The following is a 72,089-nucleotide window of genomic DNA, read 5'->3' as shown; positions in this document are numbered from 1 at the left end:
ACTGACCCGCGCAGGGTTTGGGTGTCTGGATGCTCCTTCAGTATGCTAAGTGCTGCTATCGGAGCTCCTTGTCGGCTAGCCCTCGATAGTAGGAATACAGTGTAACTCGCGCAAGGCTCGTGGTAGGAAATTAATTAAATAAGGAGTATGGTTCCTCGCGCAACCTTGAAGGAGGTTTGCGCGGCGTTTTTGGGACCATACCCCTTCAAGTCCCCCCAGTCCAGTGCTGCACCATGCGCAAGGCGAGTGGTTGGAGCTCTGGACTTAAAAAATAAAAGTTGAAGAAAATGCTTCCTTGATTCTGGCGGACGTGGCGCGTGTAGGCTTCATTGGTTACAACGGCGCGACTGCCAGGCTTGGTTCTAGTTGGGTTATTGCTTTTCATGAATAAGCGCGAGGGGTTGTTAAAGCATTGCTACACTGCGCGGCCTTGGTAGCTTTTGCATGAAGCTAGTTTTAATTTATGGCGGGAAAAACTTCAAAATTTGAACTCTGACAAGTTGGTGAGAAACGTCGTTGATGGTGACATTTGAGTTGACCAGTTACACGGCTGTCGTCAGGTTTTCCTGACGGTTCGGCTTTCCGTCAGGCGAGTGAGGCCCACGCGCGCGTGGTAACCGTCACTCCGGGATTCCCTCCTTACGTGTCATCTTCTGATTGGTCACGTGCGCGGCGATCGCGACACGTTTACCCATCGCATTAAATGCGATGGGTATATATATCCGAAGAGGTGTGAGAAGTCCTCACTTTCCTCTTCTACTATCACTATCCTTCTCTCATTTCGTGTCTTCTCTCTCTTTGAATCTTCAAACCTTGCAGCAGATCTTCAAGATCTTTCTTCTTATCTTCAAGTTCCTCAAGAAAAACTTAAATCCTTATTATGGCTGAAGAACATCAAGAGGGTGTTCCTGGGGAGGAGGGGCCGGTCCCGGTTCTCCGATGGGACTTGGGTCTGTTTGAGCAGATCGTGAGAAGTTTCCGGTTTCCACCGGAGTGGGATGCACGATATCCGGCCCAGAATCAGACGGCCGCCGACGCACCGCCGGGTTACATCACGTTATTTGAAGATTTCTTTCTTCAAGGCAACTTCCGGTTGCCAGCGACGAACTTCATGGGGAACATCTTGCACTTCTACAACTTCCATATTTCCCAGATGAGCCCTCCTGGGATGGTTAGGGTTCGTCACTTTGAGTTCTTATGCCGAGCCCATGGCATTGAGCCGTCTGTTGAGAAGTTCCGGGCCTTTTATCAGCTTCAACGGACGATGGGCTTCTTCTCGTTTGCCAGCCGTGGTGCTGCAAGAAAGATCTTATTAAACCCACCGAAGAGTTTCCATGATTGGAAACCTAAATTTTTCTTTATTCGAGAAGAGGTGCTTCCCATTGCCATGCCCTTCCGAGATTGGAGCGAGTCGGTGCTGAAAGAGGATCTTCCGATCCCAAAACACGAACGGTGGTATCAGCAACTAACTCCTACCCCTAATCGGGTATTTGGGGAGAATGTATTGGTTGCGGCGCGCATGAGTGACCAGTGGTCACCTGACAGCAAGGAAGTGCCAGTCTTAAAGATTGGTGATCAAGGTCAGTGATCTTCCTACTTTCCCTGGCTCCATGCTTTATGCTTTACTTTACTTATTTGTTTAGATGTGTAGAAGCGCAACTGTACCAAGCTGCTTTTGCTACTTTTGGAGGATCTATGGGCGTGCGGCCACTTCGCGATGATGAGGAACGCTGGTATGAGCAGATCAGGGGCAATTTCATGTACCCGGTTGCTTATGCATTTGCCTCGCCGCCTACTGCAACCGAAGGTGCGCAAATACCTAAACCTCGTCCTTTGCGCTCTGTGACTTCTGCTGGGAAAGAGGTTGTCTATCTTTCCAGCGAGGAGTCTGTAGGGTCGTCGAACGGCGAGCTAAGTCCGTGGTCTAACATCTTTGCAGGTGTGTTGCGCGACCTAGGGATTGACCCTGAAGATAAGAAGAAAAAACCTTTGAAGAAGAAGAAGAACTTGAATCCCGAGGTGACCAGCAAGGGGGCTGGGAGTAGTCGCGCAACCGCTGGTGTTGCTGGTAAAGGTACTCTTCGCCTTCGACAGAGTGACTTAAAAGATTATGTGATAATTAGTGATTCACTTGAAGGCTTGTCGCGCGCAGCTGAGAAGAAGACTGGAGCGGGTGGTTCGAAGAGCTCTGGAAGCGCGGGTTCTCGTAACCCTGATGCTGGTGCTACTCCTTCTACTGCTGCGCATGAGGAGGAGGAAGAAGAGGAAGAAGAGGAGGTAACTAAAAAGCTGATCAGCAGAAAGAGAGTCAGAAGCGCGACCACAACTGGTGTGGCTTCTGCGGCGGCAGCTGGTGCGATTCCCTTGATTGGGAAAACGAGCAATCTGCGCTCTCTTTATAAATTCTCTCCTGGTAAGCTCTTAACTTTTCTTCCTTTTGTTACGTTCTCTTCTTAATCACTTGGTTTCTGCAGAGACCAAGAAGCCCACCCCTGAGAAGGGTGTTAAGTTTACCGAGCCAGAGCCGAAGAGGCCAAAGATTACCATTAAATCTTCTAAGATTGTTGGGGCTGAGTCTGCCAAGGAGAAAAATGTTGCTGAGGGGGATAAAGCGAAGGCTGCTGAGGAGAAGAGAAGGGTTGAGGAGCGTCGCAAGAAGGTTGAGGAAGAGAAGAAGAGGAAAGCTGAGGAAGATAAGAAGGCTGAGGAGGCGAAGAAGAAGAAAACCGCTGATATGGAGAAGGAGAAGGAGAGGAAGAAAGCTGCGGAAAAGGGCAGCGGTGATCAGGAGATTGTGATCACCACGGGGCCTGTGAAGCCTCATCAAGAAAGCAAGAAAGAGCCTGAGGTTGAGAAACCTGTCCACCCCACGCATACTGAGGTCCCTGATCGCATCAAGGTGACTTCTGCCAGGGGATCGGGCCGGTATGTTTCTAGCGGCGCGAGCTCTGGTGGGGCTGGGGGTTACAACCCACAAGTTATTGGGGCGAAGGATACCCTTGGTGATATCTATTATAAGAGCTACACTGAAGAGGAACGTGGTAATGCCCCTCACCAAGCTCCCTGGGGTTTGAAGCAAAGGGACACCTTTCAAGAGTTCGGACCATGCCGCGATTGGTTCCTAAATTCCTTTACTCCTGGTGAGGTTAATCGGCAGAGGGCGAAGACTCATGAAAGCCTATATCACACTTATGTGATCAGGGAGGCCAACACGCGCGCTGCCAATCATCAAATAGTTCGTGAATGGCGAACGATGGTTAGGGAGCGAGCAGATTGGGAGAGCTACCGCGAGCGAAGGTTGAAACGTATTAGCGAGTTTGAGAAGTCAAAAGCCTCTTTTGATGAAGAGAAGGCAAAGTTTTATGCTGACAAGAAGGCGGAGGAATGGGGCGTGAGGGCCTGAAAAACAAACTTAAAGCTGCTGAGCAGCAGCTGGCTAAGGAGAAGGCCGAGTTCAAGCGCATATGTGAGAAGGACAATGAACGCGCATTCGCGGCTCGTAACAAGATTGTCGATCTTGAAGCCAAGGTTGTTGAGCTGACTGCGAAGGTAGAGGATGCGCAAGCTGCACAGGCTGCTAAGGAGCAGATTCAGGTTTGTAAAACTTACTCCCTTTCCCTCTGTGCTCGATTTGCAAAATAGCCTAAGTCCTTTTGTCGCTTTGTAGGTTGAGTTGGCTGATGTGAAGTTGCAGCTGTCAAACAAAGACAAGGATCTGCGGGCCAAGGATGTCAAGATCGCTGAATTGAAACGCCGCCTGAATGATCAAGTTGATAAATGCGAATCCTTGGAGATCGATCTTGCAGCGGAGAAAGTTAAGGCTACCCTTGCTGAGGAAGCGCGTGATGTTAGTACTGCCGCCCTCAATGTAGCGCAGACTAACTATTCTGAAGCCCAAGGCATAGTTGATACGCTTGTCTCTGAGGCCGAGTGGATGCGCAACCGCGGAGTAGTGCTGGTATGCTATTCTTTTGTCCTTTGGAAGTTGTTAGGATTTGTTTTTAATGCTCATTTTACGTTGTAGGTTGCCAACTCTGTGCTTAATGCTGGAGAGCTAGATCGCGCTGTTGCTGCTTTGACGGATGCCGTGCGCACAGTTGGTCATCGAGGAGGGTATCTGGAATGTGCTCAACATGTTGAGGAAGTGTTTGGACAGGAGTTTGACGTGAGTCATTTTTCGGTGACTGACCAGGCTAGTGCCGAGTTGACCCGTGCTGAAAATGCTTATGATAACCTATCACTGCCTGTGATGGACTTAGTCGCGAAGACTCTAGAGCATGATGACTGGTGTCAGCGCCTCAAGGCCGTTCTCGACCCACCTGTAACTGTTGAATTGTCAGATGAAGAGGAGCCAGCTGGTGATGATGGTGGAGACGATGATGATGACGGTGGAAATGATGGTGATGATGGTGGAAATGATGGTGATGACGGTGATGAAGGCGATCAACGCGATGGTAGTGATGAATTTGAATAGGTTCTGTCGATAGGCTTTGTGCCTTGTAATTTTGTTTGTTTTGAATGTAAACTTATGCGCGGTCGCGCTTGCTTTAAACTGAATGAATGTTATTTGTTCTTTCCCGTTACAATTATTGCACTGTTGTTAGAAACTTTGGTTAAGTTAGCTCGAATAAATGTAAGTGTTTCTCTTGTGAGTGCAATTGCCCAGTCTCGCGCTTTGTTCGCGGAGGACCTTAGAGGCGTTCCCATTTGAGGGCTCGTAAGTCACTGGAGTGTTTTCGTGCTAATCAGAAGTTTAACATGCATTTGTAACGAAAGAAGTAATGGAAAACATGTCGTATGCTTTCATTGACTTGGAAACAGGCACTTAGGCCAACGTACATTAATTGTAATGGGCGCATGGCCAACATAAGAAAGTAAAAGGCGCAAGGCCGAGAATAATTACATATAGCATTTGCGCAGTTGTTGCGCATTCCACGTTCGTGGTATGATGTGACCATCTAGGGTGCGTAACTTGTAAGCCCCTTTACCCAACACTTCGTGAACCAAGTATGGGCCTTCCCATTTGGGTGCTAATTTCCCTGGACGTTCAGCATTTGATGCTTCATTGTCTCAGAAGACGTACTCCCCTGGAGTGAAGGTACAGATGCGGACTCTTGCATTGTAGTACCTTTCCAGTTGTGTTTTGTACTTGGCTTCTCTGATTCGCGCGATTTCGCGCCTTTCTTCTAGCAAATCCAAGTCAAGACGTCGCTCTGCCTCGTTGTTGATTGCGTTGACTGCTGTCAAGCGTGGGGAGGGCAGGCCAACTTCCACCGGGATAACCGCTTCTGAGCCATAGACTAGGCTAAAAGGGGTTTCGCCGGTACTTGTCTTTGGCATGGTTCGGTGAGCCCACAAGATACTCGGGAGCTCATCCACCCAGCCTCTTCGCTTTGTGCCCAGTCGGGCCTTTATCCCATCGACGATACACTTGTTCACACTTTCCACCTGCCCATTGCCTTGAGGATGTGCAACGGACGAGAAAGTATGTTCGATTTTCATCTCTTTCATCCACTTCTGGAGGTCTTCAGACGCAAAGTTAGTACCGTTGTCGGTTACAATCTTGAGTGGTAGGCCGAACCTGCAGATGATGTGTTCCCAAATGAACTTGCGCACCATAATAGTTGTAGTTGAAGTGAGAGCTTTGGCCTCCACCCACTTCTTGAAGTAATCTACGGCCACTATTATAAATTTGACGGCGCCAGGAGCCTCTGGGAAGGGTCCCACCATGTCAATGTCCCACTGCTGAAAAGGCCAAGCAGTGGATACAGGGATAAGATCGTTTTTGGGGCGCATGGTTTTTGGGGAGTGTCGCTGACAGGAATCGCACTTGCGCAGCTCCTTCAGGGCATCAACATGCATCCCTGGCCAGTAATATCCGGCGTTCATAATCTTTGCGACAACCATGCGTGGACCTGCATGGATGCCGCAGATCCCTTCGTGGATCTCCCTGATCAGGCAATTCGCATCTTGGGGATCCACACAGCGCAGCAATGGTCCCAAGAAGGATTTTCAATATAGGATGCCATCATTCATTTCGTAACGTAGGGCCTTGTTCTGAATTTTTCTCGCCTCTGCCTTGTTCTCGGGGAGTATCCCTTCTTGCAAATATTGAATTATAGGGGTCATCCAGGACGGTTGCCCTATTTCAATCACGTTGACTTGTAGCAGAACTGATGGATTCTTGAGTATTTCGATTCTTACATCTTTAGCAAGATGTTGAAAAGAGGTTGAAGCAAGCTTGCTCAACGCATCCGCTGGCTTGTTTTCAGAGCGGTTGATGTGGATTACCTTGTGAGACTGGAACTGTTGAAGCAACTCTTTCGCCTGCTCTAGATATAGGGCCATAACCTCGCCATTCGCATCATATATACCGTTAACTTGGTTGGCTATCATGAGTGAATCAACGTGTGCTCGTAAATTCTTAGCTCCCATTTTGATGGCGAGGCGTAAGCCTGTCAGAAATGCTTCGTATTCCGCCTCGTTGTTGGTGTTTTTAAAATCCAACTTGATGGCATAAGTGAATTCATGGTTTTCGGGGCTCACGAGGCGCTATCCGGCTCCCGCGCCGTCCTCATTTGAGGCCCCATCAGTATAAAGCATCCAAGTCTCATTTGTCACGTCTTTTTCGGGAGTCTCCACCAGCTCACATTCTTTGATTTTATCAATTGGGACTTTTGTGATAAAGTCGGCTAGGACTTGGCCCTTGATGGCTGGGCGCGGCCTGTACAAAATGTTGTGGCCCCCCAATTCGATGACCCATTTTGCCAATCTCCCGGATGTTTCTGGTTTTTGCAATATCGTGCCGATGTGGAAATTTGTAAGCACGGTGATCACATGCCCTGTAAAATATCTGCGCAGCCTTCGGGAGGCGTGTAGCAGCGCAAGTACCAATTTTTCCATCGTGGAATATCTTGTTTCCGGGTCAGTGAGTACCCCGCTGACGTAATAAATTGGAGTTTGGACTCCATTTCTCTCCACCAGTAATACCGACCCTACTGCCTTATCCGAAGAAGATAAGTACAGTATGAGTGGTTCTTTTTCGAACGGTGCAGTCAGGGTAGGGAGCTCAATCAAACATTCTTTCATTTGCTGAAAAGCTTTCTCCGCCTCGGGGGTCCATCTGAACTCTTGTTTCTTCACACAGTTGCGCAAAGTGCTGATAAAGGGGTACGACTTCGCGGCGTGATTTGATAGAAAACGGTTAAGCGCGGCCAGGCGGCCGACCAACCGCTGCATTTCTTTGATTGTTCGTGGTGATGGCTTTCGCTCTATTGCCTGTACTTTCTCCGGATTTACTTTAAAGCCGCCGTTTGTGACGATGAAGCCTAAAAACTTCCCTTCCTCCATGCCAAAAGAACACTTGGCTGGATTCAACTTCATATTTACGCTGCGCAACGAATTGAACGTTTTTCCAATGTCTTTTAACATTTGGTCCTCTTCGGGACTTTTGACCACTAGATCATCGATGTAAACTCCAATATGCTTTCCGATGTCTCCCGCGAAGGTCTTATCCATCAAGCGCTGGTATGTGGCGCTAGCGTTTTTGAGGCCGAATGGCATCTTTGTATAGCAAAAATCCCCAGATCAGTACGAAAAGGTGTCTTATCTTCATCCTCGAGCTTCATTTGGACTTGATGATACCCCTTGTAGCAATCCAAGAAGCATTTCCATATGTAAGGCATGAGAGAGTCTATTTTTTTGTCGATCTCAGGCAAAGAATAGCAATCCTTAGGGCATGCCTTGTTGAGATCGGTATAGTCCACGCACATTCGCTATCCACCGTTTGATTTTTCCACCATTACTGGGTTCGCGACCCAACTCTGATATCGTACCTCTCGCAAAATTCCAGCTTTAAGCAGCTCGCATACTTGTTCATTCATTGCTTTTGTTTTGTCTGCCCCTAAGCTGCGCTTCTTTGGACCTTTGGTTCAACGGAGGGGTAGGTGTTTAAGCAATGTTCGGTTATGTTGCGTGGGACACCGGTCATATCTGCCGGAGTCCAGGCAAAGATACCCATATTTCTGAACAGCAGTTGCTTTAATTGGGTCATGATATCTGACGAAATGGCGTGTCCAATTGTCAATGTTTGCTCTGGGTATTTGCGGTTTAATACCAACTTTTCTGGCTCAGTTGCTGAGACCTTCGCCGCTTTTGTTGGGCGCAATTCGTCAGTTGACATTACTTCCTTCTTAGCATAGATGATTGCCACTCCCGTCTTGGTTGGGAACCCTATCGCTGAATGGGGAGTTGAAGACACCATGTTCAGCTCGCCCTGGGTTTCCCTTCCAATCAACACATCGTGCCTCGATTTGACGGGCATCACCATGAAATTCACGCTTATTGTTCTTGAATGCTTCCCGTCAGAAAGCGTGACGAGAAAGCTGATCTGACCAAGTGGGAAAACCATCTCGTTGCAAAATCTGGACAAAGGATAATCAACTGGCTCGAGTCTCGCTTTGTCTTCTTCATCAAACTGATTAAAACACTGTTCATAGATGATGTCAGCTGTACTTCCTGGATCGATGAATATGTACTCCGTTTCATAGTGGCCGATAATGCCGGTAATGACGACGGGTCGTGTGGCATGAGGACCGCCGCGCACTACCGGGAAAATGACCTGTTGCTCTTGCCAGGAAGGTTCATAAGGACGCTTGCCTTTCTCTTTTGCACTGGATCTTGGTCTTGACCATGTAGGTCTCTAAGTGTCGGACTTTCTTGTGATTCCCTTCGTCGTGGCGCTGGAGCTGACGAGTTTCTTTGCGCACGTTCTTCACCAAGTGGCTTAGCTTTCCGCTCTTTAGTGCTTTCTCAATCTCTTGGCGCAAACTATAGCAATCATCGGTCAAGTGTCCTGAGTCTTTGTGAAAATCACAGTACAAGTTGGGGTCTTGCCCCTTCTTGTTTGTCATAGGCATGGGAGCCTTGAAATCATGGTTCTCCGTCATCAACACCTCTTTAGGCGTTTTTATGAGCGGAGTCCAGTGCTTGTCATGATTCTCATCTTTGACTGCTTTCCTGTAACCGATTCGGTCGATTGTTTCACGCGCGTCCTCTCTATAGCGCGGCCTTTCATCATGGCCCCTTGATCTCCCAGACTTCCAATCATTACCCTTGTATCTGTTGCGCCTGTTGTTGTCGCGCGTGTTCCCTCTGGAGAATCGATCTTCAGAGTGATAACTTTTTTTCGCAGCGAGTGATTCTTCGGTTTACGCAACAATTTTTGCGGCTTCCATGAGTTTATCCCATTCCTTTGGCATTCCGTCTTTGCCTTGATAGTTCTGATGAGACTATCACAACGAATGGCTTTCTTGAAATGACAACGCATGAGTTGTTCACTTACGCCGCCTATCTCCAAACATTCTTTGTTAAAACGGGTGATGAAATCTTCCAGACCTTCGCCATCTCTTCGCCAGATGTCTTCTACTTCAGCTGTGTCGCGTTGGTAGCGTCGTTGTTGGCTGAAGTAGCTCAAAAACTGTGTCTTGAAATCTACCCATGATTTAATCTTTCCCGGGGGAAGGCTGTCGAACCAGGCGCGAGCAGCCCCGGTAAGAGTTTGAATAAACAAGTGACACCACATAGGCATGTTCCAACCTCCCATGCAACCTACACTTGTGAAAGTTCTGACGTGATCATCGGGATCAGTCAATCCATTGAACTTCCCGACCGTCGGAGGTAACTTTTCTTTTGAAAGCGGCGCGAGTGCGATTTTTGGAATGAACTTAGAATGCTCCGCAGCTTCCGCTGGCCGGTATGCCAGACGGAAATCTCTTTCAGCTTCTTCTGTGTACCCGATGTGCTGTCTTGGTTTGAAGTACTCGTGATTTTTTTGTAAGCGGTTGAAGACTGACGAGCCCTCGTCATCCTCCCAAGTTGGATCATTCGAGTCTGTCTCCTCCCATTCGTTGTTCATGTTGCGCGGCGTAAGCCGGCTATGAACAGGACCTCTTTGAAGGTTTGACGGATAGTCATAGTAACTTTCCGTTTCTCCCCTTGTGTCGCGCGTGTCATGCACGCTTAGACACCTGGTAGGGGGTGGCCTGTTGATTCTGCCTTGGAGATTTGATGGTGGGGGCATCTGGCGTGCCCCCTGACTTTGAGGAGTGACCAAGGACGGTTCTGCCGTCAAGACTGCTTGCTGCGCAATCAGAGATTGGTACACTGCGTTGATTGTGGCGATATTCTTAGCATACCATGAGGCTGGAGTTTCACCTTCTGGTAGCCCTAGCAATGCTGAAACATTCTGAGGTGGTGTTGGGTTTGAAGGTCCCTCGCCGTTATTTCCTGGGGTGACCGTCTGAGTGATGCGGGTGATGCTCCCGCGCGGGCCCCCAGTATTGGTTACTTCGACTTCACCAATTTCCTCAATTTGCTGGGCTTGGATATTTTGGATTCCTTCACCCAGCGCCGCATTAGAGTTGGCTCCGAAGCCGAACTCGTGAATGATTCCTTGACCAGTCATGATCGAAGGACGAAAGGAGTAAAAAACTCAGAAAAAAGAAGATGAAGATGGTTGTAGAAAAAACCGGTGGGCGCCAATGAAGAAACACTGAACTAATTAGGCAACTAATCAGTTTGGTTTATGTTTCTACCATAGTGGTTAATCTTCTAATGAATATCTGAGCTCCGACTTGATGTTTAAACCTGCAAAACAGAACACCATTACTCATCAAGAGGGGAATGTGGGGGTTTCCCTCTTAATCGGGCTCCGGCGTGAGAATAAGCAACTGTTTTGAGAGGATAATTAAGTGCTAAGAGTGAGAGTAGAGAGAATAGAATGTTTAACCTGTGGAATGAGGTCTCTATTTATAGCCGGAGAAGTGTAAGATGATATGGGCTGATGAGCCTTGGGCCGGTAATGGACAACATAATGGATATGCTCTTTGTCTCACTAGTCTCGACCGTTTAGTGGCTTCTAGAAGCTCGTCGGCACTGGCGCGCCTTGATTGGAGCCACGTGTCATTGTTGTCGGCTATGTTGCGCTTCTGCCATCAGCAGACAAGTGGAGATCGTGGGACAGATGTCTCCGTCCTCTGAGTGGTGCCACGTAGGCGTCCTTACGTACTTCTCGTCAGAAGATCGTGGCGCACGATTGAACAGAGCCTGCTGGATGTTCATTGGCTGTTTTTCTCTGCCACTTGTACCTTGTGTACTACCTGGAGTAGCTTTTCGCTGCTTCCTTGTTTGATTCTTGCTGAGCACGAAACTGACCCGCGCGGGGTTGGGGTGTCTGGATGCTCCTTCAGTATGCTAAGTGCTGCTATCGGAGCTCCTTGTCAGCTAGCCCTCGCGCGGCGATAGTAGGAATACAGTGTAACTCGCGCAAGGCTCGTGGTAGGAAATTAATTAAATAAGGAGTATGGTTCCTCGCGCAACCTTGAAGGAGGTTTGCGCGGCGTTTTTGGGACCATACCCCTTCAGTGATCGAGTAAATATGTAATAAGAGAATATATAAATATTTATGCCATGTGTGTTACCTTCAATATCTAGTGATGCAACATTTAGTTTAACATCATTAGTTTTGGTCAAAATTTAGTTTAACATCATTACTTTTGGTCAAAAATGTTTATCTTAGTAAACGATATTATGATTACTTTTGGTCAAAAATGTTTATCTTTGTAATTTATATTAACATAAAAAAATCAAAATGCAACATAAAATAAACATGGTTCATAGTATCTGATTTTAGTTGCTATCATTCCAATTCTACATAAAATAATGGTATGGTATCCAGAGAGTTGCCATGAGGCACTTATATTCATATGTTGTGTTCACTAAATATTTTATAAAATCTATGCAACTTTATGTTTTAAATGTATTTCTACAAGATGTAAATATTTTTTTAACGGAAAAATTGGATTATTGATGAACCACTAGAGTATTATTGTACCACCAACGGAATCATCTGATCATATCCATCTTCACGAGGCATTGATGTCTATACATCAATTCAGAAGGAAAACCCAACAAATATGGGAAAGACCCCCTTATGGGAATCGAACCAATGACCTTATAGTCGATTAGCCTTATCTTACCCACAAGATGTCATATTGTCACTAGACTATAATGTCATGAGCTTGTTTTAGTTGTTTTAAAAACAAACACATTTGTAATTTTTTTTATTTTGGTTAAACTGAAAGAAATATTTATCACAAATTATAATTTCAAAATGAATCTAACATAAAACTAAGCTGCTACTATTATTTCTGTATGTATTTTTTTTTTTTTAAATTAAACTACAGATATGGATGGTAATACCCTCTAAACGTAAAAATAATAAAAACAAATTACCAAACATAAATCCTCAATACTAATCGCACACTAAAACATGCATAGCTCACCTTTGGATAATATACAAATTTTCTATAAAATTCAATAAGAACACTAAACTATTTTATATGCCAAATAATGTAACAAAGCATGTACATTTTATGCTACCTATATTTTTTTTATGTTGAGAAAATAGCAAATTCAAACCTTTCTTTACCCAACAAATTAACTAACATGTTTAACGTGATGTTTAACGACTATTTAAGTATGAAAAGCTATTTCAATATAATAAGTTTATAAACATTAGTTTAACTAGAGGTGTATTTCAGTGTGAAAAGCTATTTAAATAAAATAAATCTAAAAACATTAGTTTAACTAGAGGTGTATTTGGAGTGCACCAAGTCACCAATCATAGCCCTCGTCATATTACCATTTGTTTATCATTTTATAGGATAAAGATCAAATACAAATAAACTAAACGTACTAAATATACGAATTAAAGGAAAAATTAAAAAAGTACGGTGTCATTTTTGTAATTATGAATAACTATCAAAATTACTCTTGTAGAGTAAATTTTGATCTTTTGTAAAAGTACTCTGCATCAAAATTACTTTTACAAGTGATTCAAAATTACCCTGCAAGTTTATCAAAAAAACTGTAGAGTAATTTTGATCTTTTGTAGAGTAATTTTGGTCTTGTAGGGTAATTATCAAAATTATACTAACCCCCAAAAAACTGTAGAGTAATTTTGATTTTTTAGAGTAATTTTATAAAATGATCATGTAGAGTAATTTTGGTAGCATTTAGTTATGGGGTTTAGCTTTATGGTTTAGTTTTTAGCTTTTAGTTTGGGTGGGGGGAGGAGGAGGGGGTTAGGTTTTTGGGGGTGGGGGGGGGGGGCAAGACCAAAATTACTCTACATGAACATTTTACAAAATTACTCTACAAAAGATCAAAATTACTCTACAGTATCATTTGTAGAGTAATTTTGATAATTACCCTACAAAAACAAAATTACTCTACAAAACCATTTTACAAAATTACTCTACAGGTACATTTGTAGAGTAACTTTGATAGTTACTGATAATTTCAAAAATGTCACCGCCTACTTTTTCCTTTTCATGCAATTCGTAGATTTTGTACGTTAAATTTATTTTTACAATAACTTTCCCCTCATTTTATAACTGATTAAAACCTTTTAACGGTTTAAATTACGCATGTAAATGTCTTAAATGTTCTGAAAAGTGTGTGTAAATTATTGTAAGAAAATTTCGTTTATGTTCATTATATAATAACGGAAGAAGATGAATACATGTCTCGTTTGTGAACATTTGTTTAGCTTCGTAAATGTATATTCATTTATTTATGTTTGTTTGTTTATATTTTGTTTAAATATTAATGAGGTGGGATCCGGTACAAACGATCTAAAAATGGTGAGAACAAATATGGGACGTCTATATACCATCAGAAAAGCTTCCTTGACCAATTTGGCAGCTGCAACAGGAGCTGAATATGCAACAGCAATCCAAGGTCGCATACCCAGACAGAAACTAAGCTTCCACTCTCAGTAGGATTCGAACCCAGATGAAGTTCTGTCTCCCAATACTAATACTGGGAGGCTCATTACTTCACTTTTTTCATAAAGGGATGTTATTGATGACAACTCATCATATTAGAATTATATATGTAACTAGATTAGGGAACTGTGTATTACACATGTTAATTAAATGTTTTTTTAAATACTAATATTAAATAACATGTAATATAATTCTTAAAATCTATAGTTTATTAGAAGTTGACACGTGACATCGAATATTTAATATGAGAAAAAGACATAATGTATAAATAAACTGGTTATTTCTTAAGAATTTTGAAAGTTTTGCAATCATTTAAAGTTCTGAAATGAACTCAACTCTTATTAAAGTTATGAAATGAACTTAACTCTTTATTATAAAAGATTACATATTATAGATTGTTAGAGTATTAACATAAACTATTTTGTTATAGGTTATTATTTCTGTATTTTATTACATTAAAAGTCTAAAATATTAGTAGAAGTCAGTTATTATTTATGTTTAGTTTATTATAAATCAATTGTAGTAATCTCTTTTATAAAGCAAAAACATGATAAATATAAATGAAAAATTAAATGGTAAAAGATAAAAAGATAAAATTAATGGATTAAAATAATATGCTTTTTAAGATAAAATTAATGGATGAAAATAATATATTTCTTATTTGAATCTTATTAATTAATGGATGAAAATAATATATATCTTTATCTCTTTATTTAGGGTAAAGGATAAAAAGATAAAATTCAGGATTAAAATAATTTTTTTTAAATATTTTTTTTTATTTTTATTAACAAATATTATCTATATCTATTTTATTTAGGCAAGAATATATAAATGAGATTACTCCATAGAGCGTCATGTGTCTTATATATGATTTACTTTATTATATGTATAGATTATTTGTATTTTGGGGATTGTGTTATTTTATTAAAAGAATCCTCCACCCAAAATGCATATATTATCAATATGCAACATACTTGTGTTGCTTCTGGTTGTACCTCACGCAATACTGCTTTATTGTGCATCTTATGTTTGTACATTTAGCTTTGCAAGTTATTTTCATTTTTTTGGTATTTGAGGGTTGTTTCCTTTGTGGCCTGTCTTCACTTTGATGCTTTCACCTTCTCTCTCTTTCCACCACCGACCGTCTGGGCTTTCGCCCGCCGTCTATGACGACCATATTTGCTTCGATCGGCTACCTCTATGTTGTTTCAAGGTAGATTATTGATGTGTTTTAATTGATGTTTCGATGAGATTGTTTATGATTATAACTGTTCTTGTGAATCTAGAAGTTGTTTATGAGGATTAATCAATGATCTAGGGGTCATGTATATGATAGGAATTTGATAAATTTATTGTGATGATAAAGCTTTGATGATTTGCCTGTAGTAATAGCCTGTTAACACAAAATCTGGAAGTTTTTCATGGTATTAGATCGATGATATACGTTTAATATACAATAGGGTATTGGTGATTATTGATGATATTGAAGTCTAGATCTGTTTTAATGATTGTTGTGATGATATAAGAAAACCCGAAATTTCATGATGATTGGTGTTCATAGATTGTTCAAATGATTGATAATGATTATCTGAGGATTGTGTGTACTGATGAATGAACGGATCTGATTGTCTATGATGAATATGATATTAGAGTTCATGAGGATTGATGTAAAAATCTGCGTTTTGTTTGATATGATCGTGGGAACATGGGTGATTACTGTTTGATTAATTGATGTCGTACACCCTCACCCCGCACACTTGTCTGCCGCACACTCTATGTCATATACTGATATTCGTTAAATTATACATGTTTAAGTCCCGCATTTTACCTCCGGTTTATCCGTTTTTGACCAAAACTTCGTTGTTTATGTACTTTTCCATTTTCAGGTCTTAAACAGTGTGCCAAAGACAAAGTTGGAGAAAAAGGGACGATTTAAGGACATTACGGATGAATTCTGCGGATTCTAATGAACTTCCAGGTGATGCACTACCGTGCGCCTCAACTGCACGCCCGTGCATGATTTACGACACCGGAAGCACACAAGACAGTGCAACTGATTCCTCAGAACGCACGACCGTGCGCCCCAAGTGCACTCCAGTGCACTGCCTGACCCTCAATAAAACTGTGTTTTCAAGGCATTGCACTACCGTGCAACCAGGGTGCACGATCGTGCACATCTGAATGTTAGAAGTCAACTTGTCCACTTGTCTGACCCAACGAATAAATGACGTCACTCGACAATTGTTGGTGCACGACCGTGCACTTTAAGTGCATGGCCGTGCAGATATGAAAAATCACTATAAAACAAAGCATTCGTTACTGATCAAATGGTTATGTTTTTCTCCAAGTTTCTGGGCAATTTCTGAGGTCCGAGAGCCTTCTGTTTTGATGGATTTCAAGCCTCAAGATTGAAAAGAAGCTTAACCATTATCCAATCCATCAAATCCTTGCTTGTTTATGGTTTGATTTCTTGTTCTTAACATGTATTTCTGATCATATCTTCAAAGCATTGAGCTGATGTCCATGTTTATGTTTATGTAGTATTGTAATAGTATCAATGAACTTGTTCCATGAATAATCTTTAGTTTGTAATCTTATTTGTATGAAGCTTTAGCAACTTTTTCATGTTTGAATCTTCATGATCACATGATGAATGTTTCATTAATGTTGGATTCTTGGTTATGTTTGGTTGTCTTGGATGATGAATAAGTGGTTAATTAAGATTGTTAACAATTCCTTGATTAATCACTTGTTTGTAAACTTTTAACTTGTTAATATTTTTAGTCCATGAGACTAGAGATAGGTATTGGTTTTATCAAAGATAAATCGGATTTTGATTAAAAATGCTTTCTTGCACGTAAGGGCTCTAACGAGTTATATGGTGCTATAAGTTCTTGACGCAGTTTATGATCTTTTTTAGTGGTTTTGGTTGAAATTACTATCTTGGTAGATTTATGTTCAAGACTTGTAAAATGAAATAGTTTGTGATATGATCTACTTTATGCTTATCTTGGTGGTTGTATTGTGACCATCGGTATTGCTTTCCTTGATAAGTGAGGTTAGAAAACTCCTAGCGGATGACTAACTTATCTTTAAAGATTCGCATGAAAGTATATCAACAGCTCGCTAATGAATGATTTTAGGTGGTTAACGTGTGTTTATCGTGTTAACTTTCCGAAGAATCATCATGTTAGGATTCCCGAGAGGGTTACTAATTGTTTTGCAATTGGAAAGTTGATCAAGTGCTTTTGTGACATATCTGATGTAGATAACACGTTTAGGTTATTTGCGAAACAAGATATTATATATTTTTCATATTTGGAGTCTATTATGTCTTAGTTATAGTTTTAGATAATTTTAGTTAAAACTCATTCCATATCTTTTTTATTGGTAAATCAGTGACAAAGATTTAGTACTCATGCTCCGCCCGCGTTCCATGGATCGATATCTGGTTCTTACCCATACTTTACTACATATATGACAGAATACACTTGTAATTTCGTGTGTGTTTTAATGTTAAGGTATAAATCATTTTTATAAATATTAAAACCGAGTTCGTGTGTAAAATTCATTATAAAAACATGTATATATACGCACACGTCATATACCCTTAAGCTGCACATTGTACACCCATCTTAAGCATGGCCGCACACTATTTTGTGACCGCACACCCTTGGAAACCGCACACTCCTATTGTAGAAACACCTAATGCACAAAGTACAACCCTTCTATGCATGATCGCACATTATCAGTTGGCCGCACACTTATATACATTGGGTCGCACACATGTATTGTTCACTCTTTAGTCTTTGTTATGGATCCATGTATGGCCCACATGTTTTATGTGATACGTGATGTCTTTAACTTGTATGCTTACATGTTAGTTACGCGTAGGAAATACGTGAGTAATTTATATACACAAACCTAATAAATATTTGTAAAAGTAATAAGACGTGGTTAACCAACTTAACACAAGTAATTTAACCTGTCGAGCTAAGCAAATGTGAGTTCACACTTTTATTAAAAGCATGTATTCCCGGTGGTTGGGAACCTCACTTTCCCTAGTATGGGATAGCCTTGGTATTCCTGGCATGGTTGTAAAAGTCCCGCCTAGGCTCCGAGTACTCCCGAGTACTCGCTACAAGGTAGGCTGCCGAGGCCCGAGTACCGTTCACCTAGGCCCATTACTCCCCGAATAATCTCCGCCTAGGCCGAGTACTTCCCGAGTACTCCCGAATCCGACTAGTGAGCGCCTAGCGACTTTTGCAACCATGATTGCTGGTATGGAACATTGTTAACTTCACTTTCCCTGGTTAGGGGATTGCCTAGTATTCCTGGGGATGGAATATTGTTAAATGCTATTTATATTTCATGTCTTTAGTGGACTAAAGAACTCTATCTGAAAGTCCCCACACATTATACCGATTAATCGCCGGGGCCTGGCGAACGGGATATTAGTTGATAATGCTATTAGATTTGACAAACCTCACACTGTGCTTGGGAGGACGGGCGTGAACTTTTATGCCTTGGCAATTGGTCAATGATGATAGACATTTACTTGGGGTACAAACAACTTAAACAGTCACAATTTCGGTACCACACAGTTTAGTAGCTAAGGATGGGGTAGCTCCCCATGAAATGTTTTATAATTGAGTAATTTAACAACCTATGTTTTTTGGAAACAACACTGAAAAACCGTGAACTCGCCAACTTATGTTGACACCCTACTGCATGCTTTGCAAGTCGTTAGGTACAGAGCTGGAGCTTGCATCGGAGGAGTGTAGTGGTTGTGTAGAACCGTTGTTGGGTTCTTATTAAACATTTATGAACTTTAAATTATTGTCTAGATTTTAAACTGTATGCTTCTACTGATAACTAAAACATAGTTTTTGGACTTTGAATACTTAGTCACTGATCATATTGACAGTGATGGGTTTACTTTATTTAATTGATTGTTCAATATGATTGGTGGCATGATCCTAGTCAGTCACACGCCTCGCGGTAATATCCGTGTGTGGAATTTGAGGGTGTGACAATTTGCCCTCTATGTGCCGCCTCTTTGTAGAAGTATAGTGGCCAAAACCTCGATACATGAAAAACTACATTTTGATGAAACATATTTTGTGAAACTTATACATTTGGGATTTGTAAACAATACACTTAACTTGTGACGTGGTTTGATTCTATATTTGGCAATAGTATTCTTGGTTTCTTTTAATCATATAGCATGTTTACTTTTCGAATGCAATGAGAACTAATCTAAATTCACACCTCACGCTTCCGCTATGAGCGGGTGTGAAAATATTGATATCATTTGGTTCCTCTAATCATTTCCTATCTTTCCCCACTCTCAAAACTCGTTCACAATCATCAAAACTCACGGATTAAAGTGTGACAACCCTCATAAAACCAGGTATCCGTACGACTTAATTAACTATTAATTATTGCTTAATTACTGTGCTTGACCGAGATTTCTGATAAACTGCTACTTGACTGTTGGTATTTGTACATATCTGCATCATACTTTGATTTCCGTCACTACATTATTTATTTACTGAACTTTAGTGACAAACATGATGCACAAAAGCACAGTAGCATTTGAACGGATAACCTATTGGACATGCTGATATAGCCAGCATCAGGCAAACACTGCCTCTAAAGGCCTGTATGAGCCAGAATTATTTTACTACACCCGTAGTGTGTGTAGGAATACAAGGGTTGTATAATTGCGTCTCTAGGAATAAGATACGGAGATTGGATGTGCCTAAAACGTACTTTAAGCACGAAACACAGCACTTTTATTTACACACTAGCTTCTAGCTAATTAATAAAGTGCCAAAATATGAGGAATTATTCCCGACACTTTGCAGAATAAATTGTGTCGCTAAAAATATTACTTACGACGCTTAAAGGATATCTTAAGCACTTTAACGGATTCCTATCCAACCGAACAACCGGACAATACCCGGAACATAAAAATATTGCCAGGATTATTGTTGGTATTTTTCTGAGCCAGTTAGGGTCCCTGATTACCCTAACACCCGCTTTTTAACGCATTAAACAACTAACGGGGTTAGACCTTAAAGCTAACTCACTTAACCAAACTAAACTATAACTGTACGATCAAGACCCAACCGGGCGACCCCACCCCCCCTTGGGCCGGTTCCATTCTAATGGAACCAAGGGTACACCTTTTTGAATTTTATATTAGAAATTGTGGATATCTAGGGTCATGGGAAACCGTTGGACGAAAGCGCCAAAATTCTCTATATAAACTCACACTCTCACACACACTCAACACACACACAAGATCAACAACTCTCTCTCTCCCTCCTTGCTCTCCCTCTCGGCCGAACATAGCCACACCCACACATCCATTTTCGAGTTCAAGTCTCGCCATTCCAAGTGCACACTAGTGTCGGGGATCACGTACAACGAAGCTTGGAGCAAACGGAAGCTAAAGGACCTCGTGCATTTGCTTTTATCCACGCCGTTTTCGACTAGATTCTTCCCTAGCCTCGAGCTAGAGGTATATTGTTTAAAACTCGTTTTTAATCGTATCTAAAGTGGTTAAAAGGATTTTTAATGGTTGAAAGTCGGTAACCCATCATTCGAATCTAAAAAGTCTACTAAAATGTGAAAATCGTTGGATAAAAGGTCATGTCTTGTGTAAATGTCGTAGTATTTGAATATGTTGAATGTTAAGGCCCGATCTATGATGTGGTGGCTCTTATCATCGCTTAACCCGACTTTGTTAGGATCACGTATCTTAACATAAGCTTGTTTCTAGCGGTCCGAGGGTTAAGAGGTGAAACTCCACCACACGGGAAACATGAACTTGTGTAAAAGTGTTTTGACATGCAAAATAGTATTTAAAACGAGCCGATCTACGTATGTACAAGTGGTATATTCGTAGGACCGGGTGTCGAGAAAATCATGTTTTTACGAAAGTGGATAACATGTTAATAAAAGATGATTTCTATAAACTACAAGTGTGAAAACACTTGTGAAACGAAAGATCCGACAAAATAACCATTTTTACAAAAGTTGTCGGGAAGTTGTAAAGGAAGAACTGTTATAAAAACTGGGTTTTTACGAGACTAAATCATTTTACACATAGATCCATTAATTATAACGAGATCTACACCGTAGTTTTTAGAAAAACTACAAGTTCATGAAATGATGCGATTTTACATACTTATCGACAAGTTTGAAGTGTTGGACAAGTTTAATGTGTTGGAAATTGATTGATTGAAATAAAAGAAGTGTTGAAATGATTTTGTAAAAAAAAATGATACGCTTGAAAGCGTGGCCACCTCCAGTTACAGGGGAAACTCTGGCGAAATTTTTCTAAAATCTAACACTTAGAATTATTCACAAGTGTTAGAGTTATTTTTGGAAATATTTACAAAACGCATATTCGCCATGACTTTTATTTATTAAATAATCGGAGGTGGGATTTTCACAAAACTAAAGGTGATAAATATATATTCGGTAATTATATTTTGTCACCTCACTGTTTATGATTATTTTGTGAAATGTATAAATATTATTTTTAGAGTAAAAATAATATTTACTAACCTTGTCGAACCAAAATAATACCAACGCTTATACGACAAGCATAAAAGTTACAACGGTAATTACTATTACCACTTAATCGTTAAAACGCAACTTACGCATTATGCGGAAATATTCATAAACGCGTATGTTGATAACGTGTTATTTTGGAAAGTATTATGTAAACAGAAAATATATTATTTTTGAGAAAAATAATTATATTTGGAATGAGGAATAAAATATATTAAGTGAGACTTAATGTTATAAATACACCTGTATTTAAATCCCCCATCCTTGGGAAGGAAAGTAAATTACCAAGTATATACACGAAGCGGTTGTCTAACCGTTTCCTAAAAATGTAAGCTATAAAGCTAAGGCACGGCCATCCGTCTAATAGACTTAGCACATGTAGGTCGTTGCACAGCTTTCGGATATTCGGATTACTTGGTATTGAGACGCACTGACTGTGAGTTCATGTCCCCCTTTTCTCTTAACTGTTTTCAGTTTTATAAACTGCGGGGGTGAAATACATGTTACAATGATTATGATTACTTACACATGGTATGGTTAGCGTAAGGAGGGTTACTTTTAGATCATGTGAATGGGTAGGCGTACACTTGAGGTCATTAATCCTCAGGGTAGGACCGAGGGGCAGGAGCGGTAGATCTATTTGGGTGTAGCGAGCCCAGTCCCAGGTCCAGCATAACGGACCTTGGGATGACTTTGTTCCCGACGCATAAATTTGCTAGGTTTGAGCCTTCCTACTTGCATTTCACACATATCAATGGCCTTGCAAACCATTGGTGATCTCTTTTTCCTTATTTGCTACATACCAGGTTTTTGATAAAGATAAAGGTTTATTTACTCACTATTCGCATGAACTCGCTCAACATTATTGTTGATTTTTCAACTTACATGTATTTCAGGAAATTAACGATCTGGCGCGGTATGGCTTGTTTTCCGCTGCATAAGTCACCAGGGTCATCCAGGGTTCGGGGAATGTGGCTCTTTCCTGGACAAGTCACAGTCCTTGAATCATGTTTAGGTTATGTTTGTGGTTGTAATGTTTAGACAAGTTTATGGTTGTTGGGTGTTCACCCGCTAAGACAATGTTTTGATTTTTATTATCAATGGATGATCTTGCATATTTTAATTCATATAGCTTGTTATGATTAAGCTATGGTATTAAGAAGTCACACCAAATTAACCACGCTTCCGCAAAGCCAGGGTGTGACATAAAGCAAAGAAGATTCTAGGGCTTGTAACTTCATCTCAAGATCTCTCCTTCAATCCAAGGCCAAATTAGGTGATTCTTGAATCTATTGTGCTTAATTTTCATGCTCTACAAAAACTCTTAATCTATTTCTGTGATAGAGAAAATACAAATCTGAATTTGATCTCATGTTAATTTTGGGTCCTTGAATTCTATAATTTGGGGCTTTTGGTCTTAGACACATGTTTTAATGATATTGAAGTTATGTTACTCTTCATTGTCATATTAAGGTGAACGGAGTGGATTGGTAAACACATCGGCAAAGCGGTTTAGCGAATGGTAACACCGCCGCCGTCAGTATTTACCGCTTGGTGATGATGGATGATCGGTGAAGGTTTACTGATTGTGGGAGGGGGAGGGAAGGGGGGAGAGAGATGGGTGTGTGGTGGGCTCCATTCCTTCTCAACCAATCACACATTTTTCCTTTTTTTAAATAGTTACCTAAACCCTATTAGGTAAACCACTGCCAACGTTTTTGAGCATTAGGTAAACAAATTAGGTGACTTGACATGGCGCTATGTGATTGGGTGAATTGAGAGTTTACCTATTTGGAATAGGTAACCACTCCCCTCACCCTTAGATTAGTTTGTGTAATTTTTGAGAATTTTGGACATTTTATGGATTTGTTACAAATTTTAATCATATTTTATCATATAGAAAATTCTACACAAAATACATATTTATCAAAATAAATTCCCACAAATATTATTTTTGATTTTTATAGAAAACATATAAGTGATGACATTTTATATCAAATGTCATAGTTTTTGGTTTATTTGGTAATAAAAGGATTAATCAAATTATGAAACAAATTAATTCTTTTTATCAATTTAAAACATTTTTAAATAAAATGTACAAGATAATTATGATTGTGTAGTTTATAAATTTATTAGATAAGCTATTGATAATTTGTCTAAATTTAGCATTTACAAAATATATATAATTCAGTTTCGCTCTTCGTGGGCTTGAGACTAGTCTCGCTCTTTGGGGGCATGAGACTCGCATATCACATGGGTTTTATTTATTTATTTATTTATTGATGTTGCCTATTGTTTGTGATTATCTCATTAATACATGATTTGCATGTTGATATTTTTAAATAAATTATTTTATTTAAACTTAGATTTACTCATCAAATTCCTTTAGTTGACCTAAATATTTTACACATGATACATGGAATGAGATTTGATGATGCAAGGATGGAAGACATGTAGGATTGCCTTAGACTAAATAATTGGGATATTCTTTTATGTTTTATGTTTCAAATTATGTTTGGATTATTTGAAAATTGTTGTGTTTGATGTGACATTTTAATCATTGACATGAATAAATATTGAAACATATAATAGTGACATAAGTTTTGGACCAATCATCACACTCCGACCGATAATCCGTTACGGGTCAGGGTGTGACACCAAAGGGCGTTCGTAACTATACTAAATCCTAATACAAATGTTAAGACACAAAGAAACATGATTGATTGTCAAATGTTATACTCAAGAGGAGATAAATTATCAAAAAATCTTCTTACCTGTGTTACAAAAGTATGTTTGAGGATCATCACTGTTCTAGTAGCTTATAACAATTTAGAGCTACATTAGATGAACATTAAAACAACTTTCCCTAACAATTGACTTACATATTACATGTTCATAAAACAACCTGAAAGTTCTAAACTGAAGGTTAAGAACACTTACTATGTATGCTAATAAAATCCATGTATGGGTTAATGCAAACATTGAAGTCTGATAAAATATTGATGTAATTATTTTCATCAAGAACCAGGTGGATTAATGCACCTACATCAAGATGAGTGGAAGCAACTAAAATAAACTTGTCCTTATATAGATGCCATTATTTTGACAAGTATATGTTACCTAAGTCAAAGCATTGTTCACACATACTTTGAGATTATAGATCTCAGAGATGTCTCCTAAGTGATAGATATCATAACATACCGAGATAGACCCAATAGGACATTAGTTTCGTTCCATAAGTTTTACCTTAAATGGGCCCTTACACATGTAACAAACAATATTGGTCTCCTTTAGAGGATAATAAGATTAATGAGATTATTTCCCTGTGCTTCATTAATTAGAAGCCTTATGTAGGTTTGAGTCTATACTCGTTTAGATATAACTCACATTGCAACACACTAGATATGTCTATATTAATGTGAAGCATCTTATAAAGTATTAAAATATCTTTAAAGGTAACAAGACACTATAATTTAAAGAAGAAATGAGAACTCAAACCGGTTGATTATTCTAACTTTGTAATTTTCAAAGATAAGAAAATGTCATTTTTTGGTATATCCTTATGTTAGCAGACAGATCTATCACATGGAGGAGTCATAATGAACTGATAACGATAAACTAAGTTATAATGACATAATATGTTGATTAATCACAACACAATTGTCAATAAATGTTGTTGGAAATTTATAAGTAGACTCGTGATTTATTAACTCCATATAAATTATGTATTGAAGACTTACTATGATAAAGTCAGTTACCATATTTTCTCGAATAGTAACAATTCGAGAGGCGTTGCATTAAATTTTGATATGAAATTATTGTCCGTTTATAAACGAATAGAAAAAACTAAAATTTTGTATTGAATATATTCATGATATGCTTATGGTGTCACACCCCAACCAATGGCGGAATCATCGGAGTAGGACGAAGATAGATTGTTTATCACACATAACACTATTGCGAAAATATTTAATTCAAAATTGATTTCATATCATAATAAAATTGTCAAGTGCAACATGAAATTCAAATACAACATCAAAAACAAAACAACAAGTTCAACAATTTAAAGTACAAAATCTAGTAATTTCAAGTGCGTTTCTAGTGTCGTCCCTGCTAGATTTCGTCATATTCAACATCATCAACCTGCAACATGTTAACAAAATATAGTTCAACACAAAAATGTATTGGCGAGTACACAAGTTTAAGTATAAGTACAAGTATAAAAGTTTAAAACGAATCCACATGGCAACTTAGGTTATTCAAGATCAACATAACATGGCATGCAATATTTCTAGTCAACCCTCTGTTTACGCAATAAAGAATGAAATTTAACATGACCTCTCATTCATGGGTGGTGCGTTAATCCTATAGCGCTATACATGTTAAATGGAGGCTCGTATAAAGCTAATGACTATTGTATCACATAAGAATCACCCAAGTATATGCATCAAGTATAACAACATAGTATTCATGTATTTGGATTGTTTTCGTGCATTTGCATAAAGAATAAAGTATTATGATTTTTAATAAGGTTAACATATTGCACCCAAAAGTGTTAAAAAGAAAATGGGTCAAGTGTACTCACGGTTTTGCAAGCTTCCACTTGTTAATCAGCAAGGAGTTTGTTGGTTGTTGGAGGATGAAACACCAAGTCCTTCTACACGAAGAAATGTAGGTGTATGAGTATTGGATGATAATGGAGGAGTAGGAATTCTGGATTTAAAGTATATGGAAAGTAACATATGAGAAAATAACCATCTAGCACCTTGTACTCGTTCTTGACACTATGAAACCCATAGGGGTTCGAATGATTTCATGGGTTAAAGTGTCCATTAGAATCGTAACCAGAACTAAGTTCTTAGATGGTGTAACTTAGTATTTTGACAAATAACCATTAGGCTATCATCAAAGGTTCGGTTACTATAGGTATTATTTATTCTATATAGTATATAGAGAAAAATGCTCGGATAGTCCCTGTGGTTTCCCCTATTTTCACCTTTAGTCCCTAACTTTCTAAAATTACTTGAATAGTCCCCAACTTTTCATTTTTTGTTCCCGGATAGTCCTTAGGTCTAACTTCAGTTTGTTTTCTCTGTTAAGAGGGTGTGAAATGACAAAAATACCCTTTCCTTAAAAAGGCCAAACCACAGGGACTATCCGGGCATCTTCTTCATTTTTATTTATAAAACCCCACCACCACACTTAATCTTCAACCTCCACCCACCATCACCCTCCTCCACCATCACCACCATAGTCATTCTCCACCAAATCAAATGCAGAAATAAACCTCTCACATCCCTATCATTTCATTTAGAATTGCAAAACACCTCCATATCACAACCAATCGAATCTGTACACCTTGCTCAAATCTTATATCCCTTCAACCCCCCCATTCAATTAAAAGCAAAACCCTAAATAGCAATATGCCACACACAGTTCTTCTCTCTCCCTCAACAAGAACTCTGGCGATCGGAGCACATCTCCGGCGACCGCACAGTCACACACACACTCACATCCTCTTTTCCCCCACTCCCTACTCACTTAATGACTAGCCGACCACCCTCCTGCCTTTACCACCCCCTCATTCGATCAGCAAAACAGACCACCAGCACCACCGCCGTCTGGTGGTGGTGCGACGATGAAACAGAGAAAAACGGAATAATCGACGAGAGAGAGAGAGAGAGAGATGAGCGGAGGAGCACATCGGCGACAGTCTAGTTGACGGCGGTGGCAGCTTCAAGTGACCAGCCGATTCAGAGGAGACGTCAGCAAAAAAGGGGTCAACGACAGCCTCTTAACTTGTCGGTTAGTATTTTTGACTATCGTACGCATTCTTGTGATTGCTAGCCTTGTAAATGCATGACTACTTGTTTGATTGGGTATATTCAGTTGTGAGAGTCTTTGTGGTCTAAGTTTTGTGATTTGAATATTACAAGTTCTGAGTATGTGTTGTCTTTGATGTTCCTGTTTATTGTGATTCTTTGGTTCTGAACCAAAGTTGTTTAATGGCAGTGATGGTGGAGGGTGGAGGAGGGTGATGGTGGGTGGAGGTTAAAGATGAAGTGTGGTGGTGGGGTTTTATAAATAAAAATGAAGAAGATGCCCGGGTAGTCCATGTGGTTTGGCCTTTTTAAGGAAAGGGTATTTTTGTCATTTCACACCCTCTTAACAGAGAAAACAAACTGAAGTTAGACCTAGGGACTATCCGGGAACAAAAAATGAAAAGTTGGGAACTATTCAAGTAATTTTAGAAAGTTAGGGACTAAAGGTGAAAATAGGCAAAACCACAGGGACTATCCGAGCATTGTTCTCTAGTATATATTATAAGTTTTAGTCCATCAAGTATAGCAAGATTATCATAGAAGTCATGTATAGAGGTAGGAAGATATATCTTCCATTTTAAAACCTCTTTTGTATTCACCAATGCACAAGTTGTCATGAGACAACAACGATGGTCATGAATGGTTTATTATTATGGAAATGAAATACACACTAGCTAATAAGGAAAACATCAAGTGATGTGTGGATTTGTAAGTAGGATAGCTCAAGCTATCCAAATAATCACACATATTCAAGTTCAAGACTTGTTCATTACTTGTGGGTCAAAAACCCTTTTAAAACATAACGTTTTGATGATTAAAACTCCGGATTTATATGTTACAACCTTGTTTTTAAGCATACATAATCATAGTCTTGATTAGTGGTATAAGGACATAGGAATGTATGAAGAAAACATGAGTTTTCTTCCAAAACAAGAAGATAAAAATGAGCAGAATTTAGGTGCACTTTGGACCTCAAAAATGGTGAGGTTTCACCTTATGAGAACCTTCCTAGAGGTTATCCAAGTGTTGTAGAAGAAGAAACAAGAAGAAAATTGAAGTGGAAGTGAGTTAAAACTCACTTTTTGTTGCTGAAAGTTCCTGATGTAGATGCTGAACCTCAGCTGACTTTGGGAGGCTTTTTAAAGTGTTTGGAGGCTTGTAAAAGTAGAATAAGGAGTGGGGAAGTGCTTATTATATAGGGAAGGGATTAGGGTTTTATTGGGTTAGCTTTGGAAGTGTTTAGAAGAGGTTAATCATTGAAACAAGCCCACAAAACTTAGCCACATAGGGCTGATTGGCGCTGACTTGGGCTGCCATACTTTTATTATTTTTTAAACATTATAATGTTACATATTTATGTTATATGTTACGTATTTAACATATTCATTGTATAACGTAACATGTTACAAGTCCAAATGTGTGTATTTATCTTGTTTCAAGGTTGAAACATTATGTTCTTATAGATGATATGAAAGTAAACATGTTTTAAATAACAAAAGAACACGTGACAAGTAACAAACAAGTATGATTAAGTATGAAGATCGAGATTAAGTATCGTATACGCATGAATTGATCATGTATAGCAAATGTTTATAAGTTTAACACATCTTGCAAGAATTACGAATAGGTTATCATATGTATAATGAATTCAAATGTGTGAATAAGTATGAATATGTAAAACATGAATTGTAAGAAATATGAATTTTTATTTATGATCCAAGTCTCGGATTTTAAAACAATACAACGGAAAAGACGATTACAATAATACAAGATTTCCAAAAATAGAAATATGAACAAAGCTTTCTAATTATGGAAAGTACGAAGAAGCAGGGCGTTACAGTTTCCCCTCCTTTAGGAAATTTCATCCTGAAATTTAGGAAGAAGTAACGAAAGTTGCGGATACTTAGTCTTCATATCACTTTCGAGTTCCCAAGTAAACTCAGCGCCACGTTTTCCTTCCCATCGAACCTTGACGATAGGAATTAGACTGCATCTCAATTAATTGACTCCTCGGCCCATGATCTCGACGGGTTTCTCCACGAAGTGTAGAGTTTCGTTGATTTGAAGATCTTCGAGTGGAACTTGAAGTCCTTCAGCTAGACACTTCTTTAAGTTTGAAACGTGGAAGACAGGATGAACGTTGTTGAGTTCTTCAGGTAGGTCCAGTCGATACGCAACCTTGCCAATCATTTCGAGAATCTTGAAAGGACCTACGTAGCGAGGTGCGAGTTTCCCTTTCTTACCAAATCGAACCACACCCTTCCAAGGGGATACCTTGAGAAGTATAAAGTCACCTATCTCGAATTCCAAAGGCTTGCGACACTTGTCAGCGTAACTCTTTTGTTGGCTCATGGCTTTTAGCAGATTGTCTCGAACCTGTAAAATCTTGTCCGTTGTCTCTTGTATAAGCTCGGGACCAGTGATTTGAGCTTCACCAATCTCGTGCCAACAAACAGGCGAACGTCATTTGCGACCATACAATGCTTCGAAAGGTGCCATTTGAATACTCACGTGATAAATGTTTTTGTACGAGAAATCGATCAAAGGCAAGTGCATATCCCAGTTGCCACCAAAATCGATTACGCAAGAACGAAGCATATTCTCTAAAGTTTGGATAGTACGCTCGGTTTGACCGTCAGACTGAGGATGGAAAGTGGTGCTAAGGTTTAGAATAGTACCCATATTGGATTGAAAGGTTTGCCAAAGACGAAACATAAAGCGACCATCACGATCAGAAATGATGTCAATGGGGATACCATGACGACAAATTATTTCATCAGTGTAGATTCTAACCAATTTCTCGACTTTGAAATCTTCACGAATGGGGAGAAAATGAGCTGAGTTGGTTAATCGACCAACGATCACCCAAATATTGTCATGACTAGAACAAGTACGAGGGAGTTTGGTGATAAAGTCCATTGCAATACTCTCCCATTTCCAGACAGGGATTTCTGGTTGCTCGAGCAAGCTAGCGGGACGTTGGTATTCAGCTTTAACCTTCGAACAAGTGAGACATTTCGCAGCGAAGGTGGCGATATCTTTCTTCATTCCAGGCCACCAATAAGTCGTACGCATATCTTGGTACATCTTATCAGCACCAGGATGAATGGAATAACTCAGTGTGTGTGCCTCTTTCATTAGAAAGTCTCGAAGGTTATCACGGTTAGGAATCCAGATGCGATTGAGATAGTATAGAATACCATCGGATTTAGACTTAAGATCTTCTTCAACGCCACCTCGTATCTCGAGGGAGAGACTACCCTCATTAATAGAGGTATATTGAGCTTCACGAATGTGGCTTTGAAGATCATTAGCGAGTTGGAGGAAACGAATACCCTTCACCTGAGTTTTATGACTAAGTGCATCGGCCACTACATTCGCTTTTCCTGGATGGTAGCGAATTTCGCAGTCGTAGTCGTTTAACAACTCTACCCAACGACGTTGACGCATGTTCAGTTCCTTTTGGTTGAAGATATGTTGAAGGCTCTTATGATCGATGAAGACCACACACTTAGTACCATAAAGGTAGTGTCGCCAAATCTTCAAGGCAAAAACAACTGCGCCAAGTTCAAGGTCATGAGTAGTGTAGTCCTTCTCATGTATTTTGAGTTGCCTCGACGCGTAAGTGATAACATTGTCTCGTTGCATAAGGACACAACCAAGGCCAAGGTTTGAAGCATCGCAATATACGATGAAGTCGTTATTACCATCGGGAAGCCTGAGAATAGGAGCATTATAAAGCATGTCCTTGAGCGTTTGAAAAGATTCCTCTTGTTCAGGACCCCAAACAAAAGGTTTCTCTTTTTGAGTGAATGAGGTTAAAGGAACGACGATTTTCGAGAAGTTAGAAATGAAACGATGATAGTAACCAGCTAGACCAAGGAACGAACCTATTTCAGACGGAGACTTAGGTGCAATCCAATTCTTCACAGCTTCGATTTAGCAGGGTCAACGTGAATACCAAGTTCATTGACGGTATGACCAAGGAATTGAATCTATTTTAGCCAAAATTCACATTTGGAGAATTTGGCATAAAAGACGTTCAGCGCGTAGAAGCTGAAGGATAAGACGCAAGTGTCGCTCGTGCTCTTCTGGAGTCTTGGAGTAGATGAGAATATCATCGATGAAGACGATCAGGAAACGGTCCAAGTACACTTTGCACATGCGGTTCATCAAATCCATGAAAACAGCAGGTGCGTTGGTCAAACCAAAGGGCATGACCATGAACTCGTAATGACCATAACGTGTACGAAAGGCGGTTTTGGGGATATCTTCTTCAAGGACTCGAAGTTTATGATATCCAGAATGAAGATCGATCTTTGAAAAACAGGTCGCGCCTTGTAATTGATCGAAGAGATCGTCAATGCGAGGAAGAGAATATCGGTTCTTAACAGTAAGCCTGTTGAGCTCACGATAGTCAATACCCATTCTAAACAATCCATCTTTCTTTTTGATGAACAAAACGGGAGCGCCCCAAGGGGAAGTACTAGGGCGTATAAAGCCTTTATCAAGAAACTCTTGAAGTTGGCTCGAAAGCTCTTGCATCTCAGAGGGTGCTAAACGATAAGGAGACTTAGCGACAGGCGTAGCGCTAGGCACTAAATCGATTCGAAAATAAACAAACGAGTCCAAGGCGGACAAGGAAGATCACCGGGAAACACATCAGGGAAATCACGTACAACAGGAACGTCACTCATGCTTGGGCCTTTGTCCTTCTTTTCCACAATGTGGGCGAGAAAGGCGAAGGTACCCTTGCGCAAGCACTTATTCGCTTGAATACATGACATAAGCTTGAGACCGTTTCTCGCCATAGATGTGTAGAGAATCACCATTGGGAAGAGGAAGACGTATGAACTTTTCAGAACAAACAACTTCAGCATGAACTCGCCTAAGCCAGTCCATACCTACTATGACGTCGAAACTACCCATTTGCATAGGTATGAGGTCAATGCGAAACGTATCGTCGTTAAGAATCAAGGAACACTCAGAAAGAACGGAATCGACAGTGACGGATTTACCATTTGCGACTTCAACAACGAATGATCTTGGTAACTTAGAGCATTTTCACTTAAGCAAAGGTTCGAATTCTATAGATACAAAACTTTTATCGGCTCCAAGATCCAATAAACACGAAGCATAAACATGGTTCACGAGGAACGTACCAGTAATAACGTCGTTTGCATTTTGAGCCTGAGCAGTGGTGAGGAGAAATGCTCTGCCTCGAGCTGGTTATTGAGGCTGCTGCTGCTGTTGTGGTGGTGGTTGATTGCGTTTGTGACAACTTGCACAAAACCGGTAATTTCCGTACTCTTTAATTATTATTTAATGACTGCAATTATGTGCTTAAATGTCTGCATCGACTGATTTCATGCTAAACAAGTGAATTCATGCACGTTGTATACTACAAAATATTGCTTATCGCATAAACGAGAGCGTTGCGTCAGAAATACTAGTAAACTCACCGGTAAGACACACTGTGTCAGCAGAACTGCCGAAAGCAGTCAGACATTAGAATTAGGGCCTAGGTGTAGGTCCAATGACAAGAATACATTAAAACCCAAGAGTACATACAAGGGTTTATGTATAAACTTTACGGAAGCTAAAATACGAACTAAAAAGCACCCGAAACGCACTTTAAGTGCAGAATTTTATTAAATTCTGCACAATTCAGCTTTTAACAACATAAATATTGTGCAGAAATGTCGTTTTATCATCCAGAATATTTCCCTATGTGACGGGAATTGAAAATATTACAAAAAGGTACTTAACGACACTTTAAATGCTTATTAAGCGCTTTAACGGATCAGTATCCAACAGAACAACCGGACTTTACCCGGAACATAAAAATATTGACAATGGCATTGTTTTTTTTTTCTGAGCTAGTTAGGGTCCCCGAGTACCCTAACACCCGTTGTAAATTACAACACACATAACAACTAAGCTTAACACCAACTAACTAACTATGCACTAACCACTTAGTTCAAATCTAACCATGAGACCCCCCGCCACCCAACGAATTCGGTCCCATGAAGGGGACAACCACTTACACATTTTGATTATTATATTAAGCTTGTTTGGTATCAAGATGACATGTTATTTATTGGGTAATGAGGAGATTTAGTCTATAAATAAACACATAAGATAAGAACTTTTTCACTTAACACAAATCACACTCTCTCTTTCCCTCTTGGCTATTCTCGGCCGAAACCATAGCCCACACCACCACCACTTTTCGATTTCGATCTTACCATTCCAAGCTCATACAAGTGTGAAGGATCTCGTACAAGGAAGCTCGGTGCTTACGGATTGCCAAGGACCTTACCACAACGCAATTAACCACCCGTTTTTCGTCTAGTTTCTTCCCTAGCCTCGAGCTAGTAGTAAGTGACTCTAAACACCTTCTTGATCTTGTCTAAAGTGGTTAATAAGAAGTTTAACGGTTATAATTTAGGAACATGCGAAAACAAAACTAAAAGTCTTGCTAGAAAGATGAACTTGATGGATAAAAGGAAAGTAATGGTGTAAAACTTGTTAAACTTGTTTTGTTATGATTATTATATGTTGTTTGATGCTAGTAGTAGTTCGGATCGTCATCTAACCCGGCTAGGTCATGTTCATGAAACATGAACTTGCGTAAAAAGAGTTTTTCTTATAAAATGGAGTTCAAAACTAGTAGATCTAAAGATCTGCAAGTGGTATTTTCGAAGAACCAAGTGTAAGATGAAACCATGTTTTAAAGCCGCATCTTTCATAAACTAAAGGTGTTTTTGTGAACAAACAAGTGTGTAGACACTTGTGTAACGAAAGGATTTAACAAAGAAATATTTCCAAAATCCTTGAACTAGAAGTTGTAAACTTGCATTTTCTTTAAAAATGAAGCTTTCAAGAAACCAATTTCATTTATAAAGATAAAAAGATCTAGTGAAGATAATGGAAGGTTACTACCTACTTTTACACAAACTGCAAGTTCATGTGTTTGCAATCTATGTATATTTTTGACTAGTTGATGTTGAAATATTGTTTGTTGATGTTGGAAAAATTGTTGGTTGAATTTTGAAAAGAAAATGATACGCTAGAAAGCGTGGCCACCTCCAGTTACAGAGGAAACTCTGGCGAAATTTTTCCAGAAATATAACACTTGGAAATATTTTGACGACAAGTGTTATGAATATATTTTTAACTTGTTTTTCCAAATAAATTTCGCCATGATTTTGTTACAAAATTTCCAAGTGTCGGAGGTGGGTTTTTGTAAACGAAACTTGTTAAAGATACATTTAGAACATATATTTCATAGTAAAACGCTTGTATGATTTTATGTTTAGCTTCTGAACTATATGAATATCATTTTTAGAGTAAAAACATAAAAATACACATGCAACCTACTTGGACAAACACGAGAAAATATATTTATGAAAATATATTATTTGATAGAATAAATAACTTGGACAAGTTATGAACATAAACGGAAGTTTTGAACAAAGATACATAATTCGGGTGCAAAGTGCAAACATACAAGATACTTATATTAATTTTTGAGAAAATAATATAAGTAAGATACATAGTTAAAAATATAAAATATTTTAACACAACAATAACATTACAAAAGATAGTGACTTGTACTTGTACTTGTACGATACAAGTCTAGTGACTAACGATAATAAAACACATTTAGGTCACGACGCACTATAGGCAAAACCAGTGAAGTTTACGACGCAAGGAATGCAAAGTTGTGAGTTCATGCTCCCCTTTTTCTTTTAACTGTTTTCAGTTTTATAACTTCGGGGGTGAAATACATGTTACAAATATTACTATGTTTACAAATGGTATGATAATAAGAAGCACACTTGGTGAGAACGAGTACCAAGTGTGATGAGATATAAGAATACAAGAAACGCACTTGGTGAGAACGAGTACCAAGTATGATGCGTTATGAGAAATGATACGAGAAATCGTGTCAGGAATAGGGTACATAAGCACCATTAATCAACAATATACCTAGACCGCAGAACAAAAGGTTAGATCTAATGGGTGTCGGGCAGCCACACTCTCGGTGAGGACGAGTACCGAGTAGTGCCTTTGTGTCTCAGTATATGCCAAATAGAGAAATGCCTAAGGTTTGGTGACTTCCTATGTCGTGTCACATGTTAATGGCTTTGCAACCCATTAACAATCCTGATACTTAAAAGAATACTTTATTTACATAAAAATTCATACCATTCTAAAACTTGATTTATACTTGAGTACGTGGGGTACACAAGTAAACTTGAATTATACATGAGTATGCGGCGTACACATGAAAACTTGATTTATATATGAAAGCTTGATTTATACATGACACAAACTATGTTTTCATACAAAGTATACAAACGTGAAATACAAAAACTGCATGAATTCACACCAACATTATGTTGACGTTTTTCCAAAACTCACATGTATTTCAGGTAACTAAAGGTGGATGTGCGCGCGGTCCTACTCATGCTTATGGATGTCGTCTATGTTATGATTAAATAAAGTTGTAAACTTTTAAGACAATGTTTTATGCTATCGTCGCGATGTAAACGCTAAACTTGTGTTTTCAAATTATGAAATGTTTGGTATTGAAGTTATTTTTATGAGCATGTAGTATGTTTACCTTTCGTATGCAATGAGAACCTTTCATGATCACACCTCGTGCTTCCGCCGCAGAAAGGGGTGTGACAGATTGGTATCAGAGCTGCGATTGTAGTGAACCAGGATTCCTTCTCGAGTCTTGTCTACAATCTCTAGGATCCTATCAAGAAAACAATTTTTCAAAAAGTTTTCATTGCATAAAACTTCTCGCGACATCAACTGCCTGAAACTGTTTACATGGGTCTAGAAAGGACACTACGAGACTTAGGGTGCACAGGAGTAGCACTTGTCTTTAACTGAGAAATTACTTGCAATTATGTGTGATAATTAGCATATACTAGGGGTAGAATACCACTAGTATACATGACTTTACCTGAAAACAATGGCCCAACTGAAGGAAGAAATACGAGGACGAAATGAACTGTGCGGACTGTGCAAGGAGTTACGTAATTATGGATGCATACATAATTATGAAATTCAGTGCACAGAAATCACAGCAAGTCTTGTCACGTATAACTTTCCTCAGTGCAAGAAAAAGGTCAAACGTACACTCTTTGGAGTGATAACCTAGGGTGTAAAGACAAGAACCGCCAATGTGAAGCGAGGTGTTTACCTAATTATACATGCTTGTTGCTGTATGAATTGATTTATGCATTGTGCGGATTGTTTGATGTCACTTATGTGGTATATGCCTGCATACTACTACTGTCTCGTATGACGATATCAAACAAATGTCTAACCCTATCATGTGATGTTCTGTCAGAACATGGCACCAAGAAGAGCTGTGAACACTCGTGATCAACCTCCTCCTCCCCCACTGCCAAAGACTGCTGAAGAGCTTACGCTCTACTGGAAGAAAGTATCTCTGCTGCTATCGCCCAGTACGAGGCGAACCATACTCAAGACAGTGGAGGACCAAGCAATGCTAGACGTAACGGACATGGAGATTCGTCTGGAGGAAACACAGCTCAAGGTAACCTTAAGACAATTTGCTAAGCATGGAGAAATTTATGAACGGTCTTTGTTTCATTATTTCTTCGATTACTCATACGTGAATTGGTTGGATCAATTACAGGCTGCACCTTCAAGCAGTTCCTCGACTGCAAACCACTGAACTACGATGGCCCTGGAGGAGCGGTAGCGTTTGTGCGTTGGACGGAAAAGACTGAAGCCACTATCCGCATGAGCAAATGTACCGCGAATCAACAAGTCACTTTTGCTACTGGGCTGTTTGTCGACGAAGCACTAACATGGTGGAATTTACAAGTTCAAACGCTGGGTGATGATGCCGCGTATGGCATGACTTGGGATGAATTGAAAGAGAAGATGAGAGAAAAGTACTGCTCTCGTGCCGAACTCCAAAGGCTGGAGACAGAGTTCTGACACTTGACTATGGTAGGTGCTGACATCACGGGGTATACTCGAAGGTTCCATGATTTGTCTAGGGTGATTCCTTACACGGTAACTCCAGAATTCAAGCGCGTCGAATGCTATATTTGGGGACTGGCCCCGGAATTTCGCGGCATGGTGACTTCAGCCAAACCCCAAACAATCACTGAGGCTGTAACTCTGGCTGTCAGCCTTACTGAAGACTGTGTTTGTCACACCCCCAAATTCCATACGCGGAGTATCACCGCAGGGAGTGTGACATGACCAGGATCCAGCCACCAATCATATTGAACAATATAAATTAAGTAAATAAAAGTCCAATCCAATCAATATAATTGGTGTCAAAACAATTCAACCAAGTTAAAGTTATCAGCGGAAGCATAAAGTTTAAAACCCAAAACATAAGTTAAAAGTTCATAAGTTTAACATGGAACTCAACAGTCCATGTCCCACAACGACCTGCTCCTCCTTGTGCAAGCTCCATAAGTACCTAAGGTCCTGCAAGGCATGCAGTAGAGAGTCAACAACTAGTTGAGCGAGTTCACAGTGTACAGTTCAGTAATTGTAATAGTGTGAGTAGCATTATGTTCGTTCGTTAAGTCATGTTTCGTATTAGTTTCCATCGCGGCCCTCTCGGCATGTATGCGAAGATTAGGGGAAATATTCCCAAATATTCTAGACTATGTATATTTGTGTCGCGGCCACCCTGGCATGTGTGCGAAGTTTTAGTATATAGTTCGCGGCCTTTCCAAGGCATGTATGCGAAGATCAGTCATAATATCGCGGCCAACCCCTGGCGTGTGTGCGAAGATCAGTTCAAATGGGTATACTAGTCTAGCCGTATCTTATCTTTACTCTTCCTCTCCCGAGGACCATATCATTAGGTTTGATTAACTAAGTAGGTACGAATAAATCATTCAATCCCATTCCCACCCTGGGAACCCCATGCCTTGGCTGTGTGAACTCACCTCGGTTTGCTCGGCAGATAGTTACTTGTTCAACAGTTTTGATCAACCACGACCTATTTATGGTTACCAAGTTTTAATCAGATTCGTATTCACATATACTACTTATTTCGCATACGATTAACTCACGTATTTCCTTAATCACATACCACATAGTCTAATGCATAGGTGACTCACATACAGTTCAAGTGGTAACGGTTAGCATGTCGACAACAATAATTAGTCTCTTAGCATGAGTTCTGTTTACATTAATTTTACACTATGGTTTCATCATGTACAAGCCACACATAACACTTTGTTTGTTAATACAAGTTTACACACAACAAGTCTAGTCTTTATATTTGTGGCCTAAAAATGCATTTATCTAAGGTAGCGGCCCAATCCAACTTCACTTGTGTTTTAATTGTTACTGTGGTCCGATTACTCATATAGTACTTACAACAATGACCCCCATCTATTATTCACATAATTCAAGATTACACCACAATATAACTTAACATGTAACATTATCATCGATCAATAAACATGTCCATCTAGTTCTTTAATTAATCAGGTTTAAATCTCTTTAACTTGGCACATTCTAGTAATGGTTCATTACACAAGGCATACAACCTAGCCAGCAACTGTGATAAATCAAGTAAACCATTAACATATAATCCATTCTTTCCCCACCCCCCGTAACCTACTGACCAGCGAGGGGCCCATCCTAGCAAGGCCCAGTTTCATTATACACAACTTATACCAAACTCGATTAACCTTATTGAGTCATTATATCACAGTTTAATTCTTTGGCAACCATTAGAAACTTTAATTCACAATCAAGCATTACCAAATAAAATCAACAATCTACTCAAACAATACAAACATCATCATTATGTCGGGCCCTCCATATTTGATTCATGCATGTTAACCGTTTCATATTATCATTTATTACGTAACATATGATCATGTAATTGTCATCCTATATCCCAACCACCACTATCAAATATGTATAAGTATAGAATCATATAACACAAGCCAACCAATCATTTATACCAAACAGTTAACAAACGCAAATAGTCAACCAAATCCATAATAGACACACATATATAATCACAACAGTTTCGAGCATATTAGAACCTTATGTATTCATAAAACACACAAGCAGCCAACTATCACCAAGATCAAAACACAAAATATAAACATACTGACCGAAGGTTTGTACTGATGGTTGTGGGTTTGACCCGAGACTTCCGAGCATGAATCCGAGAAGAAAACAATTAATCTGCTGACTTGTTTACCGAACTTAACACGAATGATGACTCGCCCCGAATCTGAACATCACCACCGTCGTAACCTGCCGAAACACCACCTCCATTGCCGTCTTCAACATCACCAGCTGAGAAAATCACGGCTGTCGTGACCGTCATCGACCGTTGCCGGAATCCCGCTGGCACCGTCTCCCCGTCACTGCTCTTTCTAAAAAAACGAGGTGGGTGTAAGTATCGTCGGAGTGTCAGCGTCGGACGCCGGAATGGAGAGGGAATACGAGAGTGAGTGTGTGTGTGTACGAAGGATTTAGGGATTGGTGGTGCTTGTCGGAGAACAAAGGGGAACTGGGGGGGGTTGTGCGACGCCGGAAATCATGGTCGGCACCGGCTCTGGTCGCCAGAATCGAGAGAGAGAGAAGAGATGAAAGGGCGTCGACTGCATGAATGGTATTAGGGTTTGCTTCCTTCTCGTTTGCAAAAAAAATAAAAGAGCATACATGCATAAACGGGTTATAACCTGGTGCATGTGTGGGCTTGGTGTGTGAGCTAGGTTTGGGCACCAAGTCATGTGGGCCGAAGGTAAGCCGAACAACATACCAAACAACATATGTGATTGGATTAGTGTAGGGGCCGAAGTAGATTATAAGTTTCTAAAGTGTGTATGCCGCCCAAAGCATGCGCGGCCCATCCCGACAACTTGGAAGTTCGGGTTGTCACAGTGTTCGCACACAGAAGCTATCACTGAACCCAACAAAAAACACCGAGACGCATGCTGAGTCGTCTGGGGACAAGAAAAGGAAACATGCAAACCTGAATCAAGCAACTCGCAACAACAAGGGTTCCAATAAGAAACGTGACACCAACCCCCCTAAGGAGGCAAATACTGCAGCCAAAGGATACCAAGGTACCATGCCTAAGTGCCAAAAATGTAAGTATCATCATGATGGAGCTTGTCGCATCCCAAGGTGCGACAAATGTGGTAGATTGGGTCATCAAACGGAAGACTGTTGGGGTAAGGGAAAGAATCGAAATGGAAGCGGTGCTGGTAACAAGAACGGTAACGGGAAGGGGTGGAACCAAGGATGCTTCCGTTGTGGAAGCAATGATTATTTCATGAAAGACTGCCCAAAGAAAGACAACGCTCAGGCTCGAGCATTTGTGATTGGGGCAAGGGACGCACGCGAGGACCCTAACGTGGTTACTGGTACGTTTCTCATTAACAATCACTTTGCATCCATATTATTTGACACTGGTGCCGACTATAGCTTTATGTCTGTGGAATTTAAACGTATGCTTGGGATAGAGTCTAGTAGATTAGATATTCCTTATTCTATAGAGCTAACTAATGGCAAACTAGTTGAATCGAGCGAAGTTGTTAGAGGCTGCACGTTAGAACATTAGAACTTGGCGGACGGAATTTTAGCATCGAACTCTTACCTATTCAATTGGGTAGCTTCGATGTAGTGGTCGGAATGGACTGGTTGTCTAAGAAGAAAGCTGAAGTTATTTGTCATAAGAAAATCATTCGCATCCCTTTGGCGAATGATGAAATGCTCATCGTACATGGAGAAAAACGAGACGCGCCTCTACGAATCATCAGTTGCATGAAGGCACAGAAGTGCTTAAGGAAAGAATGTGTTGCTTTCCTAGCGCACGTTGTTGATAAGGAGGCCGAGGAGCCAAAACTCGAAGAGATTCCTGTGGTGAAGGAATTCCCGGATGTCTTTCCTGAAGATCTGCCAGGACTACCTCCGCAACGACAAGTCGAATTCCGTATAGACTTGGTTCCAGGAGCCGCTCCTGTAGCCAAGGCACCCTATCGGCTTGCACCATCTGAAATGCAAGAGTTATCTACACAACTTCAGGAGTTGTTGGATAAAGGATTCATAAGACCGAGCTTCTCGCCCTGGGGAGCTCCAGTATTGTTCGTGAAGAAAAAGGATGGAACTCTGCGGATGTGTATCGATTACAGAGAACTGAACAAGCTCACTATCAAGAATCGGTACCCACTACCGAGGATTGATGACTTATTTGATCAGTTGCAAGGATCAAGCTACTATTCCAAGATCGACCTTCGATCTGGATATCATCAGTTAAGGATACAAGAAGGAAGCGTACCAAAGACTGCATTCAGAACACGCTATGGACATTACGAGTTTCTTGTGATGCCATTCGGATTGACGAACGCTCCAGCGGTCTTTATGGATCTGATGAACCGCGTATGCAAACCATATCTCGATAAATTCGTGATTGTATTTATCGATGATATCCTGATCTACTCACGGACGAAAGAAGAACACGAGCAACACCTCAGAACCATACTGGAACTACTGAAGAAGGAGAAACTCTATGCAAAACTCTCATAGTTCGAATTCTGGATTCGCGAAGTACAATTCCTGGGTCACGTTGTGAACGAAAAAGGCATTCACGTAGACCCATCCAAGATAGAAGCCATAAAGAATTGGGAAGCCCCCAAAACCCCGACTGAAGTTCGGCAATTTTTGGGCTTAGCGGGCTATTGCCGGCGATTCATCGATAATTTCTCCAAGATAGCTCAACCGCTAACGACCCTTACGCAGAAAGACAAGAAGTACGACTGGGGTGTTAAACAAGAAGAAGCCTTTCAGCTACTCAAAAACAAGCTATGCGATGCAACAATACTGTCACTACCCGAAGGCACGGAAGACTTCGTGGTATACTGCGACGCTTCACAACAAGGTTTGGGTTGTGTGCTCATGCAACGCCAGAAAGTCATCGCTTACGCTTCAAGGCAATTGAAGGTGCACGAAAGAAACTATACCACTCACGACCTGGAGCTAGGCGCAGTGGTATTCGCCTTGAAGATCTGGCGACACTATCTATATGGTACTCGATGTACAATCTTCACAGATCACAAAAGCCTAAAACACATACTTGATCAGAAGGAACTGAACATGCGCCAGCGGCGATGGGTCGAGCTGCTAAATGATTACGACTGTGAGATTAAGTACCATCCTGGAAAGGCAAACGTTGTAACGGACGCTTTAAGTCGGAAAGAGAGGGTTAAGACCCTAAGGGTTCGAGCATTGGAAATGACTATTCGAACGAACCTCACTTCACGTATTCGTGACGCATAACAAGAAGCCCTTAAGATGGAAAATCGAAGAGCTGAATACCTCCGAGGTGCGTTGAAATATATGGTACCAAATGAAGAGGGAGCCTTATACTTTAAGAAACGTATATGGGTTCCGCTCTATGGTGGCCTACGAGAAGTCATCCTTGACGAAGCGCATAAATCGAGATACTCGATCCATCCAGGATCGGACAAGATGTATCAAGACTTAAAAGGATACTATTGGTGGCCAAGACTTAAAAGCGATGTTGCTGTTTATGTGGGAAAGTGTCTGACCTATGCTAAGGTTAAGGCTGAATATCAGAAACCGTCTGGCCTACTACAACAACCAGAGATTCCCGTGTGGAAGTGGGAACAAATCTCGATGGACTTCATAACGAAGTTACCTAGGACCCCAAGAGGGCACGATATGATATGGGTAATAGTCGATCGGCTAACGAAATCTGTGCATTTCCTACCAATCTGAGAGAAGGATAGCACTGGAAAGCTGGCAGAGATATATTTAAAGGAAATTGTGGCACGTCATGGAGTGCCAATCTCCATTATTTCAGACAGAGATGGACGCTTTGCCTCAAGAATCTGGCAATCATTTCAGGAAGCCTTTGGATCTCAGCTAGATCTAAGCACGACATTACATCCACAAACAGATGGCCAGAGCGAACGAACCATACAAACATTAGAAGATATGCTTCGCGCATGCGTCATGGACCTAGGTTGAGTTTTCCTACAATAACAGTTATCATACAAGCATAAAAGCCGCACCGTTCGAAGCTCTGTATGGCCGCAAGTGCCGATCGCCCTTATGTTGGGCAGACGCTGGGGATAAACGCATGGTTGGTCCTGAACTTGTACAAGAGACAACCGGCAATATTACGAAGATCCGAGAACGCATTAAGGCGGCTCGGGATCGACAAAAGAGCTACGCTGATCAAAGACGTAAACCATTAGAATTCGAGGTGGGAGACAAAGTCTTGTTGAAAGTCTCACCTTGGAAGGGCGTAGTCAGATTTGGAAAGCGTGGAAAGCTGAATCCACGATACATTGGACCGTTCAAGATCTTAGAAAGAATTGGTACCGTTGCGTGCAATTTGGAGTTACCGGATGAACTTAATGGAGTACATGATACGTTTCATGTGACCAACCTCAAGAAGAGTCCAACACAAGAAAACGTGATCATCCCTGCGGATGAAGTGCATATTGACGATGCCCTCCGATTTACAGAACAACCCGTCGAGGTTACTAACTGGAAGGTCAACAAGACCAGGAGGAGCAGTATGAAACTTGTCAAAGTACGTTGGAACTCTAAACACAGACCCGAGTACACATGGGAATGTGAAGACCAGTTCAAAGAAAAGTATCCCCGTCTGTTCAAGAAGACTCCTACTAGAGCTAGTTCAGCCTGAATTTCGGGACGGATTTCTTTTAACGGGGGGAGACTCTGACAACTGGCACAAAACCGGTAATTTTCGTACTCTTTAATTATTATTTAATGACTACAATTATGTGCTTAAATGTCAGCATTGACTGATTTCATGCTAAAAAAGTGAATTCATGCACGTTGTATACTACAAAATATTGCTTATCGCATAAACGAGAGCGTTGCGTCAGAAATACTAGTAAACTCACCGGTAAGACACACTGTGTCAGCAGAACTGCAGAAAGCAGTCAGACATTAGAATTAGGGGCTAGGTGTAGGTCCAATGACAAGAATACATTAAAACCCAAGAGTACATACAAGGGTTTATGTATAAACTTTACGGAAGCTAAAATACGAACTAAAAAGCACCCGAAACGCACTTTAAGTGCAGAATTTTATTAAATTCAGCACAATTCAGCTTTTAACAACATAAATATTGTGCAGAAATGTCGTTTTATCATCCAGAATATTTCCCTAAGTGACGGGAATCGAAAATATTACAAAAAGGTACTTAACGACAGTTTAAATGCTTATTAAGTGCTTTAACGGATCAGTATCCAACCGAACAACCGGACTTTACCCGGAACATAAAAATATTGACAATGGCATTGTTTTTTTTTTTCTGAGCTAGTTAGGGTCCCCGAGTACCCTAACACCCGTTGTAAATTACAACACACATAACAACTAAGCTTAACACCAACTAACTAACTATGCACTAACCACTTAGTTCAAATCTAACCATGAGACCCCCCACCCAACGAATTCGGTCCCATGAAGGGGACAACCACTTACACATTTTGATTATTATATTAAGCTTGTTTGGTATCAAGATGACATGTTATCTATTGGGTAATGAGGAGATTTAGTCTATTAATAAACACATGAGATAAGAACTTTCACTTAACACAAATCACACTCTCTCTTTCCCTCGTGGCTATTCTCGGCCGAAACCATAGCCCACACCACCACCACTTTTCGATTTCGATCTTACCATTCCAAGCTCATACAACTGTGAAGGATCTCGTACAAGGAAGCTCGGTGCTTACGGATTGCGAAGGACCTCACCACAATGCTATTAACCACCCATTTTTCGTCTAGTTTCTTCCCTAGCCTCGAGCTAGTAGTAAGTGACTCTAAACACCTTCTTGATCTTGTCTAAAGTGGTTAATAAGAAGTTTAACGGTTAAAATTTAGGAACATGCGAAAACAAAACTAAAAGTCTTGCTAGAAAGATGAACTTGATGGATAAAAGGAAAGTAATGGTGTAAAACTTGTTAAAGTTGTTTTGTTATGATTATTATATGTTGTTTGATGCTAGTAGTACTTCGGATCATCATCTAACCCGGCTAGGTCATGGTCATGAAACATGAACTAGTGTTATGTTAAGTGTGAAAATGATTAGATGATGAACCCTACTACTTATGAACATGAACTTGTGTAAAAAGAGTTTTTCTTATAAAATGGATTTCAAAACTAGTAGATCTAAAGGTCTACAAGTGGTATTTTCGAAGAACCAAGTGTAAGATGAAACCATGTTTTAAAGCCGGATCTTTCATAAACTAAAGGTGTTTTTGTGAACAAACAAGTGGGTAGACACTTGTGTAACGAAAGGATTTAACAAAGAAATATTTTCCGGATCCTTGAACTAGAAGTTGTAAACTTGCATTTTCTTTAAAAATGAAGCTTTCAAGAAACCGATTTCATTTATAAAGATAAAAAGATCTAGTGAAGATAATGGAAGGTTACTACCTACTTTTACACAAACTGCAAGTTAATGTGTTTGCAATCTATGTATATTTTTGACTAGTTGATGTTGAAATATTGTTTGTTGATGTTGGAAAAATTGTTGGTTGAATTTTGAAAAGAAAATGATACGCTAGAAAGCGTGGCCACCTCCCGTTACAGAGGAAACTCTGGCGAATTTTTTCCAGAAATATAACACTTTGAAATATTTTTACGACAAGTGTTATGAATATATTTTTAACTTGTTTTTCCAAATAAATTTCGCCATGACTTTGTTACAAAATTTCCAAGTGTCGGTGGTGGGTTTTTGTAAACGAAACTTGTTAAATATATATTTAGAACATATATTTCATAGTAAAACGCTTGTGTGATTTTATGTTTAGCTTGTGAACTATATGAATATCATTTTTAGAGTAAAAACATAAAAATACACATGCAACCTACTTGGACAAACACGAGAAAATATATTTATGAAAATATATTATTTGATAGAATAAATACCTTGGATAAGTTATGAACATAAATGGAAGTTTTGAACAAAGATACGTAATTTGGGTGCAAAGTGAAAACATACAAGATACTTATATTAATTTTTGAGAAAATAATATAAGTAAGATACATAGTTAAAAATATAAAATATTTTTAACACAACAATAACATTACAAAAGATAGTGACTTGTGCTTGTACGATACAAGTCTAGTGACTAACGATAATAAAACACGTTTAGGTCACGACGCACTATAAGCAAAACCGGTGAAGTTTACGACGCAAGGAACGCAAAGTTGTGAGTTCATGCTCCCCCTTTTCTTTTAACTGTTCACTTTTATAACTTCGGGGGTGAAATACATGTTACAAATATTACTATGTTTACAAATGGTATGATAATAAGAAGCACACTTGGTGAGAACGAGTACCAAGTGTGATGAGATATAAGAATACAAGAAACGCACTTGGTGAGAACGAGTACCAAGTATGATGCGTTATGAGAAATGATACGAGAAATCGTGTCACGAATAGGGTACATAAGCACCATTAATCAACAATATACCTAGACCACAGAACAAAAGGTTAGATCTAACGGGTGTCGGGCAGCCACACTCTCGGTGAGGACGAGTACCGAGTAGTGCTTTTGTGTCTCAGTATATGCCAAATAGAGAAATGCCTAAGGTTTGGTGACTTCCTATGTCGTGTCACATGTTAATGGCTTTGCAACCCATTAACAATCCTGATACTTACAAGAATACTTTATTTACATAAAAATTCATACCATTCTAAAACTTGATTTATACTTAAGTATGTGGGGTACACAAGTAAACTTGAATTATACATGAGTACGCGGAGTACACATGAAAACTTTATTTATATATGAAAGCTTGATTTATACATGACATAAACTATGTTTTCATACAACGTATACAAACGTGAAATACAAAAACTGCATGAATTCACACCAACATTATGTTGACGTTTTTCCAAAACTCACATGTATTTCAGGTAACTAGAGGTGGATGTGCGCGTGGTCCTACTCATGCATATGGATGTCGTCTATGTTATGATTAAATAAAGTTGTAAACTTTTAAGACAATGTTTTATGCTATCGTCTCGATGTAAACGCTAAACTTGTGTTTTCAAATTATGAAATGTTTGGTATTGAAGTTATTTTTATGAGCATGTAGTATGTTTACCTTTCGTATGCAATGAGAACCTTTCATGATCACACCTCGTGCTTCCGCCGCAGAAAGGGGTGTGACAGTGTTGGGGGCAAACATTGGCGAGATGGTTGAGGTCGCCACACTTAAAACATGCTCGCACAGGAGCATCTTGAGGTTAAACTTGGTTAGGAGCGGGGTTGGCAACAATAGCTTGATGTTGGTTGTTTTGGGGTTGTGGGATGTTTCGGCATCGGTCAGCAAAACGCCCAAACCTATGACAGTTGGCGCATTCGCGGCATGGTGCGGTGGTAGGATGATGGTATAAACAGGTAGTGCATTGGGGATGAGATATAGTGTAGGCTCAGTTTGGTAGTTCGTTGGTTGTAGGGGTAACTGTGGCTACTGCTTGGATAGGTTGAGGGTTTGGCGGAGTGATGACTGCACAATTTTGGCTTGAAGCCTTCCGCTTCTTGCCTCGGTTTTTCTTAGGTGGTTGGGATGATGAAGGTTCAGCAGTGGTGGTGGTATTAGCGATGGCTTGGTGCGCATTCTTCGCTGAAACCTTGTCGTAGGTTCCATGAAGGACGCAGTTGTTGTTAAGCTCAGTGGCTATACTAAAGGCATCTTCTATGGTTTTGGGGCAAGTGGAGGCAACATGGTTAACCAAAAAGGGTGAAAGACAGCGAATAAACTTGGCTATAGTTTTTGGGACGGTGTCGACCTATCTAGGGCAGAGGACACTAAGTTACTTGAAGCGTGTGATCACACCATCGATGTCTCTCCCCTTTTGCGTTAGGTGCCAAAACTCGTTCTCCAACTTTTGGAGCTCGTGAGGAGGACAAAATTGGTCCTTCATGAGTTGCTTAAGCTCGTCCCAACGTAAGGCGTGGGCTACATCATTCCCCCTTTTGTTTCGCTCAGAGGTCCACCATTCGAGTGCTCTAAAACGGAATACCCCTATTGCATTCAGGGTTCATAGGTTATCGGGGCACCCACTTTGAAAGAAGGCGAGTTCGATCGCTTTGAACCAATTCATCATGGTTGTGGAGCCATCCTAGCCAGTAAACTCTAGAGGTTTACAGGCCATGAATTGCCTGAACTGGAACGCCGATTTTGGCGTTTCCACCTATGAATCAACCAAACCATGGGGAGAGTTAGGGTTAGGCTGAAGCTTGCTCACAATGTCTGGTATGACTTTAACCATCTTCTTGGCCATGAATTTCATACAGTCCTTTTTCGACATCGTGTCTGAGTTGGCGGTGGAGGTCGAATCTTTCTTCGATCTGGAGTCGGAGGTGGATTCCTTCTTTGACTTCTTTTCTTCATCAATTTCTTCAACACAGCGTTGGACGACATCTAAGAATCGAAAGAGAAGGAAAGGATGAGACTTGATCATAAATTCAAAATAAGTTTGCATGTATAAGCATCTAAGCATGACGTATCACGTATGGTTCACATAATTAGCATGAATTCAATAAGTATTCAACAGTTATAAACACGTATGAACGCGTAAAAGAGTATAAATTTAGTTTGTTCACGAGAATTATTATTGTTTGAAATTGCGAGAAACGTGCGATTCGTGTAACGGTTTTGAAATGAACGAGGTAACAAGTATAAAATGACATATAAATTGAGATAACATAAAAGAGAGGCTCATAAAACATAGGGTTGTTTCAGGATTAGAAATGTCGACTATTCCAAAGTGAATTGTCACACCCCTATATTTCCACGTATTACCGGTGGTCCCGGTGGGGAGTATCGTGACGTAGTTGATATCATCATAGTCAATATTCACAGTTCAATGCACAGCGGAAGTCTAAAAGTAAAATGTTACAAACCGAATTGAAACTATCAAAGTATTACAAACAGAATGTAAGGACCCACAGGCGGATCAAAATAAAAGAAGATAATTCTTCAACAAATTTTAAGCGATAAGGCTTGCAAGACTCTTATTTATTCACTCGGGAGTGCCCAGCCTATTTCGCCTAGTACCTGCACTTTAGCCTTTTGGAAAATACGTCAGTTTACAATGGTAAATACAATTAACCGACTCATTTTGAAAATGTTTAAAAAAATTAGTTTGAATGCACACGGCACAAAATATCTTTTATAACTTGGGATAATTATTTAAATATAAACTTGTAAAAGAATTATATGTTCGTTATGCGTTCAATAGCCCAGGCTGAATACCGGGTTAAAGATTAATAGACACACCACATAATATATCCCACGGCGAGTAATTCTCGATCAGGCGGGTATATTATTTTTACATACGCCCCGGCAGGTGTATGCCTACACCCCGTGCTTAAGTCGTGGCCATTTCAATGAATGAGCCGAGGATATCCAGGACATGGTCATTAACACCCCAAAGGCTTAGAACAAACAAAACAAATTAAACGGGTCATCTCAAGAAATTAACCTTCATATGATTAAAAATTCAATGCCCGACCAAGCAGTATTTTATATACCGTACCCCAAGCCCGTATAAGGGAAAATAAGTTTAAAGTATTTACCTGAGCAAATTATACAATTTATCCCAGCCGTATACAATTGGCAATTGCAGATATCTTTTACTGGGCTCCTAAATCTGGAACGAAGGTTTTAACAACCTATTAGATTCCTAACGGGTCTTAATTAAGTCTAAACTTAGACCGGTTAGTTTTTAAAAGAAGATATACGGTTCAAAACGCGAGATTAAGCGAGGACCAAATTAGAATGTGGTTTAGACCCGACAAGTATGAAAACTTGTATAATATGGATAAACTAAATACATTCTGGATTTTGAGATAAAAATGATAAGGTTTGACCCGTTTCGGTCAATTTATGCAAACTAGTCACATAAACCGTACCGAACACGAAAAATGCATAACCGGTAACCAAAAGAGTCATGTACAGGTTTCACAAGTTAATATGCCTTAAATATGTTGTGATATCAGTAGGATACCTTCCATTATGCCCAAAACGAATTTAAACTCAAATTAATCCCCGTAGGGGTATTTTGATCATTTTAAAGGTTATATAAAGAGGTTAAATATAAATCTGAGGTTCTGGTCTGAAAAGATCAGTAAAATATTTATTTTTATAAGTCATAATAGTAGGGTATTGCATATATGTGAAACTTATCATTTATAACCAAACTATCCACCGAAGGGCATTTTGGTAATTTCACATAAACTTCAAAGGTCAAATTTGGAAATCTGAGTTCAAAACTTTTGCTTACTGTTAAAGTATACAAATTTACTTAAAACATCAGTAGGTATTAAGTCTTATATGTTAAAAATAGCTTTAACCCATACTATGCGTTTAAAACGCGTAAAAAGTCAGTTTTAAGCGATTTTCAGATTAAATAAGAAAAGCTGAGATTTTTAACAATCCAGAAGGCTTAAAATATTTTATTTAACATATAAATTCAGTAGCAAAAGGTTTGGTATCAAAATGTTATGTAAAACTCATTTTATTAACAAAAAGGGTATAACCGACAATTACCGAATCAAAGCAAGAACCCTATGTTATGATCGGTTCAAAAATAAATAAAAATCTTCAAAAATCCCAAAATATTATATTACATCAATGGCTAAAAAGTTTGGTGTCAAAATTTGGTTTTAGATAGGCTTTATGCTAATAATGCCGTTTAATTACTAAAAAGCTTCTAAATTACGATATTAAACATAACTCCTAATTTAGAGCTCAAACTAATGTCAAATTTTTAGGACAAGTTTATAAATCAGTAACAAAGGTTTTTGTCCTCTCACATTTTCAAAAATGTCGTTTTTTACAAGAAAAGGGCATAATGGTCAATTTTAGGCATATAACGGAAACATGCAACGAACTAGGATTACAAAGGAACCATATTGTATAAACTCAGAGGGTTATACTAATATGTAACATGGTCCTAATGGAACCCTAAGGCATTTCTAAAACAATCTAAATCGGGTCAGAACTGAAAGTCAAGGCAAAAGTCTACTTTTATGACTTTCGGTTCCGAACCGAGCCTAAACTCAGAATTGTCGGGTTGAACATGCTTAGACATGTTCTTACATGAATTACTAAGTTATTTTAGTGTTAAAACAGGTTCCATAACTTCTACATTGCTAATTATGGATTTATTTGCAAAAATAGCTTCTGTTGACTTTTTATAATTAAGTTTGACCCGACAATTGACCTAGTTAGAGTGGAAATCAAAGGGTGCCCTTTTAAGGGTTTATTACCCACATAATTACCAACTCATAGCCACTTTCAATTCGAAAAATGACTAGACCATTAGTGATTAATCACTAAGTCAAAACTTAATTACGACGGCTTTGACTTTTGGTCATTAAGCTAATAAAACATGAACTAGGAAGGCTAAGAACACTCACAATGGTCCTTAGCACGAATTAAGAGCTGATGGAAGCTTGCTTGAAGTCCAGAGAGCTCCAGAGAGTGTATGAGAATGATTTTCAAATGAGTAAGAAAAATGTTGCAACTTATGTTCTTTATATAGTTATTTAGATGCAACAAGATCAATCCAACAAGGTCTACACGTGTTTCCTGATCATCCCAGGTGTCCCCTATGCATGAAATACCACTGATGCAGCCCCTGAATTCGGAAACCACTCATCTAAGGCGGTGGAACAGGCTGAACAGGCAGTTGTCCATTTTTCTGCCAAGTTACAGGTCTTACGGACCGTAAGCTAAGGGTCTTACGGTCCGTATCTGCTTTTTAATCTTTATCGCCCAGATCAGCCACCTTACAGTCCGTAAGGCGGTCTCTTTACGGTCCGTAAAACTTGGTCAGAAGACAGAAATTTTGAGAACTTTGACATTTGGCCATGCAATCTATAATACCTTGAATCTCTGGTCATTATCAGTAGTAAGGGCCCTCAAGTTCAGGTCTACATCATTCAGAATACATTCCATGCATTTGTGTTGCCTTAGAGTTTTGTATACATCGAAACTCCACAAGATTTATATCCGTTATCTTTGATATCAAATTATATAATTGTTACGATGTTTTTGGGTTCGTTAAAAGGTCACTCAGAGGTTACTTCCAACACGTTGACACTTTTAATTCCTGTGTTTCATTAGATCTTTACTTTAAGTGCAAACGACTTTCAATGTTCGACAACTTATTCGTTAAAGAATACGAATGTCATGAGAGGTCAATCAGAGGCACAGGAATGGGATGTTGACACTTTGGATCCCTTTGTTAACATATTTACATTGTTTAACAATTTAAGTCCCTCAGAAAAATTCTTTACACGTTTAAAGTCCATGACACGTGTCTTCATAATACTGGTCTTGATTTTACGAGGTGTTACATCCTCACCCCCTTAAAAGAAATCTCGACCTCGATATTTACTGAAATAAATGAGGGTACTTCTATTTCATTGTGGACTCTACCTCCCACGTGTATTCAGGACCTCTACGGGCATCCCATTTCACCTTCACAATCGGTACATGCTTCTTTCGAAGCTTCTTAACCTGTCGATCCTCGATCGACAAAGGTTTTTCGATAAACTTTAAGCTCTCATCTATATGCACATCTTTATGTGACATGACTAGCGATTCATCGGCTAGACACTTCTTCAGATTGCAGATGTGAAACACATTATGAATACCACTGAGCTCTTCAGGCAGGTTTAACTTGTAAGCCACTGTTCCGACACATTCAATGATCTCGAATGGTCCTATGTATCTTGGGCTTAACTTGCCTTTCTTGCCAAAATGCATTACCCCTTTCCAGGGTGATACCTTAAGTAGAACTTTGTCACCTACCTCGAATCTCAGAGGTTTAGGCCTTTTATCTGCGTAGCTTTTTTGCCTAACCCTGGCAGCTTTGAGACGATCTCGTATCGGTATAATCTTATCTGTTGTCTCCAGGACTATATCAGGTCCTGTTAGTTGGACATCTCCAACTTCTGCCCAAGAAATGGGCGTCCTGCACTTTCTTCCATACAACGCTTCAAAAGTTGCAACTTGAATACTCGAATGATAGCTATTATTGTATGAAAATTCAATCAATGGAAGATGATCATCCCAACTTCCACCTAAATCAATAACACAAGCTCGTAGCATATCCTCGAGTGTTTGTATTATACGCTCGCTTTGACCATCCGTCTGAGGATGATACGCAGTGTTGAAGTTTAATCGAGTGCCTAGGGATTGCTGAAAGCTTTTCCAGAAATGTGATGTATATCTCGTATCCCTATCGGAGATGATAGATACTGGCACTCCGTGGAGAGATACAATCTCGTCCACGTACAGCTGAGCTAACTTATCTGAGCTGTGTGTTTCCTTAATAGGTAAGAAGTGGGCTGACTTAGTCAATCTATCCACGATAACCCAAATAGTATCATTTCCTCGCTTTGTCTTTGGTAACTTAGTGATAAAATCCATAGTTACCATTTCCCACTTCCAGGTGGGAAGTTCAGGCTGTTGCAGCAAACCTGACGGCTTCTGGTGTTCTGCTTTAACTTGAGCACATGTCAGGCATTTGGCCACATAAGTGGCTATAGATTTCTTCAAACCTATCCACCAGTAATTTGCCTTTAAATCCTGGTACATCTTGTCACTTCCAGGATGTACAGAATACTTGGAACTGTGGGCTTCTTGAAGGATAACGTCCCGAAGTCCTCCATAGATTGGAACCCGTATTCGTCCATTCAATCTTAGGATTCCATCATTGCCATATGATAACTGCTCAGCAGTTACTCCCAACTTTTCATTCGGATGGTTGGCTTCTAATACAGCTTCTTTTTGTGCGGCTAACAACCTTTCATTTAAACTGTTCTTCAATTCAATGCTCTTGGCATTGATTCTGATGGGCTTAACCCTTTCTTTCCTGCTCAAAGCATCGGCGACTACATTCGCCTTTCCTGGATGGTATCGGATTTCACAATCATAATCATTCAGTGTCTCCATCCATCGACGTTGTCTCATGTTTAAATCCTTCTGGTTAAACAGATGCTGAAGGCTCTTGTGATCAAAATAGATTACACACTTGGTACCATATAAATAATGCCTCCAAAGTTTTAGTGCAAACACAACGGCACCCAATTCCAAGTCGTGGGTGGTGTAATTCTTTTCGTGCACCTTTAATGTCGAGAAACATAGGCAATAACCTTGCCTTTCTGCATGAGCACACATTCCATACCAGTGTGTGATGCGTCGCAGTATACCACAAATTCCTCTATTCCATCAGGCAATGTCAACACAGGTGAATTGCTTAACTTCTGTTTAAGAATATCAAAGGATTCTTGTTGCTTAGGACCCCAGTCAAATTTGATATTCTTGCGAGTCAGTGAAGTTAGGGGTGCTGCAATCCTTGAGAAATTCTCAATAAAACGCCTGTAATATCCTGCTAGACCCAAAAAGCTACGAATCTCTGTGGGTGTCTTCGGCTCTTGCCAATTCATGATAGCTTCAATCTTAGCGGGATCCACCTGGATACCACACTCACTTACAACATGTCCAAGTAATTGGACTTCACGAAGCCAAAACTCACATTTTGAAAACTTGTCGTAGAGCTTCTCATGCTGAAGAAGTTTAAGAATACAACGAAGGTGCTTCTCATGGTCAGCTTGATTCTTTGAATAAATAAGAATGTCATCAATGAAGACGATAACAAACTTGTCCAAGTAGGGTGTGCAAACGCGATTCATGAGATCCATGAATGTTGCTGGTGCATTAGTGAGCCCAAAAGGCATCACTAAGGATTTGTAGTGACCATAACGAGTTCTGAATGCAGTCTTATAGACATCTTCATCTCTAACCTTCAGCTGATGGTAACCTGACCTTAAATCGATCTTGGGGAAATAACTTGCCCCTTGCAATTGATCGAACAGATCATCGATCTTGGGCAATGGATATCTGTTCTTGATTGTGACGTTGTTAAGCTCGCGATAATCGATGCATAGACGCATCGATCCATCCTTCTTCTTTACAAACAGAATCGGTGCTCCCCAGGGAGATGAACTAGGTCGAATGAAACCTTTTGCCAATAAATCATCCAGTTGAGTTCTCAACTCTTTCATCTCAGTCGGTGCCAACCTGTAAGGTGGTCTTGCAACAGGTGCTGCTCCAGGAATAATGTCGATTCTGAACTCTACTTGCCTATCTAGGGGTAAACCAGGTAGTTCTTCATGGAATACGTCTGGATATTTTGAAATGACAGGGATGTTTTCAACCTTGGGTTTTGGTTCATCGATAGTTACTTGTGCCATGTAGATGACACAAGCTTTCTTCAAACACCTTGACGCCTTAAGCATAGCCACTTGCTTAGGCAACCCATACTGAGTATCTCCTTGTATGGTAAGTGGCTCACCCTACGGAGTCTTGACAACCACTTGTTTCTTGTTACAAACAATCTGGGCTTGGTTATGAGATAACCAATCCATGCCTATCACTATATCGAAACCAGCTAATTTTAAAGGAAGCAAAGATAACGGAAGGGAGTGGTTCCTAATGGATATAAAACATCCATCTAACACAGTTGAGGCAGTTTCTATGGTATCATCGGCCAATTCTACTTCATACTTTATGCTTAGGGTTTTAACAGGCAGATTTAACAGTTTACAAAACTTATCATCGACAAATGACTTATCTGCACCGAATCAAATAATACCCTTGCATAAACATCATTAATAAGAAAGGTACCTGTTATCACGTCGTCATTTTGGATCGCTTCTTGGGCATTCATTTAGAAGACCCGGGCATTGGTCTTCTTGCCTTCTTCAGGTTTCTTCGCATACTTTGGGCAGCTGGACTTGTTATGCCCTTTCTCGTTACAGTTGTAACAAGTTTCATCCTTAGTCTTTTTACAATCCAACGTCTTATGCTCAGAAGACTTACAGATCCTACAAGCTCTTAGCTGTGATTGGGACCTGGATTCATATCTGCACCTTCCCAAATGGCGCTTCTTACAGATTTTGCATTTGGGCTTCTCACCCAACTGTTGGTCATCTTTCTTGAACCCTGAACTCTTCTTGTGGTCATAGTTCCCTTTGTGCTTCTTGTCTGAACGATGTGAGTTATCATCCTCACGTTTTCTCTTCCCAGCATCAGAATTCCTAAGCGATCTCTGCCTGACCGCGTCAAGGGTAAGAGACAAAGATAAATTAGCTACAGACCTAAAGGTAGTAGGTCAGGATGCCTTCACACCGGCTTTGATCTTCGGGGCTAAACCCCCAATGAAACGGGCTATTTGCTTTGGTTCCGGTGTCACCAAGTAAGGAACCAATCGAGACATGGTATTAAAACTCGTTAGATATGCCTGACAGTCCATATTCTTCATAACCAATGTCAGGAAGTCAGTCTCGATTTTCTCAACTTCATGTTGAGGACAAAAATTCTCCTTGATCAAAGCAACAAACTGATCCCATGACAGATTGTACAACGGGATCTTCCCAGTAGCTTGGTTTAGAGACCTCCACCAAGCTAAATCTTCACCTTTAAATAACTGTGACACAAACTTCACAACATCCCTTTCAGCACAACCACTGATGTCAACCACGGTATCCATCTCGTCTAGCCACGTCATGCAGTCAATAGCTCCTTTTTCCCCAGTGAAATCCTTGGGTTTGCAGGAGACAAAATACTTATAGGTGCAGGTCCTTATACGTGGCTCTTGATCAAATACAATCTTCTTAGATGGAACACTATGCTGATTTGAGGAGTGTTGAACATCATCCTTCTTTGACTCATGGTTTTTAGAAGGTGGCTTACTATGAGCCTCATAATGAGTCTTAGGGTGAGATTTGGAATGGGGTATAGATGAGGTCTTGCTATGTGTACCACTTGATTCCCTAAATTGCCTGTCCACGGCTTTAGAAACAGCAGTATCAATCAATGTTCGAAGTTCCTCCCTGGTTATGTTGATCCTAGTGGTCTCATTATTTTCCAGAGGGTGACTATTGACTTCTTCAGACTCTGCCATGTAGCTTGATTGCTACATAAAATGTTGACAATGATTCATTTAGAGATCTACAACAGAATTGTCATCTTGATAATTTATTAACCATGGTATTAATAAACCATATTGGTTAATTTGTTAAGCATATTCATTCAGGATTTTTCATTATAATAATCTTCAGTTATGATTAAAAAATATAATAATGGCACAAAAGGCCAAGTCACGAGGAAAAATTTAAATTATAAGCCGACATCTTATAGGATCGAGGCATTAAGGCTTGAATCATAGTTTATTACCTTTTCTTGACAGGGAGTCATAGACTACAACTGTCTTTAGTCTCAAAGGACATTAATTATGGCCTGTAGGCACTTCATCACTAATAGATGATTAAATGAAAATTAAGAAAAAGGAATTGGAAGAACCCAATATTAGGATGACTTATGCGATTTTATCGAATCACATTTGCCAGGAGTGTTAACATGTTTTCAGATGTTAACAAGGATCTGAATCTTAATAAGGAACTACCATCATGGCCCGGTCTTAAAATGACACATGGGCTAGGATTTGCTTTTAAGATTTTATTTAATAATGGCAGATCTTATAAAAGGAATGATATTTTTATTTATTTCATATATTATATTCATACATATGATGACAAAAATGAAATTTTAATTTCAAACATTCCACTAATAATTAAATGAGTACATAATTGCCCTAAACGGGACTTTAACAGAAATAACTTGCCTACGCAAGGGCTAATAGAAATACAAGTCCTCGCAGGGACTAAGTACATAAATAGATGTCCACGCAGGGACTTAATTAAAATTAAAATATAAAACAAACAAACAAACAAGGAATTCAAAAATCCCTCCTGCTCTTCCCCTTGATTAAACTTGCCAAACCCTTAAGAAATCCTCGGTGACTTCTACGCTCTTCTCGAACCTCACGCTCCACCTAACTCAACCTTTGAAGAATCTCCTGCTGCTGCAGTGGTTGGATCTGCGGCTGCTGTTGCTGCAGAGGTTGAGGAGGTGGCGGGTATTGGTACCCATAGGCCGGGTACCCAGTCTGATATGGGGCTCCAAAGGGCCCCTTGGGATGAAGAGCATTGTAGTTCGCCGCTACAAGGTATGGGTCAACTTCGGCGTAGTTGTAGTTAGTATGGGCTGGCTGCTCAAAAGGGTTATACGCCGCCGTACCGGCATATGAAGGAATCGGGTTATCATAACCCATTGGTGGTGGTGCGACTGGCGCAGAGTCCACCTCAGAAACGGGGTTTGAAGGCCCACCCATCTGCGGGTCTTCATAAAGTGGCGGGTAGTGACTGCCACTGGAAGGTTGAGGGGTGCTGAAACGGAACCCCCTCGCACGGACATCCGTGCGTTTGATCTTCTCCGCCTCGGTGGCTCTAGGGGCGGCTGCTGCTCTGGCGGCGGTGGAGTGACCGCTACAAAACGTGAATCCTCCGAGGGATCCTGCTGCTGCTAAGGTGCTGGCTTGTAGGAGGGAGTAAACACCCAATCGTATTGGGCAAATCTTGCCTCATAGCTGTCTGGACCACGATAAGGTGATCCATGAAAAAGACGACCTATCCGAAATCTCGATAGGGTGAGTCGGTGTCCCAGATGGTGGTTCGGCAGGATCTGGGTCATCATCCATATCCATGTCCTGAGCTTCAGGAAAATGGTCTGCAGGGCCCAATGGGTTATGACCCATTGGTTCTTGAATCTGATTTTTTGGGTAAAACCGGCTCTGGAAATACTGGGTCGGGTCCTCAAAGGCACGGTGTGAACTCGTCCGTTGAAGTGGAAGGAAGGAATGGCGAGAATGATCGGACTCGTTGCCTTGAAGGAGCCCGAAGGAATCATGGTATGAAGGCGAGGAGCTGAGCGAGACAGAGCGCCTCGCAGGCTCTAAGTATGCCCTCCAATCCTCTTGGGGACTCGTGATCATCGTCACTGATGGTGTTCGCCGGTGTGATGGCCCGACTTCATGGTCGTGGCTGGTGAACATTGGGACCTTGCCGCCTCTTCCTCGTCCTCGAATGCGTGGTGGCATCTTCTGTTCCTGTCAAACAAACAAAAGAACAACCAAGAAAACAATAAAGGACAAAATAAAAGATTAGGATTAGTCCAAAGTCCTTTTTCCTAGACTCGGAAGTCAAGGAATGTGCAACTGTGTCATTGAGATTAAACACAAAAGGCTAGTGTTTAATTCGCTCAATGTTGGCTCTGATACCAACCTGTCACACCCCAATATTTCAACGTATTACCGGTGGGCCCGGTGGGGAGTATCGTGACGTAGTTGATATCATCATAGTCAATATTCACAGTTCAATGCACAGCGGAAGTCTAAAAGTAAAATATTACAAACCGAATTGAAAGTATCAAAGTATTACAAACGGAATGTAAGGATCCACAGGCGGATCAAAATAAAAGAAGATAATTGTTCAACAGATTTTAAGTGATAAGGCTTGCAAGACTCTTATTTATTCACTCAGGAGTGGCTAGCCTATTCCGCCTAGTACCTACACTTTAGCCTTTTGGAAAATACGTCAGTTTACACTGGTAAATACAATTAACCGACTCATTTTGAAAATGTTTAAAAAAAATAGTTTGAATGCACATGACACAAAGTATCTTTTATAACTTGGGATAATTATTTAAATATAAACTTGTAAAAGAATTATATGTTCGTTATGCGTTCAGTAGCCCGGGCTGAATACCGGGTTAAAGATTAATAGACACACCACATAATATATCCCACGGTGAGTTATTCTCGATCAGGCGGGTATATTATTTTACATACTCACCGGCAGGTGTATGCCTACACCCCGTGCTTAAGTCGTGGCCATTTCAATGAATGAGCCGAGGATATCCAGGACATGGTCATTAACCCCCCAAAGGCTTAGAACAAACAAAATAGATTAAACGGGTCATCTCAATAAATTAACCTTCATATGATTAAAAATTCAATGCCCGACCGAGCGGTATTTTATATACCATACCCCAAGCCCGTATAAGGAAAATAAGTTAAAAGTATTTACCTGAGCAAATTATACAATTTATCCCAGCCGTATACAATTGGCAATTGCAGATATCTTTTACTGGGCTCCTAAATCTGGAACGAAGGTTTTAACAACCTATTAGATTTCTAACAGGTCTTAATTAAGTCTAAACTTAGACCGGTTAGTTTTTAAAAGAAGATATACGGTTCAAAACGCGAGATTAAGCGAAGACCGGATTAGAATGTGGTTTAGACCCGACAAGTTTGAAAACTTGTATAATATGGGTAAACTAAATACATTCTGGATTTTGAGATAAAAATGATAAGGTTTGACCCATTTCAGTCAATTTATGCAAACTAGTCACATAAACCGTACCGAACGCGAAAAATGCATAACGGGTAACCAAAAGAGTCATGTACAGGTTTCACAAGTTAATATGCCTTAAATATGTTGTGATATCAATAGGATACCTTCCATTATGCCCAAAACGAATTTAAACTCAAATTAAGCCCCGTAGGGGTATTTTGGTCATTTTAAAGGTTATAAAAAGAAGTTAAATATAAATCTAAGGTTCTGGTCTGAAAAGATCAGTAAAAATATTTATTTTTATAAGTCATAACAGTAGGGTATTGCATATATGTGAAATTTATCATTTATCACCAAACTATGCATCGAAGGGCATTTTGGTAATTTCACATAAGCTTCAAAGGTCAAATTTGAAAATCTGAGTTCAAAAATTTTGCTTACTGTTAAAGTATACAAATTTACTTAAATCATCAGTAGGTATTAAGTCTTATATGTTAAAAATAGCTTTAACCCATACTATGCGTTTAAAACGCGAAAAAGTCAGTTTTAAGCGATTTTCAGATTATATAAGAAAAGCTAAGATTTTTATCAATCCAGAAGGCTTAAAATATTTTATTTAACATATAAAATTATTAGCAAAAGGTTTGGTATCCAAATGTTATGTAAAACTCATTTTATTAACAAAAAGTGTATAACCGACAATTACCGAATCAAAGCAAGAACCCTATATTATGATCAGTTTAAAAATAAATAAAAATCTTCAAAAATCTCAAAATATTATATTACATCAGTGGGTAAAAAGTTTTGTGTCAAAATTTGGGTTTAGATAGGCTTTATGCTAATAATGCGGTTTAATTACTAAAAAGCTTCTAAATTACGATATTGAGCATAACTCCTAATTTAGACCTTAAACTGATGTCAAATTTTTAGGATAAGTTTATAAATCAGTAACAAAGGTTTTTGTCCTCTCACATCTTTAAAAATCTCGTTATTACAAGAAAAGGGCATAATGGTCAATTTTAGGCATATAACGGAAACATGCAACGAACTAGGATTACAAAGGAACCATATTGTATAAACTCAGAGGGTTATACTAATATGTAACATGGTCCTAATGGAACCCTAAGGCATTTCGAAAACAATCTAAATCGGGCCAGAACTGAAAGTCAAGGCAAAAGTCTACTTTTGCGATTTTCGGTTCCTAACCGAGCCTAAACTCAGAATTATCGGGCTGAAGATGCTTAGAATGTTCTTACATTAATTACTAATTTATTTTAGTGTTAAAACAGGTTCCATAACTTCTACATTGCTAATTATGGATTTTTTTTGTAAAAATAGCTTCTGTTGACTTTTTATAATTAAGTTTGACCCGACAATTGACCTAGTTAGAGTGGAAATCAGAGGGTTTCCTTTTAAGGGTTTATTACCCACATAATTACCAACTCACAGCCACTTTCAATTTGAAAAATGACTGGACCATTAGTGATTAATCACTAAGTCAAAGCTTACTTACGACGGCTTTGACTTTTGGTCATTAAGCTAATAAAACATGAACTAGGAAGGCTAAGAACACTCACAATGGTCCTTAGCACGAATTAGGAGCTGGTGAAAGCTTGCTTGAAGTCCATAAAGCTCCAGAGAGTGTGTGAGAATGATTTTCAAATGAGCAAGAAAAATGTTGCAACTTATGTTCTTTTGTTGGGATTGAACCCTATCAGAGGAACAGATAATTAAAGCCAAAACTGGATCAGAGCAGTGGATCCAGAATAAGCAGATGTTATGTCATCAAGTCTCTCCCCTTGAAAGTGGTTTCAACATCTGTTGACCTCCAATTTACTGATCGGTACAACGGCTGACCTACAACTGCTGATCAAGTCAAAGACTAATGAAGACTAAAGCCCTGCTGTTCAATCTGCTACCTTGAGTCAAGCACTGTTGGGTTATATCAAGTACTACTGGGTTTACATCGGTGGAAAGATTCAGCAGTAGTTTAGTTTGTCTTTATGAAATGTAATGTATAACAGTTGTTAGCATAGTAGTGGTTGTATAGATCAGATGTTAGAGTTTGTTAGGAGGTTAGATGTCACTTTCATGGTGACGTCAGCTTAGTTGCTTCAGTGGTTTGTCCGTGCCAATAAATAGAACAGTACCCTGTACTGTTCTATTAGCTCTTCACTACCTTCTTCCTGTACGAACAAATCATTGTGAGCTCAGGCAGAGGGGGAGTTTGTTGCATACATGCAATTGTAATCGGTGTTTGAAATAAATTTAAGCATTCGGTTCATTGTTGAAAATGTGTGTTGAAAGCAATTCTCCTATTTGATTATGAAAAGTTTGTTTCCATGTATATTCCGCTGCACTACTCATTCATTGTTCATCTTAATTCAAACATAAATCACAATCAAAACCAAACTCAGATCCTAACAATTGGTATCAGAGCTCGGACAGTCAAATTTGATTTAACAATCATTTTGACATAAATAGTTCAGCTCAAAATCGTTGATACTGATAGTTTGTTCGTTTTGTTGAAAAACAGTGTAAGGTTTAATCACCATCAAAGTTGATTAATCAGTGCCTGTAAAACAACCAGGATGACGTCACAATCACAAGATGATAAGAATAACATTGGCTCTCTTTTCAAACCACCCATGCTTAAACGTAATGAATACAACATCTGGGAGAGAAGGATAGGTCATATCCTTGCTCAACAGAATACTGGATGTTGGAGATCTGTTGTTTATGGACCACATGCTCCCATGGTGCCAAGTGCTGAGGATACAAAGAAGTTCGAACCTAAAAAACCTGAAAATTATACTGAAACTGATTTCCAAAAGTTCGAACTCGATGCCAAAGCATTTAGCATCATTGCATCTGCATTACCCAATGAAATCTATGCTGGACTGCTACATTGTAACAGTGCCAAAGAGCTATGGGATGCACTGAAGGAACAGTTTTGGGGAACGGAAGAAGTTATTGAAAATAATAGGGAAATTCTGAATCAGCAGTATGAAACCTTTTGTCACATCAAGGGTGAATCATTAACCCAACAATTTGAGCGATTTAGCTGTCTCATTAGTGAGCTAAGACTTGTTAAAGTTACATTTCCTAATTCAACACAAAATAGCAGGTTTCTTAGATCACTACCTGAAAAATGAGATACAATTGCTTTTGTAACTAGAAATTCAGCTGAGTTCAAAGATCTGACCCTTACCCAACTTCATGGTAGACTCCCGACCTATGAAAGGGAGTTAAACCAGAAAAAGAAGTTGCAGGAGTCTGGCAAAGTTGCTGATGATTATTCATTTGGCAGCACAGCTCTTTTTGGTCAGGAAGAATCTGGTAGCAGTAGTAAGGATCAGAGTTTTGATCACTTTATTGATATAACTGCTGGTGGAAATTTTAACAACTTTGATTCTCACTCCGCAAATTATGCTTTTGCTGCAAATTGTGAAAACCAGATGTCAGATAACTTGTGTTTTGAACTAATTGATTTGCAACACTTTGATACCACTGACTTAGAAGAGATGGACATTTTGCATCAATTGGCTTTGCTTAGTGTAAGAACAAGCAAATTCTATAAAGAACAGGGAGAAAATTCCCAGGGTTACATGGGAATTTAAGAGTGGGGTTGGATAAATCAAAACTGAAGTGCTACAAGTGCAATAGGCTAGGTCATTTTGCTAGGGAATGCAGGAGTCAAACCACTGGTCCAATAATAACTCATCCCAGCTCAAATCCTAGACCACAGCATCAAGGCACTTTGCAATATACCCAATATACTCCTGCAGCACATGTTAACACTGCTCACTATGCTGCAACCCCTGTGCTTGTGGATTATGTTCAAACCACTGTTCCACAAATTCAATATGTTCAAGCCCCTGTCCCTCAGGCACAAGTGCAACCTGTTGCACCTCAACAAGCTGCTCCAACTATGGTACAACCAGATCAGCAAAGCTTTTTCACCCAAGACTTTGTTGACTGGAGCAGCTTGCCTGATGAGCTTGGTGATGAAAATTTTGCACTCTATGCTTCTAATGATACTTTTAATGATGAATTTTGTTTGATGGCATTAGAGTCAATATCAGAAGGGGTAGAAACTGAAGGTGAACAACTATGTGCTGAAACAGTGGATGAAGTGGCTGAAGCAATGGTTAATGCAGTTGCTGGTGAACTACTACTGGGAGAAAATTCAGAAACCCTGATTGAACCATTGTCTGACCCCTGGTCCAAAGAAGACAAAGAAGAAGAGGAAGAGAAGAAAGCAGGTGAGAAAGAAGTTAGAGCTGATGAAGAAGGTGATCATCAATGTGATTGTGCCATGATGGTTGCTACTAAGGTATCACCTCAAGTTCTTGAAAAACTGTGTTCAGATAAATGCATTATTGCATTTGCTAGCATTAAAGAGGTAAATGAAAACCTTAGGGATAAAGTCTTAACTGATGAAGTCAAATTTGAAAAGGCATTAAAAGAACTTAAAAACAAATTGGCTGAAAAAGACAAAGAAATCAGCAGTCTCAAAGAAGAGCAAAGCATAACCAAGACTCAACTCCAAACTATGGTAGAAAAATACCAAGTTTGTAAAAAGGAGTTGGAATCCACCCAAATCACTTGTGAAAAATGGGTGGAGTCTTGCAAAGGTTATGAGGTCATGCTTGAAAAACAGATTAAAAGCAATGTGAAATTTGGTGTTGGTTTTAGAAAACATGATGAAATTGAAAACAATGCTCCAAAAGAATCTGTTCAAACCATTCTTGAAGTTATTCCCACAAACAAGGATGGCCAAGAGGTTAAAATAACTGACAAACTTGGTAACAAAATTACTCTGGAAAGATCTTTGGGGTCCTCAACCTTTGAGGAAATTGAGAAATACCAATTTAAACACACATGGTCTGATGAGTGTGACACCCTTGAAAACTTCAAACCAATGGATTTCACAACCACTGATGGTGTAAAAGCTCCAAAAGCAAAGGTCATTCCTATCAAAGACATCCCAACAGTGGTTCAAAACTCTGTTGCTAAGGAGTCTGAGAAAAGAAAAAAAAAAGAGAAAAGATCAAAAACCTGTTTTGTGATTTTTGTGAAAAGAGGAATCATCTAATAAAAGATTGTTTTCATCTAAAAGCATATGACCTAAACAAAACAAGTGTCATTGTACCTGCTGAAATCTGCACCATCTGTGACAAAACAAACCACAAAACTTAAGAATGTGTGTATCTCAAAAACTTTGATGTAAAAAAGAATGAGTACACTGCAAAAACATCCTTAAGTTCATCAACATCATCTGTCAAGTTCACAAAGAACCAACCACTGTTTGTGCCAGTCCAAACAACTGAACCAAACATCTGTCCAAAGAGATGTTCAAGTTACTGATGCACCCCTGCCAATCAATTCAGAAGAGGTAATGGACAACCATCATACCAAAGGATCCCACATGTTTATGAGACTTACAAAAGGCCTTCTAAACCAAAAGTGAACAAGCATCCTTTTGGTTATCAACAGGTGATTGGTCAAAACCCCCAACAGTGGTTAGAGAAAAACATTCCCAAAAATGTTCAAACCCCTGAGCTAACCACTGTCCATGCACCTGAACTCATCCCAGACACTGTCGAGACTCCATCCAAAGCCTTATTGGCTTTGGAGACCCTAATGAACTAATCCTTTTACTTCATGTGCAGGGAGCTTCTGCATGCTTAGATAGCCTTTGGTATGTAGATAGTGGAGGCTCCAGGCACATGACAGGATGTAAAGCCCTTCTCAAAGATTTCAAAATCCATGGAGGGGGTGATATATCCTTTGGTAATAATAGTAAAGGGAAAGTTCTAGGGTCTGGTACAGTACAGTATGGTAATGTAAAATTTGAAAATGTCAATCTAATAGAAAATCTAAGATTCAACCTCCTAAGTGTTTCACAAATGAGTGATAAGGGGTATGGATCATTCTTCACAAAGGAGTGTTGTAGGATTGTTGGACCAGAAATGGTTGAAAAGATTGAAGCAATAATAAAAACTGGAAAAACCAAACTTGTTGCTCAAAGAAGTGGCAATGTTTATGTGGTGGATATGTCAAAAGAGAGCCCCAGAACTGATGCCTGCCTGTTCTCAGCTGCATCAAACAAAGAGATAGAACTATGGCACAGAAGATTGGGGCACACAAATCTTAAGACAATCACTGCCATTTCTAAACAGGGCTAGTAAGAGGTTTACCTCAAAAACTGTTCACCAGTCCTGAGCATTGTGTTTCCTGCTTAAAAGGAAAACAACATAAAAGCTCCTACAAATCCATTGATGAGTCCAAAACAACCAAATGTTTGCAAATGCTTCATATGGATTTGTTTGGCCCAGTTAAAGTCATGAGTCTTAGGAAAAAGAGATATTGTTTGGTTATAGTTGATGACTTTTCTAGGTTTACATGGACTTACTTTTTACACTCAAAAGATGAGATTGCAGGCATTCTGCAAGACTTTGTGAAACAGGTTGAAAAGCAGTTTGACCTTCCAGTAAAAATCTTCAGAAGTGACAATGGCACAGAGTTCAGGAACAAGGAGTTAGATGATTTCTGTGTGTCAAAAGGAGTTGTGAGGCAATATAGCATTCCAAGAACACCAGAACAAAATGGGGTTGTTGAAAGAAAGAATAGAACTTTGATTGAGGCTGTCAGAACCATGCTTGCTGATTCAGGTTTGCCATTAACTTTTTGGGCAGAGGCAGTAAACACTACTTGCTATGTCCAAAACAGAGTTTTAATCAACCCTAGGCATCAAAAGACTGCCTATGAACTGCTGTATAAAATTAAGCCATTGATTTCATATTTTAAAGTTTTTGGCTGCCTATGCTTCATTTTAAACTTCAAAGATTCTATCTCAAAGTTTGCAGCCAATATTGATTGTGGTGATCATCTTGGATACTCAACCACTGCTAAGGCCTACAAATTGTTTAACACAAGGACCAAAACAGTGGAGGAGACTTTGAATGTAAAGTTCAATGACCTTTCATCAATGAAAATCCCAGCAAACCATGCAGAATTGTTTGATCTTGATAAATTAACTTTTGAAAATACTGCTGTCAAGACTAACAATGTAGGTCCATCAAAAGAATCATCACCAGACTATGGGTATGAAATCATCATTCCTCAACAAAGTCTGTCACAATGGGAAGAGCAGCAGATGTTCAAAACAGCTGTCAAAGCTCAACCACTGCTACCTCAACAGTTGTTGACCAAAGTAGCCCCTTAACCCCTGCTTCCACATCATCAAACACTGTTGATAAAATTCCTCAAACAGTGGATCAAAGTCAGCATGTGTCCACACCATTCCTCCTATTCCACCACCTTTTGAAACCACTGCTGGATCATCAAAGTCACCAGCAGTGGTTAGCTCAGATGATTCACATCTGCAGCCATCCCCATTCAATGCCATTGTTCCATACCAAGGAGAGCTCATCTTCTTGAAATTTCATCCACCATACCAAATCATTGGCAACATCAATGAAGGGGTGCTCACAAGAAGTCAATCCCAAAACATTTGTCTTTTTGCTGGTTTTCTATCTCTCCATCAGCCAGTCAAGTACTAAGAGGCACTAAAAGACAAGAGCTGGGTAGAAGCCATGCAAGAGGAACTCCAACAGTTTAGAAGACAACAAGTTTGGGAGCTTGTACCATTGCCAGAGGGTGTAAGTCCTATTGGCACAAAATGGGTCTTCAAAAATAAAACTGATGAAAGGGGTATTGTTGTCAAGAATAAAGCCAGGCTTGTAGTTCAAGGGTTCAGACAAGAAGAGGGCATTGATTATGATGAAACATTTGCCCCTGTAGCAAGACTTGAAGCTATTAGATTATTTCTGGCCTTTGCTGTCAACCACAACATCAAGGTGTACCAAATGGATATCAAATGTCCATTCCTCTATGGTAAGATTCAAGAGGAGGTTTATGTTTGTCAACCTCCAGGCTTTGAGGATCCATTTAATCCAAATCATGTCTACAAGCTGAATAAAGCTTTGTATGGCCTGAAACAAGCATCAAGGGCCTGGTATGAAATTCTTTCCACCTTTCTACTTTCCATTGGTTTCACAAGAGGTAAGATAGACAAAACATTGTTTCTAAAATGGAGAGGGAAGGATTTGATGATTGTCTAGATTTATGTGGATGACATCATCTTTGGAAGCACATGTAATAAAATGTGTGAAGAGTTTAGACAACTCATGACAGCTGAGTTTGAAATGAGTGCAATGGGTGAACTCCAGTGCTTTCTTGGTCTCCAAGTAAGGCAACTGAAAAATGGCACTTTTATCCATCAAGGCAAATACGCCAAAGAACTCTTAAAGAAATTTGAGATGGATGATTGTAAGCCATGTAGTACACCCATTGCAACCAATAAATTAGTCATGTCTGATGAGAAGGATTATTTGGTTGATCAGACTTTATATAGAAGCATGATTGGGTCTTTATTGTACCTAACTGCATCTAGGCCAGACATCATGTTTGCAACATGTGTTTGTGCAAGATCCCAATCAGCCCCTAGAAAGTCAAATCTTATTGCTGTAAAAAGGATATTTAGATACCTCAAAGGTGCTCTCACACTTGGTATCTGGTATCCAGCTGATGGTAAAATTGAGCTTTCAGGTTTCTCAGATAGTGACTTTGCTGGATGTGATAAGACAAGGAAGTCCACTTCAAGAGGGTGCCAATTCCTAGGCATTTGTTTAGTGTCTTGGCAAAGCAAAAAAGCAAGCAGTTGTTTCCACATCCACTGCTGAGGCAGAGTATATAGCTGCTGCAAGCTGTACAGCCCAACTACTTTGGCTTCAAAATCAGTTGCTAGATTTTGGTATCACTGCCTTAAAGACACCACTCATGTTGGATAGTTAGGCAGCAGAAAATATCATCAAAGATCCTGTTTCCCACTCAACCACCAAGCACATTAACATCAGACATCACTTTGTGAGGGATTGCTATGAAAAAAGGTTTGATTTCTCTGCACCATGTTCCAACTAAAGATCAGCTGGCAGATGTGCTAACCAAAGCATTAGACACATCCACCTTTGAAAGCTTGATCTCTAGGATTGGCATGCTAAACTGGAATAACCGGCAAAATCCTGTTTTTCTATGAATAAAAGCATTAAAATGTTTTCAGAAAATCAAAAATCCATCCTTAAAAATAGCTAAAAATGAAGTTTTCATTAAAATCCTTAAAAGTCTGCCATAACCACTGCTTTGTTCAAAAGTCTGCTCTACCTCAAAGACTGTCCACTACTGAAAGTCAACCCCTGTTCTCTCATTTTCTTGATAAGCACCATTGTTCAAAATCAGTGTTTTATCCACTGATGTGCTATCCACTGATAGCAAAAATCATCCACTGCCTTCATTTGTTACCGTTACAACCACTGATCTTCTTCCTTCATCAGTGGTTTTCATAAAGTACTTGTCCTTCATTTCATCAGGGGTTGGCACGTGGACAGTACATAGTGGTCAGACCTTTTGTAACCGTTGCCACGTCAGCATTCACTTTTTCTCTAAAACCCCCTTTCAAAACCCCAAACAGGGTTTTACTGTCGAATTGAATTCTTAAAAATTCTTTTCTCAAAGTAGTTTTCATCTCATTTTCTCAAATTTCTTCACAACCTACTTCGATCATCTTCTCCAAAATGACAAAATCGAAGTCCTCTGCAAAATCCTCTTCAAAATCATCGTCTAAAGAGGCCACTTAAATGGCTTCAATACCCCTTGAAATTCCATACAAAGCTTCTCACAACATTCTGGGTCTTCTTACAAAACCCAGCACCACCGATGCTTTCGATTCCATCATCGACATCATGTCTGCATCAAAGTACAAAACTTTGTTAACCGCAGATGCTCCAATATACTTGAAAACCCATAGAGAGTTTTGGAAAAATACTACCCTTGAAAAACAAGGAGAAAATGTCATAGCCATTAATTCTTCTCTCATGGGTAAAGCTGTCAAAATCACACCACAATCCATCTCGGAAGTCTTTGAACTCGATGATCAGGAAGGTAAAATTTCTTTTCCCAAAAATGAGTAAAAATTGATTTCCTTGAAAGAGGGTATGCAGATTCAATGATGAAGAGGGATACCTTACAAAAAGGTTACTTCCCTCCTACAACAAGATTTTTATTTCATACCCTGCTAATGTCTGTTTCAAACAAAACCACTTCTTTTAGTGAGATACCATTAAAGATTCAAAACCTGGGGTATGCTATCCTTCAAGATGAAAATTTCAATTATTCCCAGGAAATCTTTAATGATTTGGTTAAAAATGTTGATAAAAAGCCATTCTTACTCTTTCCAAGATTTCTAAGTTACTATTTTGAAAAGAAATTTGGTAAGGATGATGCTCATGTAATAAAACAAGGTGACTCTTTTCAAATAAATAGTTTAACTACTGAAACTTTTACAAGAATTTCAACACCTTGCAAAACACAAGCAGAGGTGCCTGAGCAGAATTTAGCAGCTACCACTGCTCCTCAGGTATCTGCTACTGAGCCTACTGCTCAAGGTGATCATAGCAGCAAAATAACTGCTTTGAAACCCACACCTACAATCCTCAAAAAGCCAAAACAAAAGAAAACTCCAAAGCCCCCCAAACCTATCAAAAAGGCAACTCTGGAGGATGAGATACCAGAGCAACCGCCAGTGACAACACAAAAGTCACAAGAAACCACTGATGCTACTTCCTCACAGCAGTTGGTAGAAATATCTCAACCCATGGCTGAAACTTCTCCTGCTTCTTCTGAAAAAGAACAGGTTGTACAAATAGGGACACCACAATATGATGCTCTGGAATTACTTGCTTCCATCATCCACAGCCCAATGCTCGGGGCCAATTCTCTTTCTACACCCAACCTCACCTACACAATTCCACATAAACAAAAATCTTGTTGGATGATCTTGATTTGAACCAGGTACAAACCAGTCCTTCTCAATCACCTGTCAATGAGAATATATGTAGGATCGTGTTCTGACCCGATTGAGTCGTTCAGAGGCGTTCAACTACTTTTCAGGTGCGGAATTACAAGAAACGTAGGTAGAAACAGCTGATTCTTCACTAAAACTGCTGACTATATTGATTAACACTTGATTACACGCAGTTCTTCACACCGGCAGCACTTCGGCGTGGAATACAAGAGAATCGTTATAGTTTCGCTCGAATGGACTGCTATATATAGGCCCAGTGGTTTCGCTTATATGGACATGTCCATATAAGCGAAACTACATGTGTACGAATAAGCGGAACCCTCACTCTATGACCTTATGAGCGAAACTAACTCTCTAAACACATATACTCTCCAGTTTTCTCAGATAACGCGCCCTAATCTATACAATACAATGTATGACTCGATCTAAGACGAAGTCGACAGATGTAGTGCACCAACAGACTCCCCCTCAGATGTTGATGGAGTCGTCTATCGAGTCACGACAATGCTGTATATTTACTTCTTCAGTCTTGATCAATCTCTGGGCTTTTCTCTCTCTC

This window comes from Helianthus annuus, chromosome 11 (assembly GCF_002127325.2).
Source record: "Helianthus annuus cultivar XRQ/B chromosome 11, HanXRQr2.0-SUNRISE, whole genome shotgun sequence".
Lineage (NCBI taxonomy): Eukaryota > Viridiplantae > Streptophyta > Magnoliopsida > Asterales > Asteraceae > Helianthus > Helianthus annuus.
Note: the sequence above shows the minus strand (reverse complement) of the source record.